The sequence below is a fragment of the Gymnodraco acuticeps genome, unplaced genomic scaffold (genome assembly GCF_902827175.1).
Source record: "Gymnodraco acuticeps unplaced genomic scaffold, fGymAcu1.1, whole genome shotgun sequence".
In the NCBI taxonomy this organism is placed as follows: Eukaryota; Metazoa; Chordata; class Actinopteri; order Perciformes; family Bathydraconidae; genus Gymnodraco; species Gymnodraco acuticeps.
Window position 1 is genome coordinate 2,382,549 of NW_022990484.1, and position 60,948 is coordinate 2,443,496.

The 60,948-nt window shown below is 41.8% G+C and overlaps 4 protein-coding genes across 8 annotated transcripts in view; 1 reads left to right on the plus strand and 3 right to left on the minus strand.

The window, feature by feature from the left end:
• LOC117552748 (zinc finger protein 239-like) overlaps positions 1–13,946 on the minus strand; it is a 44,684-nt gene extending 30,738 nt beyond the window's left edge. The window contains exons 1-4 of one of the 5 annotated variants that reach the window (XM_034226353.1): positions 13,563–13,946; positions 8,862–9,223; positions 8,610–8,669; positions 1–1,887 (exon numbers count right to left, since the gene is read on the minus strand). The exon at positions 1–1,887 is cut by the window's left edge and continues 109 nt beyond it. In XM_034226353.1, coding sequence (XP_034082244.1) covers positions 1,006–1,887; positions 8,610–8,669; positions 8,862–8,870 — 951 coding nt within the window. In that variant the 5' untranslated portion in view covers positions 8,871–9,223; positions 13,563–13,946 and the 3' untranslated portion in view covers positions 1–1,005. Of the gene's footprint in view, positions 1,888–8,609; positions 8,670–8,861; positions 9,767–13,562 lie in introns of those variants that run through there. The other 4 variants (XM_034226352.1, XM_034226354.1, XM_034226351.1 and 1 more) reach the window with 4 other exon arrangements.
• Positions 13,947–33,394: 19,448 nt separating this feature from the next.
• Positions 33,395–38,357, minus strand: LOC117552682 (transmembrane protein 272-like). Its single transcript, XM_034226261.1, has 5 exons — positions 38,305–38,357; positions 36,801–36,881; positions 36,653–36,703; positions 36,344–36,550; positions 33,395–34,501 (listed from the first exon to the last, which is right to left on the minus strand). The coding sequence occupies exons 2-5, from the start codon at positions 36,862–36,864 to the stop codon at positions 34,293–34,295; spliced, it is 531 nt and encodes a 176-aa protein (XP_034082152.1). The 5' UTR covers positions 36,865–36,881; positions 38,305–38,357; the 3' UTR covers positions 33,395–34,292.
• A 1,186-nt stretch (positions 38,358–39,543) lies between these two features.
• LOC117552727 (calpain-5-like) lies at positions 39,544–54,966 on the minus strand. Its single transcript, XM_034226320.1, has 14 exons — positions 54,794–54,966; positions 53,898–54,153; positions 52,054–52,237; positions 50,037–50,168; positions 49,745–49,956; positions 48,592–48,784; positions 48,331–48,512; positions 47,879–47,956; positions 46,877–47,288; positions 46,684–46,806; positions 46,416–46,612; positions 40,671–40,789; positions 40,436–40,572; positions 39,544–40,249 (listed from the first exon to the last, which is right to left on the minus strand). Exons 3-14 carry the CDS (start codon positions 52,216–52,218, stop codon positions 40,073–40,075), a joined length of 2,127 nt encoding a protein of 708 aa, XP_034082211.1. The 5' UTR covers positions 52,219–52,237; positions 53,898–54,153; positions 54,794–54,966; the 3' UTR covers positions 39,544–40,072.
• An 829-nt stretch (positions 54,967–55,795) lies between these two features.
• Positions 55,796–59,186, plus strand: cnpy4 (canopy FGF signaling regulator 4). The gene is made up of 6 exons (XM_034226323.1): positions 55,796–55,956; positions 56,120–56,246; positions 56,935–57,031; positions 57,206–57,328; positions 58,189–58,306; positions 58,681–59,186. Exons 1-6 carry the CDS (start codon positions 55,797–55,799, stop codon positions 58,791–58,793), a joined length of 738 nt encoding a protein of 245 aa, XP_034082214.1. The 5' UTR covers position 55,796; the 3' UTR covers positions 58,794–59,186.
• The last annotated feature ends 1,762 nt before the right edge of the window (positions 59,187–60,948 follow it).

Genomic DNA, 60,948 nt, shown 5'->3' on the forward strand with positions numbered 1-60,948 from the left:
CCTGTTGAAATGTGCATTCATGTGTTAACAATCTCAGCAGCTGGGTTCATATCTGACCTCGTGGTACACAATACACTGCTGAAAACAAGAACAATGTGTACAACAACAGTGCAAAACAGAAACTCCCTTCTTCCAGGAGCTATGACACAGTCATTCGTTTAGAGGTGATATCTCAGCAGTTTATTTCTGAGTGCGGGGGTACTCGAGGTTGAGGCAGTAGATTGCCCCCATTAACATGGTGAAGCCTGTGGGCACATCTCGGAGGTCATGTAGGATGATCTTCCAGAGGAAATTAGTCAAGCAGAGGGCCTTCATGTCCTTAATTGACTGTTCCAAACTTGAAATACACCACAAATTGCAAGGTCATCACCTTTTCAGCCATTATTGCAATTCCTAAATCAACAATAGTAATAGCATTATATTGGCTATGGCAAAACCTCAAATTAAGCGAGAGAAAAGTGAATTTCTAATATATAGTAATATAGTGACTTACATCACACATCCTGATTACGTTGGAGAAATCCTCTACTGCCCTACTCAGTCTTCCAATAAATATTTCTTGATAAGAAATAATATTATAAAAGCAAAACAGAACTGATAAACATCCACACATTCACAAAATAAACAAACACAGGTTTTATACGTTATTCAATTATATTGACAGTTTTCCAGCCAAACAAAACACAACAAAAAGTCAGCTCGGCGAAAAACCGAAATTGTCTTTACTGCCTAATCTAGACCACTATAATTTCATGGAAAAAAGGCTGTTGCTCCTGAGCACTTCAGCAGCAAAAAACTGTAATGTTTGTAGGCCTATTTAGACTATAATCGACAAAAAAGTAAAACACGATGATCGGCATGGCACAAAGGAGGTTTGTACAGATGTACGGTTTCTCTCCAGTGTGGATGCGCTGGTGGATTTTAAGGTCAAGACAAGAAAACATTTTCCCACACTCGTCACAGCTTGTGAGTTGACCTGATGTATTGCAAGTTTTTCCACATTGTTCACAGCTGTATGGTTTGTCTCGTGTGAATACGATGATGGATTGTGAGTTTACTTGATGAACGGAACATTTTCCCACACTCTTCACACCAGTATGGTTTTTCTCCCGTGTGAATACGACGATGGGTTGTGAGATTACCTGATTTAGTGAACGTTTTCCCACACAGGTCACAGCTGTAAGGTTTCTCTCCAGTGTGACCTCTCTGATGAACAGTTAGTTGTCCAGAGGCCTTGAAGGATTTGTCACACAGGTCACAACTGTACGGTTTCTCTTCAGTATGAATTCTGTGATGAACCGTTAATTGTCCAGAGGTCTTGAAGGATTTGTCACACAGGTCACAGCTGTACGGTTTCTCTTCAGTATGGATGCGGTGGTGGACTTTAAGTTCACCAGTCTGAGCAAACGTTTTCCCACACAGGTCACAGTTGTGGGGTTTCTCTCCTGTGTGAACTTTCTGATGACGCTTTAAGTTCCAAGAGGATTTGAAGGATTTGTCACACAGCTCACAGCTGTGTGGTTTCTCTCTAGTGTGAATAAGATAATGGGACTTCAGTTCAAATACAGTATTGAATGTTTTCCCACACAGGTCACAGCTGTAAGGTTTCTCTCCAGTATGAACTCCAGTATGGATGCGTTGGTGGACTTTAAGTGAACCAGTCTGAGAAAACGTTTTCCCACACAGGTCACAGTTGTGGGGTTTCTCTCCTGTGTGAACTCTCTGATGAACCTTTAAGTTCCCAGATACGTTGAAGGATTTGTCACACAGGTCACAGCTGTACGGGTTCTCTCCAGTATGAACTCTGTGATGAACCTTTAATTTTACAGAGGTCTTGAAGGATTTGTCACACAGGCCACAGCTGTGAAGTCTGAGTCCTCTCTGGTTCTAAAGCCACAGACATACAGAGAGAGAGAGACATTCATTAAGCACATTTTTTTACAATAGTTTGCAACATGCCTTCTGGAACAAAAACAAAAGTAATTGAGCCATAATTTTCAACTAATGTTATTAAATAACTGTTAAAGAATCACTCCAATGAAGTCTGTAGATTTCTCCTAAATTCACCAAAAGTTAGCATTCTAACGTAACATAAAGTAACGCGACCGCTGTTTGCACCATGTAATCAGAGGTATCGTTGGAAAGCTCCGTCCCTCCTGCACAATGTCATTGGATCCAAATATGATAATTTCCTTTGTATCAGCAACCAATCGTGTACAAAGGGGTCTTAAACCAAAAAACGAAATCTCATTGACTGGTGTCAATTTGTGACAACGTGATTCGTTCAGATGCGTCACGTGGTGTTCTAAAACACTTCCTGGTTTAGCTTTCGCTGGAAATGTAAATCTCAAAATGGCAAAAGAACAGCGAAAAAAACGTTCACATAAGACGACAACAATTGTCACTTCCACGAAGCAAGGTTATGACCCCGAACATGAAATACCTTAACGGAATATGTCGAGGCGCAAGCTGTCATCCAGAGAACAGGAGGGTTTAGGTAACGCCACACAGCTATCTTTAAAGGGAGGCAATCCTCATGACACGCATTTTTAAATAATTATCATCCGATAAAACAGACCATTTTAAAACAGACCACCGAAATAACATCAATCCTGTGGGCGGCGCCATTTTGACGAGTCATATGACTTATTTTACCGGAAGTGACGTGAACTATGCGTTTGGTGTCGAGGACAAATTGACGTATGTGCTTTGTTCATGTTGTTTACTCTAGTTACTCTCACAATTCTATTGAAATATGCCTCATTGTATCGCGAAACATTGCGACAATTCGGATAGGAACAATCCACCGAATGCTCGGTTCCATCTATTGCCAACGGGTAAGCGTAGGAAGTACGTTCGGAGGCAGTGACTAGCGAAATGTGCTCGGCCCGAACCGAAAGATCCACAGGCGCATGTATGCAGCGAACATTTCTATGAAACATAAAATGGGATTTATTAATCAACCATTACTTAATGGGGATGCAGTGCACTGCCAATGCCAGCCAGCGTAAGCACATTACGCAGCAGACTTTACTTATTGTTTACTACGTAAGGAAGCAGGAATTGCAGGACCCAGAGCGCACGGAGCACAGAGCGGACAGCAGATAACGGAATTGCAGTTTTATTGATTATAGATTATCAGAACATTTCAAAGGGGACACAGTCACATTGGATATTAACCTATGGATTAACTACATCATCGTTTTTATCGTTGTAATGCCAATGAAGACCAGTTTAGACCAGACAAAGACCAAGGTAAGCCATGTTAGCCTAGCGCATGTTAGTACCTAGCGCCACTTGTTTTGATGTACGTTTTTGTTGATAACGTTGCGAGTTTGTATCTTTCAGTGTTGAGGTGAGCACCGTTAGATTCTGTGTCTTTACGATCATAAACGATGTGTTGGATGTGCAGCTAGGATAAGTAATAAGGGAGCTAGGAGTGATTTTCGGTGCAGTAATAGGTTAGCATTTTTCGCTCGGGGCTAATTCAGAGGCTCACTGTTAGCATTGTGTGGGTTTTTTTTAAGAAAAAAATGAAAAAGATCAGTTAAATTAGTTTTTTCCCCGTTATATGGATATAAAATATTCATAGTTTATTAAATATTAAGGTTCCTTAGACGTTGTTTCCTGCAAATGAAGCGATTTCGGCCCCGGAACCGGGTCCGTGGGGCCTAAGAGGATAACAGAGTATGTTTTTTAATTTTTTTTACAGTTGTATTTGGATGGAATGAATACCTATAGCAGGGATCACCAACTACATTTGTCCAAGGGCCGAAATGTAACCAATAGACACTATCGCGGGCCAGCGATTTTTATATAGCCCAGCATTTTATAAATAGTATTCAGATTACTTTTGGAATACTTTCTTTTTCCATAACAGATGGGTATGTTTTGGTGCACAGGATACACTTATTTTACTGTTTTCATGGCTTATCAAGAACTCAAACACAACATCTTGGTGTCATTCTGGACAGCTCCCTCTCATCTGCACCCCACATAAAAAAACATCACCACATTATCACCTACGCTGTTAATATATATGGAGAATGAAAGTGGTCCTAAAACAGAACCTTGGGGAACACCATTAGAAATGTTTAACCACTCAGAAGACAGTCCATCAAAATGAACACATTGGGACCTTTCAGAGAGGTAGTTCACAAACCACCCCACTGCATGGCTGGATATGCCTATACTGGCTAGCCTCTGCTTTAAAATGTGATGATCAACGGTGTCAAACGCTTTGGAAAGGTCAATAAACAGAGCTGCACAACTCTGCTTATTATCTAAAATACTAGTAATGTCATTTACCACTTTCATTGTCACAGTGATGGTGCTGTGTTTCTTTCTGAATCCTGACTGATGTTTAGACAGGATATCATTTATACATAAAAACTCCTCTCTCTCGCTCACAGCCATGCTGCAGCGCTGTGCAGTGTGCACACAGTTCTGCCGGTAATGAAGATTACATTTTGTGAGGAAACTTTTCCACCAATAATTCCAATAAGTATTCCAAAATGTATTCACTTCAGGTTTACGAAAGTAACTAATCAGATTACTCGTTTTTCAAATGTAACGCCAGCTGAATACAGTTAGCCTACTTGATTTTTGTATTCTGATTACGTAACGCCGTTACATGTATTCCGTTACAACCCAACCCTGCTTCTAGGCTACTGTCCCGCAGCTCCAGCCTCTCTGTTGGACTCCGGTACTGCACCTTACTCACGAGACGTTGTAAAAAAAAAAATGGGTGGGGGGCGAACGCAGTAACCACTCCGCCAACGCCACAGTCACCCCCGTCGTGCGGGCCGGATGAGAATGTATGGCGGGCCGCCAGTTGGTGGTCACTGACCTATAGTGATAATTCAAAGTAAGTCCGCCTGAACTTTATTTTTCTAAACTTCTTCCTCGGCTGACGAGTCCGAACTCAAATACTCCGCCATGTTTTCGTCGTGTGTTTACAAAGTGAACGCATAGATGACGTCACAACCTAGTTTTTCAGATCATGTGACTACTGAAAATGGCCAAAATGGCAGCTGCCTGACGGAATATACAGGTTTTGATAAAAAAAGAGCTATAAAATCATTATTTACCGAGGAATATCGCTGATTTCTTCAGGGTATGGTTTAAACATAATGTTTCACTAAATACTGAAGTTTTGATTAACTATCTATTGACTGGAGCTTTCCTTTAAAGGTCGTTTTCTCAAAATTAGTTTTTTTCTCATATTCTGAGTGAGAAATGTCCACTTCAGTAGCACTTACATACACCAAACCTTCCAGTTATATTCCTATCAATATTCTGAAGGTTTTTACAGAAGGGTTTGTTCATATATAGACTGAATTATATGATATGATATACCTAAAACATGGCAAACATTAATATTTTAGGGCTGTTGACAGTATTTTCTGATTTATGGAGTGATAAAAAGTGATATCCAAAATGCCTTCAGTAAAAACTTTAGATTCTAATATGACTACAAAATTAAACAAGAATTTTGAACCTGACTTTATCTAATATTCAGAATTGTGTTCCTGAAATGTATGATAATATGCGCATATTTAAACATGCTATTTCAGAAAACTTGTAATACAAAAAACAATTGTCTTAATGTAAGTAATTCACTGGAGAAATATTAAGCTGATATCTTTAACATGTTAAGCCCCGAGCCTGTTTTCCAGGTCTCAGACTCGAAAATGACATTCCCAGAACAATTGACCATAACTAAACTTCTAAAAAGGGGAAAATTAATAATCTTTTTTCTCAAAGCAATGATAAACCTGTGAGTTGGATGTAGAACAGTCAGAATCAATATCGTTTTTTTTTATTTTAAAGTAAATTCAGATTGAACATAGTAAAAAAATGTAAATTATTGTGTCCGTCAAAAAAAAACTACATTACTTATAGGGAAAACCACCGTTGAATGATGGGATTGATAGAAAACAAGTGACATTTTACATTTTTAGAGAGATTTAGCACAAAAAAACCCACCTCTGGGGTCATTTGGGTGTATTTGCCATTTCTCTGGAACCCATTGGTCATGACATCTCTTTTGAACCGTTGCGGCCCGTCCACACAGCGGCGTGCGTTGAAAGCTTCACCATTCACTTTGAATGGGGTGACGTCACTTTTTGCCGAACTGCATTGTGGGAAGCGACGCGGAGCTTTGCTGGTGTGGCTCGCTGCAAAAGTTGAGCAATGTTTAACTTTTGAAGCCTCGGCAGAAGCGTCAGCCAATCGAATCATATGCCAGTACAAGCTCTAGCCAATCAAACCACTGCCTTCAGGTACTATTGTTACCGCATCGGCGTGACGTTATTCAGCTCCTCCCACCGGAAGAGGTCTGGATGCCGCTACTTAAGCTGCTGTCATTCGGGGTGCTGAATTTATGCCAGGACGCCACGCTACTCTCGCCTCCAAATGTTTACGTCTATGTTCTGAGACTTGTGGCGGAGTTGGATTTGTTCTAGACGCCTCACTATTTTCCAGAGGTGGGAGTAAGTCCTACATGTGCAAGTCTCAAGTCTTGACCTACAAGTATCAAGCAAGTCCCAAGTCACTGTGGTGAGAGTCAAGCAAGTCATTGCTCAGGTCAAGCAAGTCAAGTCATACGAAATTCTGATGAATAAGCCCAGTTTCCGCATTTAAATCAGTTAAAAGACAGTGGTTATGAAAATGGATTCAACCCACACTATGATCTTCATTACATACACAGTTAATCATTTAGATCTATCTAATTTAGACTGATGACAATCATATTAGATTCATATTAATCCTATAACTGCAGACAATATAACTAGGACTCAATCAAAAAGTCTGTTCAAAATAGGCAGAATTCCAGGTAAGAAAATCATATATGGCATTTGCCATTACACATATTTAATTTAAATTTCTGTTAACACTAGAACCGCCAACAGCGTCAGCAACTACATAGATATCAAATCATTTAATTTGTTCCTCTTCATAATTTCCTTATAAACTAAGTAGGACAATTTAAAACTCAGTTAATTTGGTTAATTTAGAAATTGCTTCAGTTTACCATCATAACAGATCAAAAAGTTCAGATTCATTTTACAATAAATCAAGGAATGATGCACTTCTACAAACAAACAACATAATTAAAACATTTAAACAAACTACTAAAAGTAGATGAACTACATTATTAAAAAGTTTACAGTAACTTCTGATAATAACACAGGGGAAATAAACAAGGCATCTCTTTTCCTCTCTCTCGCTCCCTCTCCTGACAGCCCGTCATATCAGGGTTAGTCTAAATGAATCCCTTGACGGTTCTAGTGTTAATTTACCGTTTTGTCTACGCTTTGCAATGCTTAATCGATTTGAAACCAAGTCTAATGTAGCTTAAAACTTAACGTTAGCTTTCTAGCACAACACATGCATGCACCTTTCTCTGTGGTTTTTTTTGTAGTGACGAATGAAGTTGGATGTTATGGTGGTCGTGTCACTGATCTTTATGCTGCAGACCCGGCATACCGCTGTTCTCTTCTTATTACCGTCATCGACAAAATAATCCTTGAATCCAAACTTCACTATTTTTGGAGTAAAGCTAGCCGCTGCCATGTTAACTGAGACTCCTGCCTTCTAGTGGGTTGCCAGGTTTGCGCGCATGGCGCTATAATCACGTTTTTCGAAAAAACTAAACGTAATATCTCATTACAAAAACAAACATTTAATTTTAAACAGTCAAGTCCTTTCAAGTCATCTGTCTCAAGCTTAAGTCAAGTCTCAAGTCATGAATACCAAGTCAAGTCAAAGTCAAGTCAAGTCTTTCATCAATGTTAGTCAAGCAAGTCTCAAGTCAAAAAATATGCAACTCTAGTCAAGTCATGTGACTCGAGTCCCCACATCTGCTATTTTCACCTTAGTGCCCTTATTGTTCTGTGACTGTGCTGATCTGTGGCCTACTTTTCTGTTTGCTTATATTATAAATAAATAATTCCTTGTTTAAAGAGCCTATACCTTTGTTTATATAATTTTTATGTGAGTTTATTATTAGAACCAAATTCTTACCAAGAACACCTGGTCTTGTGTTGCTTCCCTTTTACCCTAAACGAACAAAAAAAAAACGTGTATTGCGGATCTACATGAATCACATAAACTACCTATTTTGGATTCAAAACAGCGAATTTCGCCAAAAGGTGACAAGTTTGCATCCCTGTATACACCTGAACATCAGCAGGAGAGGACTCTTTAAAGTAGAGACACCACATACTGATATACACCTGAACCAAAGCAGGAGAGGACTCTTTAAAGTAGAGACACCACATACTGATATAGTGTAGGGACGCTGCAGGTCTCCCTTGAAAAAGAGATCATTGATCTCAATGGGATTTTACCTGGATAAATAAAGGTTTTGAATTGAATACACATGAACATCAGCAGGAGAGGACTCTTTAAAGTAGAGACACTACATACGGATATACACCTGAACCCATATCTAAATATAAGAGTCGGTAAAATAAAACCCACAATGTTCAAGGTTGTTTATCCTTAAACAAAAGTACAGGTTTAAAGTCCTTAAATAACACAAATGTACCCCAGTGTAAGGGATAACAGTGTTAGGAATATATTGTGATGAAGTGAACACTAACCTGAGTTCTGGGGGTCTCTTTGTTCTCCTCCATGCTGCTCTCAGTGCTCCTTCTGGGTCTCTGAAATAAGTATTAACACTACAGTCAACACAAAACCAATCTACAGCTAAGAAGTAGCTTAACAGCAGAGGTGGGAAGAAATTAACTCCATCCTGCTAGCAGGTTAGGGTTAGGGTAAGATGGAAAGGCCTGCACTTCACGAACATAAACTCAGTTAAAAACAGTGTTTGTAGAAAACCACAGCGTCCCTACACCAAGCATCACTGATGTAAACAATCACACCGCCGCTGCGGCTCTTCCCCCCGCTAACCGTAGCTCTGTCTGAGCGGCAGCATGTTAGCCGGTCTAGCTGAATGGCAGAGTCTGGCAACCCGGCTTGTGGGCTGTAACATAAAGCAGGGAGGCGAGACGAGAAATAAGAATAATATAGTTTATTGTTAAAACACAACAAACTAAATAGACAGCAGCATCAGGTCCCCGAAACTGTCGCAGAGAAAGTGCCCAGAGGAGTGAGAGAGATGTATCCGGCTGGGCTCCTCCTATAACCTTTTCCCCAGGTGTAGCTCATCAGGCAGGTCTCCTCCCCGACAGGTGCGGCGCATCACCACCGGAACCTGTGAACACCCACAAAGCACACACAAATAGACGGCACCCCACGTAGTGTGGAGGGGTCGTCAGTCATTTAGCCATGATTCCATGAAAACGTACACAGCACTCTGTCATCCCACTCTGGGTCGACCGGAGTAGTCTTATGATGTCCATGACTCCATGTTATTGTCCAATGAGCGAACATTAGCCATGATGCTCGGAATAGCGGGCCTGTGTGGGATAGCTGCTAGTCTAGCTCAGATGCCTCCGCGCTTACCCCTCTTGTGCTTCCTCTCACACCGCTAGCGGCGTCTCTTATTCAGCACGTAGGTAGCAGGCAATTAATCGTATTTTAATCGCGATTTTAATCGCGATTACGATAATTACGATTATGAAAACAGCATAATTGACTAAATACGATTATTTAGCTGGGTGCGCTTTCGCCTCGATCAAAAAGCAGATGCCCGCTCGACTTCATCCACCACATCATCACAGTCATCGATTCAGGACGCATTGTACAGAGCAACGGCCTACGCGACGAGCTCGCAGAGACAGAGATATTACAGGTGCCATTACATTTCACATTGCTAAAGATATGTGCCCAGTTAGCACTGTTAGCAACCAGGGCTTTAAGCAACTTGTCAACACGTTGGACAAGCGTTACGCGATGCCGTCTCGGTATTATTTCAGCAGGTCTGCGCTGCCTGCGCTATATGACAAATGCCGTGGGGAAGTTGAGAGAGATGTGGCTTCAGCTGACTACTTTGCCACCACAATGGACCTATGGTCTAGCCCAGGGGTGCCCAACCAGTCGATCGCGGGGAGATTCCCAGTCGATCGCGAGATGTGTCTAAAAATAGAACAGCAATATTCTGTGTTATCGTTAATGTCCTGTAACATAATCTTCCTGTGCCAGAATAATGCACTTGAACGCATCAAAGCTTTGCGATTGGCCGGCGTCACCCCATGTGTCGGGGCGTGGCTGGTGCACTATTTCGCTGACGTTGTCCGTGTCAACAGGAGTGACAGTCCGCTCACACACAAGACCGCAATTATGGCAGAAGCAAAAAAGCCCAAAATATATAATTTTCACTCCGAGTGGGAGGATGATTATTTTTGTATCTATTCCAATTCAAAGTCCATCTGTCTCATCTGCAATGCGAGCGTGCCTTTATCGAAGAAGGGTAATTTAGGAGCGGCATTTCAAAACAGTGCACAAACGCTAAGAGACGGAATTCCCTCCTAATTCTGCCCTACGCTCCCAAAAGGGGAGGGACCTGAAAGGACAGCTAAATGCACAGCAGTCCATTTTCACCAGGCCCAACAACAAGAGCAAGGCTGCTACCATAGCATCTTATCGCGTCAGTCACGTTCTTGCGAAACACATGAAGTCTTTCAAAGACGGCGAAGTTGTGAAAGAAGCATTCCTGGAGGCTGCCGACGCGCTTTTGGGGGACAGTAAAAATAACAGTAGCATTTTCAACAGGTTTTTGATATAATAAAAACTCAAGTTAGATACCTTTATTAATCAGCTGTAAGTTTTAGTTTGTTTGAATTTATTCATTATAATTATTGTACAAAATGGTATAAGAATGCAAACATTAAGACCTGTTTAAATTGATTAGTCTAGAGTCTTTTCTTTTTTTCCTGTGTCATACAGTATGTGGCAGCACTGCCACAAGTTCCTCTTCAGAGAGGGTCTTCAGTACAGGTGGCAATATTGTCACCTGCCTGCGCTCATCTCTGAAACCAGGCCATGTAAACAGGCTGGTGTATCTTGCAAAAAATCTTTAAGAGATTACATGAGCAGCCCTACCAGCATTTGCCATGGTGGCCAAAACATTTTTATTTGGTCTTAAATTGTTGTTCAAAATGTATTTCCTGTTACTTCTGGACCATGACGGTTGGCCAGCCTTCAACGTTTAACTGAGTGGAATATGTTGAATATGTTTTAACAAAAATGTTGGCTATATGTTAAGGAGTTTTCAGTAGGTTGTGACAGTGCACTGCAACATATTTGATTTCATTTATTTTAGTCTAATTTATTTTTATTTATCATATTAATATATGTTTAGTATAGTGGTGCACGATAATTATCGGCCCGATATTAGGAATTATGACGTCATCCCGATAAACCATATTTTCTTTAAAAAGCAAATATTCCAAATGAGCCATTTAAAAATAAAACATTCCTAATAAACATGTTTCTTGAATTGATATTATGATATTGCTAACAACCTTTTTCCTTCAACCCTGTTTTTACTGATAAACCACTCATAACTTCAACAGGTTTTCACATGGACAAATATACAGAAGACAGCACATTATATATCAACTAGGGATGCACGATAATTATCGGTCCGATATTAGGAATTATGACGTCATCCAGATAAACCCGATACCAGTATTAATAGCCCCGATAATATACAATATATTTTTTGGGTAAAAAAAAAGAAAGAAATACTGCGGTGTGGGTGGATTGGGATGAGGGGCGCTTGTTTTTCACTCGGCTCCTCCGGTTTTGCCAGTACTGTGGTATTAGTGGTTTAGGAAGAGGGGAGTTTTCACAAATCCAGCGCTCCCTAACTCATGCCTGGCTGTGTAAATGGTGTGCGGCCGTGAAGCCAGGACAGTAAACAAACATGTCGTCGGTAGTATGGGACTATTTCAAAGTTTCAGAGTTAGATAGTTCGCTTGCTATTTGTATTAACAAATGCAATGCAGAAGTTCCACGAGGAGGGAAAAAGGCAACGAGCTATAATACTTCCAACCTGATTAGTCACCTGAAACATCGCCATCGCTACGATGGTGTGTTAAAAACGTACGAAGACGCCTGCGCTGCTAAACTAGCGGCGAATCCAAAGCCAGCTGCAAAGGCACCGGGGCTTTTACCTATCCACGAGGCTTTTGAAAAAGGCAAGAAGTTTGCCAGAGACGACCCCAGGGCTAAAACTATCTCTAACTTCATCATAGAAATGATGGCGCTTGACGAGAGTCAAAACTGTTCTTGGCTTTGTTTTGTTCATAGTAGTAATGCCAGGTGTACAAAAACTACAGGTACATTTAATATATATATATATATATATATAATATTATTATCTATATATATATATATATATATATAATATTATTATCGGTTATCGGTAGGGATGGGTATCGTTTGAAATTTATCGATTCCGATTCTGGTTCTGCTTATCAATTCCGGTTCTTATCGATTCCCCGTTTCGATTCCAAAATTGTAAAAGAAAGAGGTCAAACGTTTAGATAACAAAAATATCTTTATTCTTTTCAGCTTTAACTGAAATTGTTACAAATAAAAAATATACATGCAATACAAATGTATTGCACAATAGCTGTGCTTTATTTTAACTGAGCTATGCCTGTGGCAAGCTATTAACACTGTGCCCAATTGTTTTTTTATTTTTTAGTGTAGTGGAGCCTCACTTCAGAGTGTTTACCGCGACCCATCTTTGGTGTTATGAAGTGACTGAGCTCGTGAACTGTCTACGGGAGGGCGGGGGGAGCCTCGCTGCGGGGCAACTGTGGACCTCTGTCGCCTGTCAGCGCAACTTACATGATGCCGTTTAAAAAAATTAAGGGCGGTGCCGGCCATCAGCGTACCGAGCCGGCCGTCAACGGCCCGCTGACGACCGGCCGTTCTGTGATTCCACCAGGTCGCAGTGGTACAGACGGACCCGCTGGAATACAGGGTCTACCGCGTTTAGGAACCGTTAAGCAGAACCGAAAAGGTGTATTTTGTACGGGTACCCGGTACCCGGCATTTTCTTATCGGTTCTCATCTGGAACCGAGTTTCGGTTCCCAACCCTAGTTATCGGTATCGGTCTTGAGAAGCAGGAAGTTATCGGTATCGGTTTCAAAAAAACAATATCGTGCATCCCTATGATTTTGGCAGTGCGCTCCAACATATTTGTTGATCATGTTTATTGGTAAAATATTATTTGTTTTAAAGTTCAATAAATGGTCAATGAATAATCGTCAAAATAATCGTGATATCAATTATTGACCCAAATAATCGTGATTATGATTTTTGCCATAATCGCACAGCCCTAGTCTATTGTTTATTTTGTTGTTATTTCCTTGTCAAGCGGGAACTCACGACTGTACTGTATACTCCTGACTGTACTATCGGTTCGGGATGTTTGAAGTGAACTAGACGAACACACGTTAAAAACACTAAAGACTCGGGAGAGCTAGCTGCTGCTGTCTGCGCTGCCATCTTGGTTAGCCTGCTGTGAGGAATGATCGATGAACAGCTCCAAATTAAAAAAGTACTAAGTATTATCAGTTTTAAAGTACTCAGTGTTATCAGTAGTAAAAGTACACAGTTATGATAGTAAACGTACTCAGTATTACCCGGTGTTTCTGCTCCTTTTTGTTCTTCAGTTTGTTGATATTCACCGACTAACATTAGCCACCTAGCATGAAGCAGCTAACAGCAGATAAGGACCCGGATGAAGAGGTGGAATTGTTCTAAAGCTCCTCTCGTCTCTTCTTCTCCCGAGAGAAACTGGTTATATTCTAATATATGACAGTTATATATTAATGAGAGCTGATAGAGACTCCGACTGATGGAAGCTTTACAGCAACTGGATCCTGCCTGAGAGCATGGTCGCGAGCGGACTTCTTCTTCTTCGGCGGATTGAAAACGCGTCCTAAAACCCGGATGTAAACTCTTTCCGGTTCCTTCGTCAAAAACGCAATGCAATTTCTCCATAGGATTTTGGAAAATAGCTCGAAATAAGGTCTGTGGTTGACACACATTTAAGAGACGGATCACGTTTTGTTCAGCCGGATAATATCCACATGTCTATCCTACTTTTATAATTTTCGAAGCATAAATCTAGTCGCAAGAAGCAAAAATGCTAACGTTATGCTATAAAAGGAACTACAGCAGGGTGGCTGCTTCAACGTCACGCCGACTTAAGATCCATATTCAAACATACAGATTGTAAATGGTACAAGTTGAAGTGTTTGTTTGAACAGTTTGCAGGAGGCAGGTACTTGCTTTCAAGCAGAACAGGGCAAACAAACTTAGTGGGAGTGTTTTTACGTGTTCGGTGTAATGACGTAAAACGGCATGGACAACTTCTGTAGTCCTATTCAGCCACTTGTTAACAACCATCGTTTTTCAGACACGTAAACTCTTCAAAAATTACCAGCGGGGTCACTGCTGATGTATTTAATGTCGTAGAACAAAACGTGATCTGTCTCTTCAATTTGTGTCAAACACAGATCTTATTTGGAGCTATTTTCCAAAATCCTATGGAGAAATTGCATTGCTTTTTATCGAAGGAACCGGACTTACTTCCGGGATTTAGGACGCGTCACTGCGGTTCTCTATTGGAGACTTTCATCACCAGCACGGGGTAAAAAACACCAATGGGCGCTCAGCTCGAGATACCAGCGAGTCGTTTCCCATCAAGCATTTCGCTTCCGCAGCCCGTGGAGGGTGTCACTACCCGATTTGCAGCTCTGCCCGATCTGCAGTGCGCATGTGCGAGATGGTCCGCCATATTGGACAACTCCGGACGGCGACCCAAGTAGGACAATATTAACACAGTGGCTTTTGGCAAAGCTAAAAAGGAAAACTCGAGAGAGATGAGTTATTGTTATTACAACGTGACTTCACTATTATTTAACAACTCTTTTTATTGGGTTCTTTTATTTGGGGTTAAGTACATTGTCAGAATAAGTGAGGAATGAATTTAACTTCTGTTAGACAGCTATATGCCATACATTTTTGCACACATTCACAGTAAATATGTATTCAGTATATGATAGCTGTCTAACAGAAGTTAAATTCATTCCTCACTTATTCTGACAATGTACTTAACCCCAAATAAAAGAACCCAATAAAAATAGTTGTTAAATAATAGTGAAGTCACGTTGTAATAACAATAACTCATCTCTCTCGAGTTTTCCTTTTGAGATTTGCCAAAAGCCACTGTGTCAATGTTGTCCTACTTGGGTTGCCGTTGGGAGTTGTCCAATATGGCGGACCATCTCGCACATGCGCACTGCAGATCGGGCAGAGCTGCAGATCGGGTAGTGACAGAGGGAAACTGCGCCGCCTCGCTCTCAAGTCTGCGGGCGTCTTTGTCCCGCGAGATTTCAACGTCTCATGTAGGCGAGCCTCCAGAGCAAGTCGGACCAAATGACTAACCATCATGCAACGCACTAGCAAAACGGCGATCGCAATTGCGCAGGTCTGCGTCGGTCTCGCTCGTCTCAAACAAGCCTACTGGCTGTGTGAGACTGTATCACAGGAATATGTCTCCTCTGGGGTGGATCCCCCGGAGAACATCAGTGCGCACTCCACCAGAGGAATTTCCTCCTCCACGGCTTTGCACGGAGGAATGTCAGTGGAAGACATTTGCACTGCTGCATCTTGGTCTTCCCCCTGTTCATTTATTCAAATGTATTTGAGCAGGGCCGGCCCTAGACTTGTGGGGGCCCTAAGCGAGCTTTGGCTTGAGGGGCCCCCCTCACTCTAGCGCGTTCTCACCACACACAACACGGAACCAACTTTTGTCTTATGATGTTAGCATAAGCACACATATTGTATAAATAAGCATGTAAACACTGTGGACCTAACCTCCTCTAGGGGGGTCCGGGGGCATCAATCTGGTGTACTTTGAGAGCAAAATGAAGAGATCTATGGATACATCTCTCAACACCCATATTAAACAGAACTGTAAGCAGATTTTTCTTTATGGATATTTTACAAATCAATTAAACTGTATTCTTGTTTTGTCATATAGTATTTCATAACTGTTTTTCATTTATTCTCTCTGGCTGTCCATCTCATAATGTTCACATAGAAACTATCTGTCAATAGGAATATCATTCAGAAGAATTATAATTTCTTGCAAAAATCTGTCACAAAAAGAGGTTGCACATTTAAATTCAGGTGTTGTTATGGCAACGTCAGTGGCCAAACAGCCACATTTACTGCTGCAAATACGTTCAAACATGCTGTCAGCACGTAAAGCAGTGGCATGCCACAATTTCAGCTGAATTTTTCTCAGAAATACTGTCACATAACATCACATAACTGATGTAATCACCAGGTAATGCTAAAGAACATTACATTTAGATTGTATGACAAAGTGTTTATTTAATATATCTGGCTAGCTATAGCTACTTGCTAACGGTTTAGCTTACCACCGCGATTCAAAGTAACGTCAACGTCGCTGTAATTTATGCTTTGCTTACATGTTCGCATAACTTGGAAGTTTACTGACATTTACATACCTTGTTTACCTGGCTCAAGTGGTGGCTCTCGGGTTGTTGTGTGAGCCACCACTTGAGAATTGTCGTCTTTTTTAAGAAAATGTTTTCTTATGTCCATCTTCAAAAACTCTTAATCCGACTGACAGTTTATTTTAAACATTGTCACAGCTCACAGGATAGGTACCTGTCAGCCAATAAGACAGATATTTATTTCCATTCAACTCTCTGGTTGGTCTGGTGTCTTTCCTCTGTTGCATTCACTGAACACGGGAAATTACAATCCTGCCGTCCTCTCTTGTGTCATGATGAGGTTCAGGTAAAGCACGGTTAATGTATTATATTATTGACTCAATAATATAATACATGACTGTGACGACCCCTGCCTCACTATCTCTGGTGGTGGGTATGCGTGTGTGTGGCCCTTTAATGACTCTCCCTCTGTGTGTGCTCACGGGAATTGAGGACACCTGGCGGCAGTGGCGGCGCCAGAGATTTTCTCTAGGGGGTGCTGTGGGGTAGCTTGACGTTTCATAGAGGGTGCTCAAACATTTAGGGTTTCCCATTAATGCACCAGCGCTACAGTTGAATGTTCTACTGCAACACTCCCCAGGCACACACAGTGCACCCGCGACTGTTACAATGAAGGCTCGATAATCAGCTCACGGCATATAGGCGAAGATTTTTTGTTAAATATTGAAGTTAAAAGCATCAATCTGGTGCACTTTGAGAGCAACATTAAGAGATCTATGGATACATCTCTCAACACCCATACGAAACAGAACTGTCAACAGATTTTCTATTTCTTTATAGATATTTTACAAATCACTCCCCTTTTAAAACAAACCGTTTGAGACCCACTGAGATAACTAGACTAAAGTTAACTATCTAAACACTGAGAGTCCTTTACTTCACCTGAGCTGAGGTTATCTGAGACTCTCAATCTGACAGGAGAGAGTTCTCCCTCCACCTTGTTGTTGAAAAAGCTCCTTATATCCATTAGCTTGGCTAGCTAGCACCAGATGCTAACCACAACGATCTCCGGTAGATACCCACTGGTGCGCGAGGCGAGCTCACACACACACACACACACACACACACACACACACACACACACACACACACACACACACACACACACACACACACACACACACACACACACACACACACACACACACACACACACACACACACACACACACAGAGCAGGGCTTGAATGAAACACAGAGACCCAGAGGTCAGCTACTTGTACTCACGAGGCCTATTATGTGCAGAATCCCTCTCGCTTTCAGTTGGTTTTGATTGAGTGTCCACACGTGGACGTTTAAGGACTAAAAAACGATCCATCTTTCACATTGCTGTTAGCAAATCATTTGGCGCTCTAGCTAACAGGAAGTCACTCAAGTGTCACAAAGTAATTTAGCCTATGAGTAGGTCAAAAATCGAATGGGTGCTGGCCATTGGCCTAATCATATCACCTGTTTTGGCTTTATGTTTTTGGTCAAAATGTGTTTGTTTCACATATGCATTGATGTAATCAATAATATTTCTAATTTAATAAAAATAATAATAATATTTTTTTAAAAAACAAAAAAAACCACATATTTCTTGGGGGTGCTTAGGGGGTGCTTTGGCAATCCTGGGGGGTGCTTCAGCACCCCCTAGCTCCCCCCTGGCGCCGCCCCTGCCTGGCGGCTGGAGCTAGCCGGATAAAGGACTGGACCGGATCTCGCTCTCTCTCTCTCTGGCAGGAGGACGCAACGTGAAGAGCAGTCACGACCAGCTGACCTTTTGTTTCGCCTGTTTGTGTACTTCAGCAGCAGCCAAATAAACTCTTTTTTTTCTATTCACGCTCTCGTTTCTGTCGCGCGTTTGTTGTGGCTGAGAGCCAAGCCATGACAGCTGGGGGCTCGTCCATTCCGGTAAGGTAAGCTGGTGTTGGGAGTTAGTTCATTATTTGTGCGGAGTTTCCCCTGGTAGGTTATAGCGACGGCTCCCTTGGGATCGTTGGGCAGGGTGTTTAATGTTGTGGTGAAAGTGGCTGAAGCCTCGGCTTGGGGGCATGGCCGTGGTCGCAGTATTGTTGCTAGCTTGCTAGTCGCTTTGCTGGGCCAGCGGTCTCCAGTGCATAAGTACCCGCCGCAAGTAACTACATGAAGACTAGGGAGGAGATTAGTTAGTGGGTGCCGCAGTTAGTGGGGGAACTCCAATCATTTATTGTTTTGCTATTCGTCTCAGTGTAAGCTCCGGTGTTCTGTGATAGTATGGCAGATGTAGACGCATTTATCAGGGCTCCATCTCAGGAAGCCCTTGACAATTTCTCAATGGAGCAGCTACTCGTAATTGCTGAACATTTCTCGGTTGAAATCGTCGGCGATAAGAGGCTAAAAAGCACTATAAAAGACTCTATTGTGACGGCATTAGGTGAAACGGGAGTGTTTCCGGCAGAGAAAATAGGTGTGTTGTTAAAACCACTGTTTCAGGCTAGTTCACTGTCCTTTGAACAGCAGAAGGAGATGTTATTGTTGCAGCTGAATCATGACAAAATGAAGCATGAGATGGAGGTTGAAAAGGAAATTGCAGTGGAGCGGATACGGCAGGAGACTGAGAGAGCCAAACTGGATATGGAAGGACAACGTCTTTCTTTGGTCAGAGATGGTGCGGCGTTGGGTGAGCGGCATGGTGAACAGGTGCCCAGGTCCCATAATCGGTTCGATGCTAACAATTTGCGCTTGTTACCGCAATTTAATGAAAGTGACCCTGACACTTTTTTTTTGCTTTTTGAACGGGTAGCTAAGGCTAGGGATTGGCTGGATGCAGACTGTGCCCTGATGCTTCAGTGTGTGCTCACAGGAAGAGCACAGTCTGCATATTCCGCGTTATGTCTGGAGGATAGCTCTAGCTATGTTAAAATAAAATTGGCGGTGCTTAGAGCATATGAACTCGTTCCTTAGGCTTATCGACAGCGTTTTAGGTCCTTGGAGAAAAAACAGGGTCAAACATATGTGGAAATGGCTAGGGATTTGTCGGTTCATTTTAAACGGTGGTTAGCTGCTCTGGACATCACTTCTTTTGACAATTTGGGTGAACTCATGATTTTGGAACAGTTCAAAAACATTCTTCCTGACAACATTGCTACTTATATAATAGAACACAGGGTTACTTCGGTGTCCGAAGCTGCGGTGGCAGCGGATGAGTTTGTGTTACTTCATAAAGGCAGGTTCGGAGGGCGCGCTGGAGCTCTACCCGTTTTTGAAGGAAGTAGAAGGGCTGTTGATGTTGGTTCATGGGGGATGGATCCAAAGAAAGTGGCTTGGGAAAAATCTGAGGATACTTGTAACTATTGTCGTGAGAAAGGCCATTGGAAACCAGAATGTCCGGCGCTTAGAGCAAAATCCAAGGGAGGAAGATTTGTGGGTAAACCAGTTGCATTAGCTGTTCCTGTGAAAAGCTGCTGTGTTAACGAGGTGCTTACGGACCACTTATGGGGATCAGAGGTTTTGGCGTCTTATGATCCTTTTATAAGAGAGGGCTTGGTGTCATTGGTAGGTAGCAATGTCAGAGTTCCAATTAAAATTTTGAGGGATACCGGTGCATTTGACTCCTTTATCGTTGACTCTGTTCTGCCTTTGTCTGAGGAAAGTGACACTGGTGACACGGTTCGGAGTCGGGGGATGGGATTAACGGTTTTCCCTGTTCCTGTTCATAAGATGTATCTTGACTGTGACCTTGTTAAAGGGGAGGTAGCTATTGGTGTACGCCCAGCTTTTCCAATCAAGGGGATACATTTCATTCTGGGTAACGGTTTGGCAGGTGGTAGAGTCTGGGCTGATGTTCCCTCTGTGTTGTTAGTCACTGGTGGTCTGATTGAGTCAGGATCTGAGAAGGGCTCTACAGTTATGCCAGACGTCACGGCCTCGTGTGTGATCACACGTGCTAGGGCGAAAAGGGATCATGACTTGCTACCAGATGGAAAGTCAACTGACACAGTGGAGGTTCCATCTTTGTCTGACTTTTCGGTATTACTTACACACCATGAGGTGGGAGAGGAGCAACGTCAGGATTCTTCGTTGAAAGACCTTTTTGACTGTGTTGCGCCAGTTGCACAGGGGGAAAACACTTCAAGTGGATACATGTTGCATAATGACTTGTTGTTTAGAAGATGGGTTCCTGTGGCTGTTGATGGTGGGGGAACTGAGGTTTTCCAGCTGGTGGTGCCAACTAAGTTTCGTCCTCTGGTCCTGAAAGTCGCACATGATGAGTGTGGACACTTTGGGGTTCGGAAAACATATTTGAACATCCTGAGACACTACTTTTGGCCACGTCTAAAGAGAGATGTGTCGCAGTATATTAGAACATGTCATGTGTGTCAGCTAACAGGGAAACCAAACCAGAAGATCAAACCAGCACCACTACAGCCGATACAAGTGGTAAGCGAACCGTTTACACATCTCATTGTGGATTGTGTGGGCCCTTTACCGTGTTCAAAGTCTGGTTGCAAATATCTGCTGACTGTGATGTGTCAAACCACTAGGTATCCAGCGGCTTATCCTTTGAGGTCGATTACAACTAAGGCTGTGGTTAAGGCTTTGTCACAGTTTATTTCAATATTTGGTATTCCTAAGGTCGTCCAGAGTGATCAAGGCTCCAATTTTTCATCTCACATGTTTGCTCAGGTGTTGAAGCTTTTGAAGATTAAGAAGAACCAGTCAACAGCTTACCACGCTCAAAGCCAGGGTGCCTTGGAAAGGTTTCACCAGACATTGAAATCCTTGTTGCGTGCTTACTGTACTGAGCTAGATGGAGACTGGGAGGAAGGTCTTCCTTGGTTGATGTTGGCTGCAAGGGAGGCGGTACATGAAGGTACGGGGTTTAGCCCTAATGAGTTGGTTTTCGGACATGCTGTACGGGGTCCCTTGGCAGTGCTGAAAGAGGGTTGTGTTGACACTGAGCCACCACGGAGCTTGGTGGATTATGTGAATGGCTTCAGACGTCGTTTGGGTGTTGCTTTGAGTATGGCACGGGAAAAGCTCTCAGTGTCTCAAAGTAACATGAAGAAGTTCTATGACCGTTGTTCGGCACGACAGGAGTTTAATCCAGGTGACCAGGTTCTATCACTTATGCCTATTGTTGGTTCCCCATTTCAGGCTAAGTATTCAGGTCCGTACACTATCATTGAGAAAACTTCTGACCTAAATTATGTTGTGGCAACACCAGAACGAAGGAAGACCAAACGCCTCTGTCATGTAAATCTTCTGAAACCCTACCACAAGCGGGAGGTTAACACAGACACAGAGGTGGAGAAGGATAAAGTGCAGCCGGCTGTGGTGGTGACACATGGTTTGACGCATGAGGGAGATATAGTGCCCGAACCTGATGATAGTTTGCTCTGTGGTCGTTTGAGAAATTCGGAATCGCTAGATAATTTAGACGGATTGTTGTCTCATTTGACGGCATCAAGACGTGAGGAATTATCAGCATTGGTACACAAATATCTGTGTCTGTTTGGAGACACTCCTTCGCAAACGGACTGGGCTGAGCATGATATTGATGTTGGGGACGCTCAGCCGATTAAGCAACATTTTTATCGCATGCCACCAGTTAAGCGCAGTCGGTTGGATGCAGAGATTAATTACATGGTGGAGAATAAAATTGCTGTCCCATCAGCATCTAGTTGGGCGTCTCCATGTATTTTGGTGCCAAAGCAGGATGGGACACCTAGATTCTGTACTGATCTAAGAAAAGTGAATGCGGTGACAAAATCAGACTCTTTTCCTTGGCCACGGATGGATGACTGTATAGATCAGGTGGGGTCTGCAAAGTATGTTAGCAAATTCGATTTGCTTAAAGGGTATTGGCAGGTCCCCTTGTCTAAGCGGGCACAGGAAATAGCAGCATTTATCACACCATCTGGACTTTATTCATATAAGGTAATGCCGTTTGGGTTAAAAAATGCTCCTGCTACATTCCAACGTTTGATGAATCACGTGGTGTCGGGTTTAGAGGGCTGTACGGTGTATCTAGACGATTTGGTAATTTGCAGTGATACTTGGACGGCTCATGTTCAGCGCATCGAGAGGTTGTTTGAACGGTTGACAGAGGCACATCTGACTATTAATTTGGCCAAATGTGCCTTTGCAAAGGCCACAGTGACATACCTTGGTCATGTGGTGGGTCAGGGTTGTGTGGCTCCAGTTCTGGCCAAGGTCAGGGCAATATCTGAATACCCACAGCCCACAACCAAAAAGGAACTCCAGAGATTTTTGGGTATGATGGGTTACTACAGGAGGTTCTGTGAACATTTTTCCACTACAGTGTTTCCTCTGACGGAACTTCTTAGGGCTAAGGTAAAATATACTTGGTCGGTCGACTGTCAGAGAGCGTTTGATAGTGTTAAGTCTCTATTGTGCTCCTCTCAGGCGCTGTCACGTGCTCCATGGCACTAAGCAGTTATTAGTTTGACCTTGATGTGTATATATATGGACTGTCATACTGTGATAAATCTTTCTCGCTCTGCCCATGTTTTTTAAAGTGCTTCTCAGATACTGGTGTTGCTAAAGGTGTGGCAGGGTGCTGAAGGCGAGGATTGCTGTGTGAAGGTGGTGTATTTCATGGGGGTTCTGGGGGAGTGCCATATGTGTGGTTTTGTTTTCCATGACTTTTTCCTTTGGGATGGGGTTGGTGTGTGGTGCCGGTGGCCCTGGGGACACCGACTTTAAGGGGGGTGGTGTGACCACCCCTGCCTCACTATCTCTGGTGGTGGGTATGCGTGTGTGTGGCCCTTTAATGACTCTCCCTCTGTGTGTGCTCACGGGAATTGAGGACACCTGGCGGCTGGAGCTAGCCGGATAAAGGACTGGACCGGATCTCGCTCTCTCTCTCTCTCTCTGGCAGGAGGACGCAACGTGAAGAGCAGTCACGACCAGCTGACCTTTTGTTTCGCCTGTTTGTGTACTTCAGCAGCAGCCAAATAAACTCTTTTTTTTCTATTCACGCTCTCGTTTCTGTCGCGCGTTTGTTGTGGCTGAGAGCCAAGCCATGACATGACTTTGAGAGTAGGCAATCTAGGCATATTAACACAATTAATTAAACATACTTATCACAATGACGGTGTAAGTGAGATTTTTTTTTTGCTAGGGGGCCCCTTAGTGGCTGCGGGGCCCTAAGCAGCCGCTTATGTCGCTTAATGGGTCGGGCCGGCTCTGTATTTGATGGTTGTCTTCCATTCCTCTCTGACACACCCTGTAATGAGTGTCTTGTCAGAGTGAGTGACGTCAGGGACCCAGAGCTCTGTGCGCCTCTCTCCTGCTTCTCGGCGCGCGGAGAGCGGCCCTTTTCCCCTCTTACGGCCCCTACACACGGTCAACAGGTTTTCACATGGACAATTATACAGAAGACAGCACATTATATATCAACTAGGGATGCACGATAATTATCGGCCCGATAATTATCGGTCCGATATTAGGAATTATGACGTCATCCCGATACCGATAACATACTTTTAAAATAACCTTTATTTATGTCAGTGTGTGATGAGTGGATACATGTAAAACATGTAGTGTGGTGTAGTGTAGTATGTGTGTGGATAAAAAAAAAAAAATCAGTTCTCTTCCACCTCCTGCTCTGACTCAAAAAATATTTTGTGGAACTGAAAACAGACTCTTAAAGGCTCCTTAAAAATAACTTGTCCTCATCCTCCACCACTACTGGTGGGGGTGGTGGAGGATGAGGACGAGGTGGTGGCGTGAGCAGAGAACTGATGGTTGACATCAAGCCCTTTTCAAAGGAGGACATCTCCCTTCCCCTTCTCCTTTTTCCCCGGTCCTGCATGGTCCTGAACAATCGCCACCTCCTCCTGTCCTGTCTCCCCTGCCTGGGCTGGCTGACTGGCTGTTGGCTGACTGTCTAGCTCACTTTCTTGCTGGCTCTCTGCCTCTGGCACCAGGTTGGATGGGGGCAGGGTTTGCCGGGGGACATTACTGGACGTCTCACGGTCAATGAGAAATGGGGTTAAAAAACCCATCACCGCCGTGAAACGCCAGGGCTTAAATCCCCCGGATGACCCTGCCCCGCTTCTCTTTGTCTCCTTCTCCCTTGCCTTCTCCTTTCGGAACCTGTCCCTCATCGACTTCCACTTTGTCCTGCATACTTCCTCTAATGAAATGAAATGAAATAATAAAGTTAATTTCTTGAATTACTTGAAGAATTTACTAAATTGTTCCTCCATTAATGAAAACCAAATCCCTTTATCACTGTCAATTGCATAAAAGGTTTGACATGTCACACTTTATATGATGAATATTAATTACATTAATGTCTGGTGCTGTTTAATGCAACATTCCATGCTGGCTAAATATACTGTCTATGCTAGCTGTCCATTCAAACAAAGTAAACTGGATATAAACTCTCCAAACAGGCGAAAACCTACCAGTTTCACCCACTCTCCAGAAATATGAGAATCCATCCCACTTTCCATGTCTCTCAAATCAAGCCAGCTCTCACCAGCGACCTGTGCCCTCTGGCCGTTCCCCCTCCTCCCCCCCGTGTCATCGATAACCATCCAGCCTACTCCGTGCGGCGTCTCCTGGATGTTAGACGCCGGGGTAGGGGTCTACAATACTTGGAGGACCGTTGTTGGGTTCCTCGTTCTCAAATTATGGACCCAGTCATGGGCAGGGAATTCCACAGGGCCAATCCTGACAGGCCTGGTGGTCGCCAGGAGGCTCCCGTTGAGGGGTGGGTACTGTAAAGATTTGCAGTACTCCCTCCTTCTGCTTCCCTTTTTGTTTGTTGTCTGTCTGTCTGTGTTTGTCTCCCGGGCTGGGAGTGGCTGACCTACTTCTGGTTCCCGCCAATTCATCTCCGCAGCTGCTTCTCATTCATCCTGATCATCTACTCATCCACACCTGCTTATTAACCCGGTCTCCTCATCTAGTCTTCACCAGTTCGTCGTACATTACATTGGTAAACGTATTGCTTTCTAGCCTAGCATGACACAACTCTGGAATCAGTTTTTTGTCTTACCTGTTTGTCTCTCTATTCAGAACCCATCATCACCTCCTCCGCTAGCCACGTCCAGCCACTTCCTCGTCGGATTCATCCGCTCTCCACGCAACCAGCTCCAGCCTGCTCGCTCCCCTCAGCTCTGAAACCCCTGCTTGCCACACTCCTGTCCGGTAGGACAAACCCTAACTCCTGCTCCAACCTACTCGCTCTCGGGAGTGTAAAGACACAGGCTCAACCCTCCTTTCATCTGCCTGGCGATAATCCCCAGCTCACTCCGGAGCCTCGGCTGAGGATCCCCATTCCCTCGCTTTTTTATCCCCTTTCCTGGACTATATTAACAACAGTTAGTATCCCCTGTCACGATTTGTAATTAAAACCTTTTGCTGCTAACTTACTGCTTAACAATATAGGACCGGGTGATTCCCTACCGCCACGATAATTTTCTCCTCCATTTTTTTGGATGAGGAAATTAACTGCAGTCTGTCACTCCCAGCATACACGCGGTTTGATTGGCTAGCGCTTGTACTGGCAGATTTGCATAAACGGGATTTGATTGGCTGACGCCTCCACCGAGGCGTCAAAAGTAGAACATTGCTCTACTTTTGAAGCGAGCAACGCGAGTGAAGCTACGCTTTGCTCCCACAATGCAGTTCGGCAAATCGTGACGTCACCCCATTCAAAGTGAATGGGCAGAAGCGTTGAAGCGTCAACGCCCGCGGCCGTGTGTAGGGGCCGTTATGAGAGGGATGTTTTCTTTTTTCCTTGCAGGGAATACCCAATAGCGATAGCCTTATGGGCTACGCCTATACTCATAGAAACTGGAGTTGCAGTAGGTAACTTCAGTTATTTTATCTTTCCATTCATCTGACTGACAGAGAGCGGAAGATGGGAGGCGGGGCTTAAGGGAAAACTCTACTGCGCATGCTCTGTGGGCCCACATCTGGGAACTTCTGCTCTCGACCATGCTCTCATGCAGGATCAAGTTGTTGTAAACTTTGTAAACTAACGTTAGCTGACACCTGCAAGAAATCTTGCAAGAAACAGCATCTCAGGGCTTCTTAACATTTAACAACCTATTAATGATAACGGGAAGAAACTCAGCTAACTAGAAGAAGAAACGTAACCTTAAATAAAAAATAAAACATTCACAAACTAAGGATGATCTAAATACATGTTTAACTCCATTACAGTTGCAGGACTCACCAGATCTCAAGTCTTCTGTTCTTTGTTGACGTCCCGATGCTCATATTTAACGTGTAGATGTAAAACGATCCCAATATTAATCCATAAACTCCTGCAGTAGACATACAGACAGCTCTAGATCCGCAGGAGAAGACCCGCTCAAACTGACGTGTATGTTTCAAATTTGAACGACAGGCGCGGACAGTTCTCATTGGCAGGTTTCTTCTATGACGTTTAACCAATCAGGAGTGTTGTGGACTCATTCCAAACATGCCTGACTTGTCTGCCGTGTTATGGCTGAATTATATTTCAAGTGCCGTAGCTCTGGCTGTCGGCCAGAATCCGAAAACCATACATTATAGTACTGCATGTAAGACTATAAGCAGGGCTGCATGTGCGCATGCGCACCTCCACCAAAAAAAGAGCACCGGGTAATTTGAAAAAAGGCGCATTTGCGTACCAAAATTGAGAGAGAGAGAGGGAGAGGGAGAGAGAGAAGAGAGAGAAGGGAGAAGAGAGGAGAGGAGAGAAAGATATTTGCGAGTTGCATATGAACTCAGGGTCGGCCCGTAGCACTGGCGTTATAGATGTTCGCCTAGGGCGCTAGATCTGTGGAGGCGCTGCGCTGGCAGCTCTGGGAGGGGATAAAAACATGTTTGACCGTTGGGGCTCATCCTAATTTTCAGCCTTGATGTAACAATATTCATAATTAAGTAAATGTAACACCCTTTTCACCCCGGTTACACATTTCATTTGCCCTGTACGATGGGCGCTGTAAGTGATGAAAATGGGGGATGTTGGTTTATCTGGCGCCCGCAGCTCACAGCCAAAATGCGAGTGAGCGAGGGAGAGTGCACCGGTACCGGCGCTGTTGTTATTAGAATCTGGTGCTAGCTGCTCTAACGGATATAAGAAGAAGATGTTTCTACAATAATGTGGAGGGAGAGTCCTCTCCAGTCAGACTGAGAGGCTGATAAGTTAACTACAGCTCAGTGAGGTAAAGGACTCTTAGTGTTTAGATAGTTCACTTTAGTCTAAGTTCAAACTGTTTGGTCACAATTTATGTAAACACATATTTCCAAGGCACTCCTTTATAATTATTGGGATAAACAGGTGTGAAATCATTCCAATGTATACTATAGGACAGTAACCAAAAATATCCTTTAAAACTGGAGATAAAAAAAAAAAAAAGCATAAATAAATAAATGTTGAGGTAAAATAAGATATGAATGAACAACACAAATAAAAGAAGTTACATTCATTTGTTATTGGCTATGGTAGGTTATTGGTTATGTTCACATACTTATTTGATTACATCCACTTGTCTAAGATGACAACAGAGACTTTCGACCCAAACCCAGCTGTTGACTTGTGGATGCAAGCAGCTAATCGCAGACTCAACCAGAGAGAAAGAAGTAGGCCTACATCATCAGCTACCATATCTGACAGAGAGGAAGACAGTGAGGAGAACAGTCAGGAGGGTAGTGATGACAGCTTGTAGGATTACTGGTCGTGCTAATGTTGTCTTGTGTTCACCTCTGCATGTGTGTTCTGTGTTCACCTCTGCGGCGCCAGGGGGTGCTGAAGCACCCCCCAGGATTGCCAAAGCACCCCCTAAGCACCCCCAAGAAATATGTGTGTTTTTTTTTGTTTTTTTCGAAAATTATTATTATTTTTATTAAATTAAATCAGAAAAATTATTGATTACATCAATGCAAATGTGAAACAAATAAATGTTTGACCAAAAACATAAAGCCAACACAGGTGATATGATTAGGCCAATGGCCAGCACCCATTCGATTTTTGACCTACCCATAGGGTAAATTACTTTGTGACACTTGAGTGACTTCCTGTTAGCTGGAGCCCCAAATGATTTGCTAACAGCAAAGTGACAAATGGATCGTTTTTTAGTCCTTAAACGTCCACGTGTGGACACTCAATCAAAACCACCTGAAAGCGAGAGGGATTCTGCACATAATAGGCCTTATGAGTACAAGTAGCTTACTTCTGGGTCTGTTTCATTCAAGCTCTGCTCTGTGTGTGTGTGGCACGAGCCATTTTGTGTGCGTGCGCAAGCGAGCGAGAGAGAGAGCTTGCGCACCGGTGGGTATCTACCGGAGATCGTTGTGGTTAGCATCTGGTGCTAGCTAGCCAAGCTAACGGATATAAAGAGCTTTTTCAACAACAAGGTGGAGGGAGAACGATAGTTACGGCTGTAACTACGGTTCTATGAGTCCCGGATGACCGCCAGAGGCGGTGCTTTAAGCACTGGATATGTCCATTGCGCGCATGTGCAGCTCGAGTATACCAATAACAACAAAGTCACCTGTGACCCACGTGACACCGGCTATATCAGCCGGTGTCGTCAGAGGATCTGTTCCCAGAATCTTCTCGCGAGCACACAAGAATTCTGAGTGACAGGGAACTCTGGCGGTCATCCGGGACTCATAGAACCGTAGTTACAGCCGTAACTATCGTTCTATTTCGTCCCTACTGACCGCCAGAGGCGGTGCTTTAAGCACTGGATGACTTATACCAACAATGTCATGAAGAATCCAAGCCCTTGCTCACCACTGGAAACAGCGGAGCTCGGCAAAAGGACCACGCCCAAAGAATGGGGAGTGGCGACATTGACCTGATGACAACTGGAGAATGTGCCAGAAGACGCCCACGACTCCGCGGCGCAGATGGTCTCCAGGGGCACCACCCTCAGGGCAGCCCAAGATGTTGAGATGCTCCTTGTAGAGTGGCATCTCAGCCCGATGGCAGGGGGCGGCCACTGGCCCCGTAAGCCTGTGAGATGGTATCGACAACCCAGTGGGGCAGCCACCGGTTAGAGGGCATAACCTCCTTTAGTGCCGCCAGGGCAAAATCAAGAGTTGCTCCTACTGCCGTATACAGGCAGTAGCCTTGATATACGCCCTTTGGGCACCCCCAGGGCACAGCAACTTCGACGTGCCGTACTCCTGAATGTCAAAGCGTGCCAGCTGGGCAGGCTGATTGAAGTGGATTTGTGGAAGGACCCCGGGCAGGAATGCCACATTTGCCCAAAGGGCAACGCCTGAGAGTCCCACCTCGGGCATGTATTGTTTATGGAGAGGACATGCAACTCCCTGACTCGCTTCCCTGAGGCTATGGCAAGCAGAAATGCTGCCTTCGTGGGCAGCCACCTAAGCCCCACCTGGGCCAGGGGCTCGAAGGGAGGAGATGATAGGGCATCCGGCAGCAGGGGCAGGTCCCAAGCCGGAGCCCTCGGGGTGCTAGGGGGACGCTGCCGTAAAGCCCCTCTCATAAAGAGGGACACCGACCTGTGGCACCCCGCCGTGGCGCCGTCGACCCGAACATGTCGGGCAGAAATCGCAGCCACATAAATTCAGAGTGGAGTGAGAACGTCCACTATCTAGAAGGGACTGTTGTCTAAGCAACAACGTACATGCTGTCCCCAAGGAACACGCACATTCTTGCCCCCCGATTGGGGTAGAAAGTGCATGAGTGCAAGCTGCACAGCCCGAAGCTCTAGCACGTTGACCTGGCGCGCACTCTCCTGGGCAGACCGCTGACCCTGAACGGTCCTGCCCTGCCGCACTGCACCCCACCCTGAGAGACATGCACCTATGGTGATGGTCTCCTGGCGGGATGGGATGGCGCCCATGGGCAAGCCCACTAGGAGATAGGCCCTGCCCCTCCAGCGTGACAGAGAGTGGAGGCAATGCTGCGACACCCTGACTTCCCTGTGCCTGTGCCACTTGGCGTCCAAGTGAAGGCTGTTCAGCCACATCTGCATGGGGCGCAACGACAGTGGGCCTAAGGGCCCAGCGGCCGAGGCAGCTGCCAGTCTGCCCCAGTAATACAACGATCTAGCGCTACTGCAATCAAACCCTATGTTACCGGGAGCGGGAGCACTGCCCTCACCGGCTGAGTTAATTGTTAAGCTTAACAGCAAGGTGTTAGCCAAGCGGCTGCTGCTAACAATCAAGCGACCAAGTCAGAACACAAATGTTAAGACCAGATAATAGCTTCTAAGAAATAGAAAGTACTTACCTTACTCTCTGCATCTAAACGAAAAACGGGTTTAAAATATGACACTGGGCTTTCCATACTAAATTGAATGAGGGACACAGCCAAAGCTGGGACTCAAATGCTAATGATAGCTCGGGCACAACGCCACAAGCAGAACTTTCAAAAGAGCATAAGGGCAACTTTATGGGAGAGGAAGCGGGAACACTGTCGTCACCAGAAAGTCTAAGCCAAACAAAAAACAAGACAACAATCAGGACAACTTGGCTGGGAGAGGGTGCGGGGACACAGCCATCACCAGCAACAAGCTGACACCAACCTGTCTGTCGAGGCTCTGCACAGCGCACAGCCGGCCACAGCTCCTGGAGGACGCGTTAACGACCCGTAGCTCCGACTGTCAGTCACAAAGCTGCACGCGGCCAGCTGCTTGCAGAGAAATCCCTCAGATCAAACGTTCAAACCTGAACGCTGTAGGCTACAAAAATGTAGCCACGGTACCCTCGCGCAGCGAGAAGATGAAAGGAACAGATCCTCTGACGACACCGGCTGATATAGCCGGGGTCACAGGTGACTTTGTTGTTATTGGTACTCGAGCTGCGCATGCGCGCGATGGACATATCCAGTGCTTAAAGCACCGCCTCTGGCGGTCAGTAGGGACGAAATAGAACTCTCTCCTGTCAGACGGAGAGTCTCAGATAACCTCAGCTCAGGTGAAGTAAAGGACTCAGTGTTTAGATAGTTAACTTTAGTCTAGTTATCTCAGTGGGTCTCAAACGGTTTGTTTTAAAAGGGGAATGATTTGTAAAATATCTATAAAGAAATAGAAAATCTGTTTACAGTTCTGTTTCATATGTATGTTGAGAGATACTGTATATCCATAGATCTCTTCATTTTGGCTCTCAACGTGCACCAGATTGATGCTTTTAACTTCAATATTTAAAAATAAATCTTCCCACTAGAGGAGGTGAGGACCCTCCTAGAGGAGGTGAGGTCCACTCCCCACTTGTAAAAATAGCACTTTACCCCTGCTTACACCTATATGCCGTGAGCTGATTACCGAGCCTTCATTGTAACAGTCGCGGGCACACTGTGTGTGTGTGTGGGGAGTGTTGCAGTAGAAAATTCAACTGTAGCGCTGGTGCATTAATGGGAAACCCTTAATGTTTGAGCACCCTCTATGAAACGTCAAGCTACCCCACAGCACCCCCTAGAGCAAATCTCTGGCGCCGCCACTGGTGTTCAGTGCCGTGTGTCTGGCACATAAAGACCCCCTCAAAAGTTACGGTTTATTTCATTTTAAGGATGAGCACCAAGCAACATCTCCAGGTGCTCCTTTGAGAACCAGGGCAAAAAAGTTATGTGCACCCCTGACTATAAGGCTTATTACTGTATATTGACCAATGGAAAAAAAACACAGCAGCAGAACACATAAATAAAACAAGGCTAACTGTGACTTATTGTTGAGTAAATAACAGTGTGTGTTTTAAACCTTGGTCCTCCCTGCAGAGATTTCTCCACTTTCTAGGATTTTAATTTGTTTTAATGATATTGTCAACTGTAGATGTTTACAATATAGTAAGTTAGGAATTTAATGAAAACATATTTATTTACTTTAGTTTCAACATTGGATATTTTGTGTTTGTGGTGGATTCAATTGAGAAAATGATTTATGTAAAAATCTTTTACTTACACTTTACGTTTTTTTTAGACGCTTTTTTTTACAGTTTTATGTTTACCTTAAAATTACAAAGAAATATCTTAAAGTCTTATAATAGTAATACACTTTTATATTACGAGTTACATATTTAATTACAGATAATACTTTTTATTTTACGTACATCTGCATGTATTTTCTGAAAGTGCAAAAATACTGTAAATATTATATAGTACATTTACTGTAAAAAAAATATGAAATAAACGTTATTTGTTGTTGTCAAAATACTTTAAATAATGTTTTGGGTTGTTAATTTATAGTTAATATCTGTCATTTTACAGGATTTTGCAAGTTATTTAAAAAAACATGATAATTACTATAAATATGTACAGTTATTTCCTGTAAAATTACGATCTTTTTTTACAGTGTATGCTATCTTAATACTTGGCACACAAGTTATACATGTGGAACTCATGTGGTAGTTTGAGCTGCATTAAGATAAATCATAGTAGAAATTATGATGGAAAGGTTGTGATTAGATTAGCTTGCACTGCAGGATACCACAGAATATAGCAGCTGAAGCATGGTGTATTTCCCCAATGCTGGGTTTACAAGATAAATCAAATCAAAACAAAATTCATTATAGCCCCAAATCACAAGAAATGCCTCAAAGGGCTGTACAAAAGCAAAGACAAAAACAAAATACAAACGTAATAGCATAACAATTATAAAAACATTGTACAACATTATACCTCAACATTAGTATTGCCATGGGATAAAAGCAAGTGATTGAAGTGATGTAAGTGTGACCAAATATTTGTCTACCTATAATCTGTATGTGTGAGGACAATATTGGATCAAACCAGAAAACATCCTTACCCATCAAAAGTCACGATGTAGATATTTTGGGTGACTTGCTGTCTATTCTACGGGAAGACATTATGTGGAATATGCCATTATGTCAAACAAAGTGCCAACATAAATGCTGGTTCCCCCTGAAAACAAACCACTGCATACGGAAACTTAAAGTATTTAGTGTAGGCTTCGTTACTAACTGTAATAAAGAACCAGATGAGAAAGATATAGAGTATTGGTTATCCAGGTTTTATTGAGGGCCTTCTTGCCACAAATGATCAACAAACACAAGCTTTACAGTACAAAAAATCAACTCAAAGATCAGACATTTGATCTTATTATCCTGGACAGTTTAAGCCCAGTTTCTGGATCAACGTGTACAAAAAAAAGCATCTCAGTTATACTTCAAACAGGATGTGAGTAAAGATTCCGAGAAAGCAGAATCAGTTTTAATTAGAAAAAGCTCAACATAGAGACTTACAGGCATTATTAGTGATCAGTGATCAAATGTACAGCATCTCAGATTTAAGAATGTATAATATGTTTGTCAAAACAAAGGCTGTGCCACTATGAGACAGAGAGAAGTGCAGGGCTGAACATTCCTGTGGGATGTTGTCATTGGATTCTCGTGAGTTGTAGAAAATGTACTCCCTGGCAAACATGAATATGAAGCTTACCCATTTTTTAAGCAGAATAATAAATGCTAACGTTAGTCTTAAACAAACTAAACCACTGTCACATGACTTCATGTCACAAACAACAAGCTATAGACGGGCTCTGGTGTGATGACGTTTGGTAGTTCAGTTAGCCACACTGCCGATTTTAAGACACAAGCTCAAGAAGCGTTTGACTGGTATTTACTGATATATATTTGAGCAAAATGATCAAATCTATTAAGCTTGTCATAACCACAGTATTACTTCAGGTATCTAACAAAAAACCTTTGAACAAAAACCTAATGACTTTGAGACGAGGGAACCAAAAGTGCAAAAATGCTAACTAATTTCCGGGTTTTAAGACTCATTCCTGACCGCTCTACTGGTCTCTTGTTGCAATGTATGATTTGTTAACATTAATAGCGTCAGCAGCAAAATCTCCTCCTGTCTCCTTATTGGTTGGTTTGTCTCTAGGGATTGTCATCGGCGTCCGCATGGCCACACAGGCACTGAAGGATGCAGACAAAGCAGCCGCCCAACATGAACACCCCCAGGAGGATGTAGACTAGGGTGGTGGTCCAGAAAGCAAACAGGTACAGTGTCCTGTCGCAGTACGGATCCACATCTGTTGAATTCTTGTTGTAGTTTGGCTGATAAATAGAGTATATCCACACATTACCTAGAGAAATAAAAAGGATAAGTAAACTGTATATAACTATTAACCTTTGTATTGTCTTTCTGGTCACTGTGCACATTTAGTCCTCCCAGTTTACCTGTATTAACTGTTGTATGAAGCAGCATTAAATGTAATAGGCACTCTCACATCTAGCAGCATCAACACACAGGTAGGGAGTGGTTAAGTAGTAAAGCCCGCCTCTCGCTTGATGCAATTGGCTACTTCTGCCAAGTGTGAATTGACAAACTGTATGACTTTGAGCCTTACGCTAAAAAGTTGTAAATATCAAACTAGATATAGAATTGTATGCATGTGGAAAACCCTCTGTGGGTCTTACTTTTTAGTTTAAACTTTTAGCAATTTTAGTTTTTTTAAAAAGTAGTGCAATTTATTTAATGTAAGGTAGAAAGTGAAGTGAAAATCAGACCATAATATGTAACATAAGCATACTCAACCTCAGCTGACTGGCTACCTACACTGTGACATTAAGGACTGTAGGACAATAGGCTGAACCTGTTTGCATGTGCAGCTGTGCCAATTTAAAAAAGGAAGGCGATCTCTCAGACATAGATGGACATCTAGTGGCCAATATATGTTACTACAGCACGTGCAACTAAGGAGAATTTAGACAGGAGAACCTCAAAGTAGCAGGAGATAATGGCCACTAGTCAAAGAAAAAAGGAGGCTGTGTGAAAAGCCATGTATATTGTTTTAAAGTTAGATGAGCTTAACCAGAGATACTTAACATAACAAGTTGTAGTGCAATGGTTACCTGCAGTTTTATACACCGTTTTTATTAGGTACACATATCCACTTGTCCAGCAACCCCTAAGGCTGTCAGTAAGCCGCGAGCTGTTGTTTTCTTTTTGTAGTAACTATGATTTAGATTGTGGTTGCTTTTAGTAGCGAATTATGCATTTCATTTTTTGTATTAATGTAATTTGTTGTGTTTGCATTGTTGTATGGAATGTTTGTAACCTGAAGTTCAATTATGTTAAAGTAGCATAATTCACCCGGCATCGTTTAAGCTTGTTTTCCTGGAGCCTACTTAGCTATTTGTTGTTGTTTGGTTGGGTCAAATTCATTAGCTCAGCTATGAACATCCAGCCCTCTGTCACACCCCATGTACAAAAAGGATGCTGAGCTCATCGAGAAAATACAGAGAAGGGCAATGAAGCTGGTTCCAGAACTAAAGGACCTACCATATCAAGAACGAATGGAAAGTCTTAAGATCCCGAGTATGTATTATAGAAGGGCGAGGGGAGATATGATCGAAGTTTTCAAATATCTCCACAACATCTACAAAACATCATGCCCACTACAACGGGATTATAACACCAGGACTCGTGGACACTGCCTCAAGTTGAAGAAACAGTACTCAAGACTGGCTATATCCGCCGCAACTTTTTCAGCCTGCGTGTGGTTGACTTGTGGAATGATCTGCCAGAAAGCGTTGTCACATCCAAGACGGTTAACTGTCTCAAGTCCCGCCTCGACCATTAATGGTCAAACATCACCTTCACTTTGGACTATGTGACTGTTGCCAGCATCCATAGTATATAAAGAACAGTGATCTACTTATTTATGAGCGACTAAAAGGCCTTAGGCCTATTACAGCCGTATCCTATTGATATTGATTGATTGACACCTCTGCTTTATTGTTTTCCAGGGTTTTCAGGGCTGTTATCAACATTGACGTCTTTTGTGGTAAAACAAATATGATAGTTGGTCAAAAATTAGCTTCCCTTCCCTGAGCCTCACCCTATGGGACGGTGATATGATGCTAATTTGGCTGGATGTCACTATATGTCACTCATTTGTCCGTGCAAGGCTATTTAAACTCACCTGCAATAAACCAGCAGAAGAGAAATAACGATGTCAAGGAGTTCCACGTCGCGCAGATTTTATTGAGCAGGCTGGTGTCTCCATCTTCGGGGGTTTTGGCGCAGGGCAGGCAGGAGAGCAGCGAGAGCACCAGGCCAAAGACCCCTGCCACTATCAGATAGATGGAGATGTAGTGTTTCCTCGGACAGTCATGCAGATGAACAGCACCTGGAGGACACATGGGTGGCATTGCATTTATCCACATTCTTAACAGACATTACAAATATAATATCAGTTCAACAAAATCTGTAAAATGAGTCGCTCACTTACCAATTGCAATCTGAGCAATGGGTATGATACATAAAAACAACTTTGAAACAGCTGCAAAAGAAAGAATAGATTAAAACACACTTAAAGCATCTTCACTGTACACAATCTGAGTAAAATGAACCGATGACAGGCGTGCACGTGGTCTCACCTAGTGCGGGGGTTGAGGGTTGAGGAGTGCTGCGGATGCGACTAATAAGGCCTATGTTCGACATGTTCAGTGGTGAGGGTTCTGAAATAAAGAAGAAAGGATCAAAACTGAGCAGACAGTTGTTGATTGTTAAAAAGTACAAGTCTAGACGCTGACAGTGATATTCTATTAGCCAGCCCAAAAACAAAAAGCTGAAACCAGGGAATATTCGACATTTTTGTTTGACAAATATAAAATATATACATCATTAATATATAATTTCTAGTCTTAACGATGTAGAAAACTGGTTTTGAAAAAGAAGAATGCATTGAATTAAGGAAATATATATATGTTGTACTTTCCATTTTCACTGACAGTGTTAAAGAATTCCAATGCCGGTGTGAGGAGTACTTTCTTAATGAATACATTATGGTAAGCAGTCAATATGTCCTTTTCACATTACAATTAATTTCCCACAATGCAACTAAGCGTCTTCAATTAGACCACGATGCCTCTTGATGGTCTGTTTCTTTGTAAATGCCACACCTGAAACATGATAAGGTTTTTTTCAATGGCTCCTGTTTGAGTCATATACAACCTTATCTCTTTTCACAATCCCAAGTTAACTGTTTAGGATGTAAAATCAGTGGCAATCCCTTTAGGCATTTAGGGAAATTACTCATGAAAGGATCCTAGATTTAAATTGTATTTCTGTTACACATAAGTTAAAGAAATGGTGAGTTTTTAGGGTAAGAGAATACATTATACATGCATGTTGCTGCTCGTTACAGTGATTTAATCAGGTCAGTTGATTTATCCCAGAATAAATTCAATTTAGTTTTCCTAAACTATCCTAGTTTTCCTCAATAAAATGTGATGACATGAATTGCATACGGTCTTGTTTGTTGTTGATGTCCACAAACGTACAATATATGTGTTCAGGAAGAGTAAGCCAAATGATAGCTAAGTGGTTTGACTAGATTCCTATGAAAGCCAGTTTGACCAGCAACAAGAGACAACCTGTGCACAAAAACTACAACATTAAAGCAGACAACGAAGAAGAAATGTAGTATGACAATTAGACAAAATATGTGAAGCTGAAATATAACTTTAGTCCAATTTAGGATAGTTAACTGATATTAAATTAGATTTATGTGATGTCAACATTGCCTCTACAACATGTAAGTCGACTCTGACCACTTTCTGTTTTGGTTTCACTTCACATGTCCCATGTCCAAAACGTTGGCAAAGGTTACGCAGCCTGATAAATAAATGCTGTCAAATCCGGAAATATAACGTCTATCTGTGGCCTCGCCTTTTATTTCTCAGTAAAAGTTCAATGTAACCTGCCACACCCCGCTAACACAACGGCATGATGTTAACTTCTAACACCAGATAATGGGTTTTCAACTGCGGAATAACCGCGTAAAGTGTCAACGTAATATTGTAATACCTGGATAAATAAATGTTTGAAATGAAATGTAATGCACAAAAGTGACGAATTGTTTTGTTATAGGACACTTACCCTGCTGTTAGTCAGTCTGCCTCCTTCCCGCAAACTGCAACTGTGAGTCTGACATCGCCTCGTGAGCTGCAGTAACTCCACCTCTCGGGAGATCGCATGCCCTTCAGCTGACTGTAGACCTAAAAACTATAAGCCTGTTTCTCAGTAGAGGGATAATAAGTATGTGTATGTATGTATGTATGTATGTATGTATGTATGTATGTATGTATGTATGTATGTATGTATGTATGTATGTATGTATGTCTGTATGTATGTATGTATGTATGTATGTATGTATGTATGTATGTCTGTATGTATGTATGTATGTATGTATGTATGTATGTATGTATGTATGTATGTATGTATGTATGTATGTATGTATGTATGTATGTATGTCCTCTAATTCAGTAAAAGCAGCAATATCAGAGTAAAAAACACACTAGTGGAAATAAAAAACACAATTAGTAAAAGTATTATGCAGCAGAATGGCAACAGCGATTATTCTTACAATTACATCACTCCTATTGTTGTCAGGATGGAGCTAATTATAAATACCATACCTAATACTATTTGGTAGTTCAACAATTAATTATCATTTTAGAAACTCATGATTTTCTGTTCAAAAGTTGCAATCTAAAAAGAGTAGAAAGTCAAAGCTATGCAAGTTATATATAGTATAGTATCACAGCATAGAATGTAAAAAATGAACACTTGTTAATAGTACAGCATTTTGAAAGTCAACTTAGAGCAACATAAAACAAACCACATTTCAACACTTCAAACAGGCTCCGGATATACAAATACTGTCAAATGAGAACAGTTAAAGGTTGACCAAGCCTTAGCCTTTTATCTTAGATTTGGATAGTTTGCATTTGGAACAGATGTGTGGCCAGACTGGCCACATTCAGTATCACACAGTCGTTTTCCTAAGCAATATAAGCTCCAGTAATGCTGCAGTTTATCTCGGTCATTTACATGTTATCAAAATGGAGGAAAGTAGGAAAAACATTTAATAAATGTTCATGCAACACAGTGTGTTGTTTCCGATTCTGTTTGCAGTCCTGCAAAAGTGCACCCTGGTGAGAGTGAATGTTAAAACATTCTCTCTCACCAGGGTGCACTTTAATCGTTCCCATTGTCCGGCTACTGATTTAAGTCCTCTGGGCTAAAAGCTGAAGTGAAAGTTTCCCCCAAAAAAATTACTTCAATAATTTCAATACTGCAACAAATGAAATAAACTGACTCGTCAGTACACTCTGAAAAGTGTTAATTATTTAATCATAGGAGAAAAAACTCAAAACACAAATGCAAATATAGTTTTGTACATTGACATTCAAACATATTAACAACATAAATAATCGTAAAAAATACAACCACAACAGGAACAAAACAACAGTTCTTACGATTAATTAAATATAATACCACACAGAGGAAATATTTTGGCCGCAGTTCATTCTTTTGCATGGACTGCTTGAGGCGTGACAGCATGTTGTTGTGTCCCTGGGCAAGACACCTCACCCCAAATTGCTCCTGTGGGGATTGGCCACAGTATTGAGTATGTAAGTCGCTTTGGATAAAAGCGTCTAACAAGTAACATGTAATGTAATGTACACCCAGGTGCAACTAGCATCTGCCTTAAATACATCTTTAATTACAAAATGTATCAGCGGTTTAGTTGTTTAACACAGTCTAACTTTAGTTCATCAAAACTTCTGTTTGTCCATCCACTTCCACCAGAGAGGAAGACACTTGCCGTGTCAGGGAATAACCAGGGCAACGCATGATGCTGTCACAAGTCTGTGAGGCAGACGCTGGAGGAGGTCTCGACATAGACGCACCCTTGGGACCCGGACCGGGATTGGCCGCCTCGCAGATCGATCACATGACTCCGACTTCTCTCTGACTCGGCCGTCTGGAGCCGAGCCTCTCCCAGCATGGAGTCCCACAGCCACCCTCTGCTCCACAACTGCACACATCAAGACAGGATTGACTGTGTGTGCAAAGGCTGTGTGTGTGTGTGTGTGTGTGTGTGTGTGTGTGTGTGTGTGTGTGTGTGTGTGTGTGTGTGTGTGTGTGTGTGTGTGTGTGTGTGTGTGTGTGTGTGTGTGTGTGTGTGTGTGTGTGTGAGAAAGAATATATAAATAAGTCAAACCTCGATAGAGATGTGTGTGCTGGGGTATCTCCTGTAGAAGATGGCTCTGAGGTTGAACTCTGGGTTTCCCTCCGCCTTGAAAACATGCGTCCTGATGGTGTCGTTCTCACACCGCACTATGGCATAAACATCTGGAGCTGTGGAACATAATGGACAATACAACAAAATGTTAAGAAAACATTTATATTTTCCTCTGCTATCCCTTAGGAGATGCAGTGGTTCTGTGGTACGCAACCTTTTTGTTTGGGGGGGCGAAGTCCCGATGCCCTTCGGAGGTAGACAGTGGTCACCAATGTTGGTTGAGGTAGAAAACAGTGGAAGACAGAGGGGGACAGCAAATCCTCCTTCAATTTCCTATACAAAAAATAAAGATATAACAGATTAAATCCACGAAGACATAGAAAATTGAGTTAACCCTGTAAAGCCCACGGTTGTAATTTTACAACATTACTTTAAGCTATCCTAAAAAAGTCACTAAATATTTAGTTTTTTTAAAGACCACATTTAAGTCCAAAGGTCCTTTTATTCAGTCTCACACAGCTATTGGGTAATACATGTGTTTATAGGTCCTGCCCTCGAGCAACATCTCTTTGTTTTATTGGACTGGATTTGTCAGATTCAAGTAAGTAAAATGCCTCAAATATATTTTGTGATTATCACAATGTCTAGAACATGTAAATATTTAGTTATTGTGGAATATATTCAGTGTTTCCCACAGAATTGGATTATATTTGTGGCGGCACCGCACCCCCCGGTAAGAAAAGCCAAAGGCCCCTTAACCTATTCGGGTGGCCCACGCATCCACCCCGCCTCAAATAAGAAAATACATGTGAGTTAATGGCTACTGTAGACAACGTTCTTGTTGCTCTGTGTTGCGTTGTTAATGAGTGAGACACACCGGAGTTGAGGATCTGTGGGGTTTATTCTCCCAAAAATATAATTTACAATTTACAGTTTAGGCATTTAGCAGACGCCTTATTCCAAAGCGACTTACAATGACCAATTACAGGGACGTTCTCCCTGGAGTAACTGAGGGCTAAGTGCCTTACTCAAGGGCACACTAGTGGTGGTGTTCCAGGCGGGATTTGAACTCGCAACCTTCCGATCATCAGCCCACCTCACTATCCATTTGATTAGAACACCAAAATAAAAATAAAATAATAATGTTTTGTTTTTTTATGAGATCCATTTAAATCAATGTATGAGAAACGTCAATCATCAAATTTAATTTTGAGCAGCTTATGTCTTTGTTGTAATATTACAACACTGGGTCAGTGTGTGGTAGTCAAAATAGCACGAGCACCTGTCATGGAGATTGCCCTTCTTATATGTTCACATATGGAAATAAAACACTAATAGAAATATAATGTCTTTGATAATTCACTATAACTAAGTTCTAAATGTGTCCTCTGTTAAGATTTTGAATTAAGACCAGAATGGAATAAATTAATACATCATTTCTGATAAAAGTACGTGAAATTTGTTGAGATCTTCATATGAAGTGAATACTTAAAACGAAAGTTAATTGAGATCATGGTATGAAGTGAATACTTAAAAACGAAAGTTAATTAATAAATCATACATGATCAATCATATTATTGTATAAACCCATAATGAGAATGCTTCTTGACGGTTTTTGAATATGTATGTGCTTACAATTTGTTCTGTTGCTATTTTGATAACTTTGCGTTTTGAAAAGAGGGTGTTGTGAGTTTTCATAGTATGTTTAATACTTAAAAAACGAAAGTTAGTTATAATCAAATATAATCAATTATATTCTTGTATAACCCACAATGAAAATGATTCATATTTTAGGTTTTTCTATAGTTACAGTATAAACAAAACAAAGTGGTTTGTTTAGGTTGAGTTTTCTTCCTCTCCTGTGACAGCAGTACACAGGGAGGGGGGCTCCAGGCTTAAGGAGAAACACAGAGGTCAAAAATAGTTCATGTCCTTTTCACACTAACATGAGAAGGTGGGTCTTATGTCATAAAGCTATGGAACATGTCGGGACATGTTTAGCCCTGTACATTAGAGGGCATGCGCAGTTTTCCACAAATTGGGTGTAGAGGAGGAGTTTGTTTTTTGGGGTTTCGATCCAGTTTTTTTAGCATAAAGAGACTGGTTTTTTGAGAGAGAGAGAGAGAGGAGAGAGGGGGGTTTTTCCCCTGGTAGACTCTCTCCCGGTAGGCTGTGTGCTTCAGAGCTGGGTAACTAGCTCTCGGTAAGGTCCTGCCAGACGGGGTAAATATCTCTCGAATTTCTTGGTTGTTGGCTGAGTGGAATGATTTGATGAGAGATGTGTTTGTGAATATTATAACCCGTGACCTGTGAGGACCTTCCTCCGAAACCTTGACGGATAGGAATGTGTTTTTGAAAGGTTAATCCGCCGTCTGTGTCGGAAAAAGTGTATGAATATTATAACCCGCGACCTGTGAGGAAATCTTCCTCCGAAACCTTGGCGGATAGGAATGTGTTTTTGAATGTTATACCCGCCGTCTGTGTCGGAAAAAAGGTATGAAACTGATGTGAATTGATTTGGTGAAAAAAGAGTTGAATGCGCTTTTTATTGTCACCGGTCTTTTTACGAGGAAATACCTCTAAATTCTATCGGGAGAATTTTAAAATGTCACAACTGAATTGGGCAGTTGAAATTAAACATTTTGGTAATAAATGTAAGACTGTGAATTAAAGTTTCATATTTGAACATGATCACAGCACCATGGTTTTTAGTATAATTATAATGTTGTAAAGAGAGAAGGTAAAAACCCTGTATTAGTTTGGACCTATTTTTCTTCAAATAAACTGATCCCACCTTTTGGATTGGGATAATTTAAAAGACACCTGTGCCCTCCTCTCCTGCTTCAAATGTAAGACTGCACCCTGCCACACTCACTTAGGTAGGAGCACACTCCATTTACTGATATCAAAATCCTTCGGGATCGCTTAAACAGATTAAAAAAGAGTTGTCTGAATTGAAACAGCAGTTAATTGAACCTGGTTCTTCGGGGGGTTATAGAGGTGAGATCTTGCTGACGTTGGTGGATCTGAGCCAAGCAGCAACCTTACATAGACTCAATAACTTCGGAAAGGTCAATTAGTAGGTCAGAGTAATTTACCGGAATACAATTATCAGGACCTCTCCGACTCTAAACAAATTATATCTGTAGCAATATTGTAAACTCTACTTGTATCTTATCAGTTAATTAGTTACAAAAATACATTTAACTCTGGTTCTGGCAGAAACAGTTCTTTCTGAAATGTGTTGGGACACTTGGATGTATCTCTTTTAGTATGACAACTAGCCTATCATCATTAACCAGAAATCATTGTGTGACTTGTTGAACTGGTTTACCTGCATGGGTGGGTGTACGTATTGCTTTTAGTATGATAATAGGATTGTGTGACTTGTTGAAATGGTTTACATGTACCTGCATGTATGGGTGTAGGTGTTGCTTTTAGTATGATAATAGGCTAAGCCAGACAGAATGAACACTTGTCCCACCACCCTATTCCTTCAGGGAATCTATAACAATATAATAAACATATGTATTATTGATACATATTTATTAACTTTCCATTTCAGAATGCCACCAGCAAAGAGAGGTCCTCGATTCAGTGTGCAGGATGTGATTGCTGCCATCCAAAACGGAGAAAGTGGGTGAGAACTGGAATCTCTGGAATGATCTGTGACTTGGATGTGTACCAAGGCAGTGTCAATGGGATATGAGTCAAGTCTGAACTTGGATTGTTAGGAGATGTTGTGATGAAGCGTGCCTTCACGCTTCCAGAAGGTCAGAACTACAAGATCTATGCAGACAACCTGTGTCCCATTGGTAGTGAAGCTCCTTGATCGTGGGATTCATTATGTGGGAACAGGCAGGTGCTTGTTATGTTTGTCTTTGCACTATTACTTGTGAAGCGACCTTGGGTCCCCTGAAAGGCGCTATAGAAATCGAAGCTATTATTATTATTATTATTAACTGTAACCTTGAAGAGGACATTTGACATCCGAGTGGGTGCTAACCACAACATCTGTAAAGGATGTTGTGGTTGGCCTGCTGTCATTCCATTTGACAGCAGAGCGGTCACACTTGTGTCCTCCTTTGCTGGACCAGACCCTGTGCAGAGAATTCAACGCTGGGACAAAGCCAACAAAACCTACGTAGAAGTTGAGAGGCCTTACATTGTGGGTACTTACAACAAGTACATGGGAGGTGTGGATTTGTTGGACTCGTTTACGGCCAAATACAAGTTCCCATGAAGTCCCGACGAAGGTACATCTTCTGGCACACCATCATCCTTGCAGTGATCAACGCTCCTCTACAAGCAGGAGTGCAAAGCTCTAAATATGCCAAAGCAGGAGATCCTGACCAGCAGACAGTTTCAGGCAAATCTAGCATCCTCTCTCATCCTGGTAAGAATGCATTTCTGCTATTTGCCGTTTGTAATATTTTTTTATATTTCACTGTAATATTTTTGACTTGTATCCTAATGTATTTTGACATGTATCTTGATTGATTCTGTTCTAATCAGGTGAACACAACTTCTCTGAAAACACCAAAGAGAGGACGACCATCTTCAGGCAACGGGAGCTAGGGCTGCTCAATTAATCGTATTTTAATCGCAATTACGATTTTGGCTTACAACGATTATGAAAACAACATAATCGAAATAAAACGATTATTTATTTTAATTTTTTTTTATTGGTTTTTCAGTTGAATTATACTTAAAGTTCAGGGTAATCAACTGTTAAATCATATTTTTTTCAATCAATGGATGTTTTCAAAGTAAATGGATAATCGTTTTTTAATAATCGTGATATCAATTATTGACCCAAATAATCGAGATTATGATTTTTGCCATAATCGAGCAGCCCTAGCGGGAGCCCAACAGCGACAGTGACATCAAGGAGCCCGTTGAATGCTCAGAAGAGACCATCCTCAGGTGATGGGAGTCCACCAAACGGGGCCCCATCCAAGAGATCACAGCCTCCACTGGATGTACGCAAGGACCTCATGGCACATTTTCCAGTGAAGACAAAGAGAGGACGCTGCAGACACTGCAGTAAAGGGTACACAAACACACAATGCACCAAGTGTGACGTCCGTCTTTTATTTCCCGATGATAGGAACTGTTTTTGGGACTACCATTGTATTCATATTCAATAAATGACTATTCATAAAAAATATGACTGCTGTGTGATTATTATTCATGCTATATACTGATATAGGGCTAAGTAAGCAATCAATCCTGCAAATCAACCCTTAGTTGTTCAATATATTTATTCAGACTATGTGAGTAGAAATACAGAAATTCTGCTCCCACCTCCCTCCTACGTTGCAATATAACAACATTTCCCTAAAAACTTGAGCCAAAAAAAGCTCCCTACGACAACATCTGAAAGGTCAAATACATTCTAATGTTTTTCTATATTTGGGCTTTACAGGGTTAAATATGAGAGCAAACAAAGTCCCCTCACTAAACTGCATTCACTTGCTATCTAAGCTTGCATTGAAAAATAATACACCAAAAAATTGCTTATTTAAAACGATTTTTGCACCAACGTTTGGGTGTCAACACATCCTTATTTTTGAGTTTTTGTGTTTGTGGGGATTTGTTTTCTTTTCTGTGTATTTGTTTCATTTTTGTTATACTTTCCTAGCCATTTAGTTTATTAACGTTCTTTCCTGGGTTTCTTTTTCACAGAAAACCCTATGCACACCGAAATCCATTTACGCAAACTCATATTCCACAATAAATGATTTATTTTACTTTAAATCTATGAATGGTTTACTTTTTTAGTTTCATTTGAGCTCAAATCCTCTGGGAGGCTCATAAAGCACTTTCAGTTGGAACAACAAACAAACAAAAGCAAGGATCTAAGTTGGGTTCACCCAATATTTTCCAAATGTTCTGATCCTACGGTATGAAACAATTTGTGATTATCCCATGCACACACACATTTCCTGTCACAGACCTGAGAGGGATGTGCGAGTGGGAGAAGAGGCGTAGCAGGAAGCGTCCTGTTGCTCCTGGCAGGAAGGTGGTGGGCAGCACCACGTAGCGCCCCGGGGTCAGAGCCCCCCTCAGGGTCACACTGCGGGAGTCCATGTAGACGGAGCTGGCCGCCTGCTCCACCACACACTGCACCCGGCTGCCGCGGTTCACCTCCACCTGGGCCACGGTAAGGCAGCGTTATTTGTTTTTGTGAGACCTGAACACATTTTGGTCCCTGAACTGCTCACCTTCAGCACTTCAAAGCCAATAGGCAGGTTTTCTCCTCCTCCATTCTTCCTCTGTATCCTCCTGTCCTCCTGCTGCAGACAGATTAACATCTCCTCCTCTTTGCTTCTCACCTCAAACATGAACTAGAAACAGAAATTAAAGTTAAGAATTTGACGCATCTTTGAAAATACTTAGTATCCTTCTCAGTTTTACCTGTGGATTGTGCAGGAAAGTGTCTCTGTGGTTGATGCACCCTCCACACCGACTCCTCTTGTCCATCTGTGCCTCCCATCCTCCCACCTCTGCACCATCCTCTTCCTTTTTCTGTTTTTTCACAGCCTTATCTTGCTCACGCTTCCCTCCTTTGCCTCCCTTTGGCTCCCCAAGTCTGGCCTCCTTCCTGTTACCTCGCTGCTTAGTCTCTCCAGGTTTGGCGTTGGTCTTTCCCAAGCTCAGCGTGTTGTTGCTGGGATAGACGGTGGACGGAGGGGAATTAGGAGCCGACGCCCACTCCCCATAGCAGCGTACTTCCCTCCAGTGAGAGCTGGGCCACAGCAGAGAGCTCTCCACCATCCGGCACACCACCACGTCTGTGAAGTACTGACAGAAATCCTCAAAATCTATCCTGGGGAATAGGAAAGGAAATACATTAGCAGGAGAAGACCTGGACATTCTCCATTGTTTTTTCTTTGCTCTGGAAACCAAACTAATAATACAAAATGTAAAAATATTATAATATTAAAGTTTTCAAGACTTACTTTAAACCCCTGAAAAAACCCCGCTATCAGTCAGTGGCTAAAAAACGATCTCAATGCCTTGCCTTATAGAAATTAACCTTTGCTAGTAAGGAAAGGCCTACCATACCTTTTATAGAATTTGATGGAAATTCCTAAATTAAAACAAATATATTGTCGAGTTAGTATGAAATATATAACTGGATATAGCTTCTTGTTTACTAGCTTTGTAATTAACACACTGTTAAAACCTATTAACACGTTCACATGTCCATTCCAATTTTTTATTTTATTTAATTGTTTTGAATTCTCTTGAATTAGTTTTCATTACAGTTTACTACTAATATTTGCATATTTTTGTATGTGATGTTTACGTTTCACTTGGTTTACTATAACAATGTCTGTTAAATTCATGAATCTGATTTCTTTTTTTTGTCCAAATCAAAATGCCAATAAATAAACTTGAAACCCTGAAAATTACCAGAACTCCCCAACGTCTCGAACAATCAGGCCCATCTTCTCCCTCTCTGCACGACTCATCTGATGCCACTCCTGCGACCTGCAGGGGGCGTTCAAGGACAATCGTAAACAAAAGAAAAGAAAATCCATGGCTGCAAGGTTCAACACACTGGAAATGACATGTGAAAAGTACAAGTAGCGTTTCAACTTCTGGAAACCTTTATAGGTCCATTTTGGCCATTTACAGAGATTCTCAGACCTCCATAATGTGAACGGCAGATGTCCCCTTGTAAAACTTGTCCAACACTATTGTAAAATGTAGGAAATTGTGATTATGAAATGTTGTAAAGCAGCCTGACACTGTTAAATGTCAGCGGAGGATTTTTATTCCCGCAGGTCCAGCAAAGTGTGTGATGTACTCAGCAGTCGGACATGAGGCAGATGAAGTCAGTGTGGAGTTCAGAAGACCCTCACCCTTGACTCCAGGCACCCGTCCAGTCCGTGGTCCCCCATGGGTTCCTCATGCGCACCATGAAGAGTCGGGACATCCAACCCATCTCCGCCAGCCTCATCTTCCTCACTGCTGTGATCCCATAGGCGTGTCCTCGCACCAGGCCACAGTCCAACACCGACTCCACTGTCTCCCCCTCTGCTGGCTGAGGAATAAGAATACCGTTTTTTGTCTTAGCCTGAGTTCTCTTTTGTTCAAAGATACTCAGAGGTGCTAAGCCCTACCCGTATAGAGCAGGTGATGAGGGCTTTACGTTCATGAGCTTTAGCCAATGTCTGGAAGAAGGCCCTCCTCTGGTCGCTGTGCTGGCTGAGGGCCTCACGATCCAGACTTAGGGGCTCCGAAACCCCTCCAGTGAAGTCGATCAGGGCCTCCGTGGTGTTTCCTCCCTCCAGGGCCTCATAGCAGCCGTTTAGCCTACAGAGTAACCGGATATATTCACTGAATGAATGAAGATGTTGTTATTGGCAGTTTCAGAGATGTTAGAATGTGTATACTAGGTGTTTATGAAGAGAGTGTGCTAGCAGGTTGCTACTGTAGGCCTATGGTGGTTGCTTGTGTGCTTCTTTGTGGTTCCTATGCTGGATGATGATAGTTATAATGGCGACTCAAGGTGCATAGGTGTTTTTCTTTTACTATAAGGACATCAACCTGACTACAGCTAAACCTCTAATGGACTCTTTATTTTACATCCATTTGCTTATATCTACAACTACAGTATGGTTAACGTTAGATAGCGTTTGTGATTATGGCAAAAATATTTGCATTCCTCCGTACACTTGGTATTCCTCCGTACACTTGGTATTCCTCCGTACACTTGGTATTCCTCCGTACACTTGGTATTCCTCCGTACACTTGGTATTCCTCCGTACACTTGGTATTTGTAGTGCCCCGAAAAAATATGGCAAAATGCAGTGCGTTTTGATTAACTCAAACCCATCAAATGGTTGAGTTTGAAACGTTGGACCCCGTTAACTCTCAATGGTCTCCATCTTGGCAATGTCATGGATACAGCAATAGCAAATGTGTGGAAATGGGGTCTGAGGACGCTACAGCTGTTGCGTTAGCTCCGGATTACAATTTGTATAATTGTCAAGTGAGCAAATGTTTGCAGGGGGACCAATACCGAATGTTGCCGTTAAAGCTTGGTCCAGAGATGTATTTGTTTAAAAAGACAAGGAAGAATCTGTCAAATGTTGTGATCTGGACATAAATGAGGTACAGAATCATGTTGATGAATGAAGTTGGGAGACTGTTTTATTTTTGCCAGGATGTACTGTATATTTGTAGATGTTATAGTAGTAGATAACAATAGGGTAAGTGAGGGTAGACTGGATCCTGAAGAAGGGAGAAAAACTACAAGACCCTGGTCCTTACTTGGCGTAGGCCTTCTCCAACAGAGCGCTCCAAAACTCCCGTGGAGTGGCCGAGCGACAGAAGAGCAGCACTCCATCACTGCTGACCGGCAGACGGTCGTCAACGACAACGTCCGTCCAACGACCGAGTCTCCAGAACCGGAAATGGAAGATGCCGGCGTACAGGTTGGGACGCTTTGGGTTCCACTCCTGGTCCACATGGTCTGGGATCACCTGCGAGGAGGAGTTATGAGATGAAGCCATGGAGGTAGGGAAAGAGGAAGGAAGCAATAAACAAAGGATGACACAAATACCTTCTTCCACAGAGATGGCTCAGATGCTAAGCAGGAAATGGCAGCCACCATCCAGCAGTTACCCAGACTGCCTTGGTGCAAGTCACGAGTACTGATGCCGTCAACAAACAGACGAGGGTCTTTACATATCTCCTGGTGTTTGATTGGAAGAAAATAAATGTCAAGTTAGAAGAGACACATTACATCTGCATTCATTGCATGTTTGGCCACTTGGGGCAGCAACGGTTCCTTTTGTAATCAGACACATAGCAACATTAGCATTTATGTGAAACCATACTCTTGATATTCACTTTCCTTTTAGCTATGTTTTGTTCGCCACCCCAAATGTCGCAGTGCATTTGCAAGCTATTCACTAACTTGTTCTAGCAGGTAACACAATGTTAATCCTGTTGAAACAGCTAACTAGCGCTGATTGAAAAATAAGTTTTATGAAGCCTGTGAGTGTCGGAGCGCTGCGGAGGAGACAGACCCTGTCCTGATCTGTGGATCTCAGTTTGAACCGGGTCAGGTAGCAGTAGAGGTGCTGCTGGACACACACACACACACACACCCACACACACACACACACTTACACACATCTTGATTATAGCAGCTTATATTAAGTATAAGGCGTGTGTGTGTGTGTGTGTGTGTGTGTGTGTGTGTGTGTGTGTGTGTGTGTGTGTGTGTGTGTGTGTGTGTGTGTGTGTGTGTGTGTGTGTGTGTGTGTGTGTGTGTGTGTGTGTGTGTCAGCAGAGAGAGGGGACAGATGTCTTCCTATCATCCGACTCTCAGTGGTACACGCTTAAAATACCTGAGCCGAGCATTAGGAACACAATACCGTTAACCCTTTATCTTCTGCCATGGATCAGCAAAATCATTTATTTTCTTTAAGAATTCCATAGAAAGTATTTTTTTTAATATGTTATTCAGGTCAAGTTTTCGATAGTAATTGTTATTAACAATGTGTAGTTCTTAAGTATGACACGTATGACTTGGAAAACAATTATTTTAAATGAAATTTAAAATTAAACAATCTTATAATTAACTCACTGAACAATGCAGACACTAGTATTTTGTTTTGTTTTGTTCCAGTTGTAAGTGGAAAAGCTTTGGGGGGGGGGGGGGTGATTTGACATCTTTCATGTGTTATCAAAAAATACCCTTCCCAAACAAAAAAAATGTCAAGCAACCAAAATATATTTTTTAAAACAGCTTCCATTTCTTTTGACAAAAAGGCTTACATTGATAACTTGTGTAGTCTCTATTATGCATCTTTAATAAAAGTCCATTAAAAGTGTATTCTCTTAAACTAAAGACTGAATCATAGTCACATAATTATTTTGTTTACAGTCGAGAACAAATACTGTTTTGTATACACGTCTAATCCATTCCATTAAAAGACCTTGCATAATGTATTAAATTGGTGTTTGGACCATTGACTCTGGACAATAAATAATTTAACCTTGACTCTAACCTCCCATTTCCAACGACCATTAAACGCTGCTTGTCTTGCTTTAGCCACAATAAACACCTACGCTTATACACTGCTGCACCCATGTCAACACTGAGCTAAAAACACCTGGGCTATTTCTTTATCTAAACTTAACTGTATATACACACACACACACACCAATAGATCAGTCCATCGACAGCACGCGCCACTCGCTCCCTGAAGGCTTGGGTTTCTCTGCCTGACGCCTCTCCTATAATAGCAGGTGCTTTAATTAACTTATCTGACGGAAATGTGACATGCTGATCATTTTAGATGTGGGAGGGGGAGGAGATATATTTGTCAAATAACTCTTTGTTGTTGTTCGAACTGGTTTGAACTAGTCGCAATGACCGATTTGGAGCTTCTCAGATTCAGAATACTTTATTGTCCATTAAATACCCATATAATGGAAATGTGTGTCTGGCACTGGCAAATAAGTTGCAACAACTCTCACCATACACAGTAAAACATGCAGTTCATACATACAAAAAGAGCAACATTGGCCTTCTTGTTCTTCCACTTCTCCATGCTCTTCACACTCACCCTCGGCCTCTTCCAGGTCAGTCCCGGGGGGGGCTTCCTCCTGTAGAATAAGGACTGGGCGGTGGCGGGGAACAGAGGGTCCTGAAAGAGGGCCCCTCGCCTCAGGCAGGCTCGCCTCAGCTTGTGGAAGCTCTGACCCTGGAATTGGTTCACTTGTTCGGGCATTGTGGCCGGAGAGGAAGGGCTTTGGACCAGAAGAAGAGACGGGGGACGGATGAAGGGTTCATATAGAACTTTCCATGCAGCAGTATTGGGTTACACTTTCAGAATAATAAATGGATTGTATTTACAAGACATCCCTACTGGTTTAAACCTTGAGTGTGTATTTATATACATTTCAAAATAAAACAGCAATGCCAAACATCTGTCAGTTAGTTTCCCTTTACTCAAGGAAATAGAGACTCATTCTTAAAAAAAAAGAACTTAAAAAAAATCGTGATTACTTTAACATATCTAGTTTATCAGAACATTTACATGTAATGATGCTGATGATATGTAATGTAATATATATAAACAGTGTAAATCAACTTGCAACATTGACATATAATAAACCTCCAAAAGATGTATACGTTTTTTAAATATCTGAGTTGGTCCAGGTAAAGTTCCACAAATGTTTGAGATGTGAGATCCTACACAAAAATACATAATTTAAAAGTACATTAGTTAAACACTACTGCAAATATGAAAGTCTGTTGACTTCTCAAAAGTTACATAGCTCTTGCCAGTTAGCAGGGGGTCCAGCAGGGTCTCTGTGTGTGTGTGTGTGTGTGTGTGTGTGTGTGTGTGTGTGTGTGTGTGTGTGTGTGTGTGTGTGTGTGTGTGTGTGTGTGTGTGTGTGTGTGTGTGTGTGTGTTTGTCTCTTGGAGGGGGTTAGGACAGCGCTAAGGTATTAGTACCGTTTTAGTCGTCAGTGATATGAACTGCTGGGGTCCCTGAGTCAGCAGCATGTGTGTGTCATCGAGAGTATGCCAGGTGTGTGTGTGTGTGTTGGGGGTCAGCTCGGGGTCTTGCTGTACGGAGAAGAGCGAGGTGATCGGGTACACCACACCGGTTAATGTCATTAATTATCAGTGAGGTTTTGTTTTTCCTGTATCAGATTAATGCAGATAGACACAAAAACACGAGAAAAACATATAACGGTAACACTAATGCACTGTCCATGAACATTTTGCACATAACAAATGTATGACTAATCATGTTTTAATGAAGGCAGCATCGAAATGCAGATACACATCACGAACTCCTGTGCCTCGATATTATTATTTAATCACATAAAACCTAATATATAAACCTTCATAGACAACGATCAATCAATTATGAACAATAAATAATAGTGCAATTACATTTGTTGTGAACATATGAAGTGTCACGTGTTGGTTTGTTAAGTTATCTGTGTGTGTGTTCATTTAAGAAGTTTATTTTTCTGTTTGCATGTCATGTTTCGTCTCTTTTTACTTTGCTGCCAGCACACTTTCCTTACAGGAGAATAAAGACTAAACTATGTCAATATATTCATTTGAATATGTAAATATAACTGTTGTTGCAAAGGGCTCGGGAATAACTTGAATCCACACATTTTTTATTAATAATAAAGATTCAAATATAAGTAAATAAAATATGAATTGACTGTACTTTACATTCACAACTGATACTTAGATAATTTATAATAAATTAAGCATAGTCTGTATTAAATATAATCCAATGCTTTATATTAAAAGCTTTTCAGATTTGTTACGTACAATATTATTATCTAGTATTAAATGATATTCTATAGTCATTCCACAATCTACATGCATCAGATTAGATCAGTGTTAACAGTATGAACTGCAGGTACATTGTTTTACCTTTAAGACGTTTCTCCCGTTGCTTTCCTGACATGAAACGATTCCCTGATCTCAGGCAGAGGATCCAGGAATATGACCTCCTTTGGTCATTTAGGGAACGGTCATTTTTCAATGTGCTGCGACGTGTATCCAGCAATGGTCATCTCTTGCCTCTTCTCTGTCCCACTGTCAGCTGACACTTTCTTATTCCTTCCTCTGAAAGTGTTGGGAGAGTTTGACTCATCTCCTCCAGATACTCAACTCAGTGTCATTGGACCTAGTTGGAAAAAACATCAGAAAATGAAATGCAAAAACCAAAAGTATGATGCTGCAGTTTTAGAGAACAGCGTGTTGTGAGTGCTGCAAGTTCCCTGACACCATGTCTTATGAGTGTGTGTAACATCCTGTAGAGCTGATGCGAGAGAGAGTGTGTGTGTGTGTGTGTGTGTGTGTGTGTGTGTGTGTGTGTGTGTGTGTGTGTGTGTGTGTGTGTGTGTGTGTGTGTGTGTGTGTGTGTGTGTGTGTGTGTGTGTGTGTGTGTGTGTGTGTGTGTGTGTGTGTGTGTGTGCATATGGCCGTGACATACAGGGCAGGGTGACACTGCTGGAGCTGGGTGTCTGTGTAACTATATCTCCCTCCACACAGACAATACACACACATTCATCCCCCTTGGTGACATAACACACAGTTATAGCCATAGAAGCTTCACTTCACACCAGTAAAAAACTACAGTCACTATTGAGTTTCAGATATTCAAGATGAACACTTGATCCTCTGCTGCAAACTGTTCTGCAGCTGGAGAACATAAACATGCTTTTTTTTCTCGGAGTGTGTGTGTGTGTGTGTGTGTGTGTGTGTGTGTGTGTGTGTGTGTGTGTGTGTGTGTGTGTGTGTGTGTGTGTGTGTGTGTCACTCACTTCTGGTTGGTGACTAAGCACATTCTGTCTTCTTCTCTTCCTCCACTCGATGAGTTTCACTGCTTTTCTCTTCCGTCCTCATATTAACACAGTTCTCGGTTCCCTCTCTTCTCGTTTTCCGCCTTATCTTTTTGCTCTCTTCTCCTCTTCCCTCCTCTCCTCTCTATCTTCTCCCTCACACACTCTTGGGGTATCTGTTGCTGTCGAGTGTGTTGTCCCTGACACCTGAGATACCAAGAGGCAAGCGCCTTCTATTTTAACCACCTCACTGCCAAATAACAGGCTAATTATCCCCCATTCCTATGTGACCAACCTGGAGCATCAACTCAGAGCTCATTACAAATATAATGTCTTTTAATAATTGGGAAACTGTTCACATAGCAGCACATGTTTTATGATATCCTCGATTAAATATGTGAGCATATTTGAAAATACGGTTGTTATTTTTTTTTATAAATTAGTTTTTGGGCACTGCAAAATATTCTTTAAACTCCATACTGCTTTTATACTTTTAATAAGTAAGTACATTGAAGACCTATCTTTTTAATTTGGCTTTTAGTTATAGTTGTATAGTTCATGGTTGTTTCTGTAAAGCACTTTGTGCTGCATCTTAATGCAGTGCTATATAAAGTGTATCATTATATAAATACAGTTTAATATACATCATAAATCAGATTTCCATCATCAAAAACGGTGTATCCAGGAAATGTGTCTTTACAAATGTATATCTCAACGTGTGCAAATATTAAAGAAATAGCAGACGAAAAAATAAATAGAAATAGTACAAATAAAAAATAAAAAATACAATTATATATGCTCAAACTAAAACAATTATGATATGTTAGAAATAAGTGAAGAGCAGCGGTAGAAAATATAATATAATGTAATTAAATAAATAATTACATTTCTTGTGACGCGAGTTTCTTCTTTCTTCTATCGACTAACTTCCTTGAAATCTTACCATCAGGCATCTGCTAGTCGTGTCTGTTAGGATGTACTACGCATGCGCAGATCGTTAAAACTGCCGATGTGGCTGCTGAACTTTTTATTAAGCCGTAAGAACCGAAAAACTGTTGACATGAAACTTGTTATACTGACTTTCTTTGTCCTCTGCTGCTCTGTTACAGCAGAGCAAGACGAAAGACTGCCGAACAAATGCGAAGGTAGGATTTTAAAAAAGTGACACTAGCTTTTAATGCTATGTATGTGGCTTTATAAGTAACAGCAGTATGGCTTGTGTTTACATAGTTGACGCCAGGAGTGTGTGCCTTTGACATGAACATGCTTATAAAACGTTTTTAAATATCTGTTTCTCCCGTCTGTCAGTGTGTAAGTTTCTGTCAGTAGAGCTGCAGGATGCTCTGGAGAAAAGTGGTCGCTCCAAAGAAGTCCTGGAGCTGGGAGAGGTGCTGGACTCAGGCAGGAGGAGAAGGACGATCAAATACAACACTTCGTGAGTAAACTCTGGGGAATGTCACTTTAAATATACCTGAGAGTGCAGACAGTATCTAATACTACTTTACTTTGACTTGCTCCTATCTTAATTACAAGCTACTGTACAACTAACTATGTGTATGTGTTCAGCAGGTTTATTATAGGGTATTCTATTTAATTCTGTATATTTTATAATGCTTAGATACTCCTGAATATAGTCATTTTGTTATTCTTGTATATTGACAATTGCCAAAATGCTGCTGTGACAAAATCATTTCTAATCTTGGGATGAATAAAGTATCTATTATCGATCTATGTTTTAGTTATACAATTAAACTACTATAACACAATCTGTAGTAACTTTGACACAAACACTTTTATTTCCACCTGTGTTATCTGGATGCTATCACACTACTTCTACATGCTACACTTATTTTATTTTTGAAAAATGCAATTACTGTACTTTTTGTTTTCCACCTGGGCTGGGTGGGTACCTTTTGTAGATTGTAATTTCCATCTCTAATGTTTAATGCATGCCTATTAATTAAAAAAAAGTCATCTTTCCAGTGTTAACTTCCCCTCTGAGGGATTAATACGTGTATTCTGATTCTAATACTTCACACATTGCATTGTTAGACTGCTGGAAAACCTGTATCTTTGTATGTTTGTGTGTAACATCACCATCTAACCCTGTATTCTGACAATAGGGAAACCCGTCTGACAGAGGCTCTGGACAACATATGTGAGCGCGTCCTGCAGTATAATGTTCACGCAGAGAGGCCAGGCAGCCTCCGATACGCCAAGGTCAGGTTTACTAATCTGCTTTTAACCTCTTATCTGTTGCATTACACAGATTTAAGGTCCGTCTTGACATGTTTCCCAGCAGTTTGTTCCACATGAAAAGTCAATTGAAAAGTGTAAACTTGTGTTTGAATCTGTGTATCAAAATGACATCTAGCTGTTTTGTATATTATGCAGGGGGCCAGTCAGACCATGACGACTCTGAAGAACCTGGTCCACAAAGGGGTCAAAGTAGATTTGGGTCTGCCATTTGAGCTGTGGGACGAACCCTCTGTAGAGGTGTCAGACATGAAGAAACAGGTAGGAGGATGCGTGGGTGTAAAACTTCAAACATTCCACAGGCCACAATCAACAACCTGATCAACTCTATGCAAAGGAGATGTGTTGCACTGCGTGAGGCAAATGGTGGTCACACCAGATACTGACTGGTTTTCGGACCCCCCCAGACCCCCCCAATAAAGCAAAACTGCACGTTTCAGAGTGGCCTTTTATTGTAGCCAGCCTAAGGCACACCTGTGCAATAATCATGCTGTCTAATTAGCATCTTGATATGCCACACCTGTGAGGTGGGATGGATTATCTCGGCAAAGGAGAAGTGCTCACTGTCACAGATTTTTTTCAGATTTGTGAACAATATTTGAGAGAAATGGTTATTTTGTGTAAATAGAAAATGTTTTAGATCTTTGAGTTCATCTCATGAAAAATGGGAGCAAAAACAAAAGTGCTGCATTTATATTTTTGTTCAGTGTACATCGATACAACATTACGTGTTGATAGAAATCAACACGTAATGAAATAAGACCCCACGGTTTGATGACTGATAGGTGTGTGGGCTGTCTTTCATTTTGACACACAGAACAATGTTATAATAAACATACATACATACATACATACATACATACATACATACATACATACATACTGTATGTTAAATGGATATATCCGCCTTCTTTCATTTATCTTTCCATTCCCACACCAATATACATAAAGAAATGGCATCTTTTGGACATAGTTCGAATGGTGATTAATCATGATTAATTAAGTTTTAAGCTGTGATTAATCTGATTAAAATGTGTTATCGTTTGACAGCCCTACACAGTACATACAAAAAAATGGTATAGTCATATGTTTGCCAACCTAAATTTGTGTGTGTTGTTCAGTGTGAGACGATGCTGGAGCAGTATGAGGAGGTCGTGGAGGACTGGTACTTCAATCATCAGGAGAAGAGGCTGGAGAGCTTCCTCTGTCAGAACCAAGTCCTCAAGACATCAGAGCAAGGTGATAAAGTGATGCCGTCGCGTTATAATCTAATGTTTTTAGATTAATTCAGGTTGAGAGCACATCAACTGAAGTCTCATCTGACATTCATGCTAAACAGATGCATACATTGATCTATTATACGAGAAATGAGGAACAACTGTCAGGTGAGATGTACAAAGCTTTCTGTCCCTCATTAGTCAAAAAAGGGGAGTTAGTTCACTTGACCCAAAGATGTCAAAATAGTTACTTAATATTCACCATTTATTTATAGAGAGTAATAAGGTGTACGCGAACTCACTGAACATAACACAAGTGAACTAACTCTTCTCTCTGCAGATAACAAAGTATGTAGCTTAAACCTCCTTGTGTATTTTGTTTTTTCTCTCCCTCAGAGTGCATAAAGGAGATGTGGAAAGGAGACATGAGAATCAAAAGTGAGGCCAAGGAGGCAGAAAGCCACGGCACAGAAGAGGAGAGGAAATCGCATGATGCTGGAGAGCTATGAGGGGGAAAATATATAAAAGTGAAACGCAAAAGACAACGGAGTAACCTCAAATTTCCCGGCCAATAGTAAAAAAATATACACAAACTTTTTTTATTATATTTCTACTGCCAAATCTTGGTTCCAGAGTCTTGGGAGTCATAATCATGTGTGCTTTTGGATTTCAACACTACGTTTCTCCCGTTGTTTGTATATGAACTGTCGCACATTTTAGTTGAATGAGGTTCCAAGCTTTTGCCATTCATATTTTAGTCAGTGTTATACGATGTTTACACGCTGTTACATCTCCTAATGCCAACACTATATGGTACAAAGCAGCATGTTTACATCCCAATTACAGCCTTATAATGCAATATGTACAGTTTTTTCAGTGTGAATAAAATGCCTTTTATAACACTTTTGGATATTTTTGTTTTTGCTACATTTCTATCAGTTTTCAATGAAACACCACAATGTCTTTTACTTCTCTATAGTTTCTTTATATGTACCCTGTCTAAATTACTAACAATAGTAGCTGGTGAGCCTTTTAAGAATCAAAATATAACCTTGTTTTTCTTTTACCATAGAACTTGTTTATTTTATAAGAATATAAAAGAGCAAGAAAACCACATTTTAGTACAACTCATTCTCCCTATGCAACCAGCTGGATCGTTGCTAAATGCTGCCCCCTAGTGGTTTCATATTGACACTGACACACATTTGGCAGTGTCCTGTTGTGTTGAGGGATGTTCCTATTTCATACCAGTGTGAATATGGAAGGTGCATTTACAGACACAATATTCATGGCTGTGTATAATAGTATTTCAACTTCATGGCCTATAATTTCACACTTAATATTTATACTTTTTTGTTACTGTTGTCACTTCTCCTCTTGTCCAGCCCTGAAGTGATGCGAACCCTCCTATTGTCTTCGTTTTCCTCCCCTTAATTTGGTGTTCGCGGTCAAATTTGACCGGTCCTGTTTTAACTGCTATTACATTAACATAAAAACCATTAATCATCACCCAAATTTCATTTAACACCCTTTCAAACTGTAAATATTGTATCAGACTACTGGTATACATGAAAAACTGCAGTACATGTACAAAGAATAGACACTGAACATGTATTGCGTGTGCCAGGTGTGATCCATGTGGGGGGATGGGCACAGAAGAGCGGGAAATGTGTCAAATTGTTCTGTGTGAGTGTGTGTGTGTTTTATCTGATCCGGATGGTTACTAATTCCTTTTCTTTATGGCGGTCATTTTTGACCGGGAACACCATGGTGTTACAGAGTTGACTAAATCATCCACAATTCAATGAAAGTGGTGATCAGCAATTTGATATGTTCAAATGTCTACTGTGAAGGATATCATAAAGCCTGCAATCGAATGTAAAACAAAAAAACTTATGATTGATGAAAGTTGTAAATTGGTCAGATTTGACCCGAAGACAACAGGAGGGTTAAAGGCGACCATGTAATGCCTTGTATATTTAGAATTCATACAAAAAAAATTATATTGTTTTCACATTAAACGTGGGAGAATTCACAGCACATCATACTTTTCCAAAAAAATGTGAACTTACTTTCACTTGCAGTTTTTTGTTACTCCAATCAAGTCATTTGCTTTGAATTAGGCACTCTATTTGGGATAACTCACCCTTCACTTTTACTCTGATAAATAAATGTTCTATGTTCATGGAAAACTATAGATTTTCCCATGTCTTATCATTCCTTGGATGACTGGAGCATCGAGAGAAAGTCCTCATTTAACTTCCTCTGTGAAGGATGTGAACTCTCGCCCCAGATACCCCTTCACAGACCACCGGGGCCTTTGCAACCTTTGAATGTCTACAGTGGTTCCTGCAATTAATTTACAAATTAAAACTACTTCCTTTGATTGCATTTTGGTGGCCTGTAATAATACTGTATCCCATTGTTATAATATGCACCCTAATTACTGGTTGAATCTGATAAGGATATGTTCTTTGCAGATGTTTCACAGACTCACAGCTGGACGGCTCCAGTTTCCTGCCCAGAGACCTCCTGCAGATTCAACTCGAACCTTTCCTCTCCAGCAGCACCGCAGACAGCTGTCAGTGCTGCTTTCACATGTTTGTTTAATACCTACAGTGTAAAGAAAAATGCCTCCGCGTGTGTCATATTGTTGTCTTTGGA

Coding starts and splice junctions, on each gene's coding strand:
- LOC117552682 (XM_034226261.1), bottom strand. CDS start 36,864: ATGTCGAACATAGGCCTTATTAGTCGCATCCGCAGCACTCCTCAACCC. Junction 36,551..36,652: donor CATTGCTCAGATTGCAATTG/GTAAGTGAGCGA, acceptor TGTGTCCTCCAG/GTGCTGTTCATCTGCATGAC. Junction 34,502..36,343: donor CTTCTGCTGGTTTATTGCAG/GTGAGTTTAAAT, acceptor TTATTTCTCTAG/GTAATGTGTGGATATACTCT.
- LOC117552727 (XM_034226320.1), bottom strand. CDS start 52,218: ATGCCCGAACAAGTGAACCAATTCCAGGGTCAGAGCTTCCACAAGCTG. Junction 49,957..50,036: donor AGCCATCTCTGTGGAAGAAG/GTATTTGTGTCA, acceptor TCCTCCTCGCAG/GTGATCCCAGACCATGTGGA. Junction 46,613..46,683: donor TTGGCTTTGAAGTGCTGAAG/GTGAGCAGTTCA, acceptor ACCGTGGCCCAG/GTGGAGGTGAACCGCGGCAG.
- cnpy4 (XM_034226323.1), top strand. CDS start 55,797: ATGCGCAGATCGTTAAAACTGCCGATGTGGCTGCTGAACTTTTTATTA. Junction 55,957..56,119: donor ACTGCCGAACAAATGCGAAG/GTAGGATTTTAA, acceptor CCCGTCTGTCAG/TGTGTAAGTTTCTGTCAGTA. Junction 58,307..58,680: donor CCTCAAGACATCAGAGCAAG/GTGATAAAGTGA, acceptor TCTCTCCCTCAG/AGTGCATAAAGGAGATGTGG.